The sequence below is a fragment of the Schistocerca cancellata genome, chromosome 9, assembly GCF_023864275.1.
Source record: "Schistocerca cancellata isolate TAMUIC-IGC-003103 chromosome 9, iqSchCanc2.1, whole genome shotgun sequence".
In the NCBI taxonomy this organism is placed as follows: domain Eukaryota; kingdom Metazoa; phylum Arthropoda; class Insecta; order Orthoptera; family Acrididae; genus Schistocerca; species Schistocerca cancellata.
The window spans coordinates 356,127,367-356,199,455 of record NC_064634.1 but is presented as its reverse complement, the minus strand read 5'-3'; the positions used below and the strand labels follow the sequence as shown (position 1 = coordinate 356,199,455).

Genomic DNA, 72,089 nt, shown 5'->3' with positions numbered 1-72,089 from the left:
TTTGATTATAACATGGAATTATAATTTAAATTTGTTATTTGTTGTGTCTTGTACATACAGGCATCACTTGATGATCCTACCCAAACTGTGGTAATGCATAGGAGTGAACCCAGCCGTTTGCAATCGCTGGCCCTTCAACTTGCTGATAAAGTCAGCAACTTTATCGACTCTAACGAAAGGATATTGGAACTTAAGCAAGGTCAGTCTTACATGTTTTTGCTTTGTGTGTATTATGTACAGTTGCTTGATGCAACAAGTATTATTGAAAATTTATGAAGGTTGGAATGTATGGGTGTCTGCAGTCTGTCTATACGTTTGTCTGTTACCAAGAGTATTGGAGAGCCTTTTATTATGTGGCCATGGTGTGCGAAACATACATAAAAATTTAAGACTTCCAGAATTCTTGTTGAGTGCATATAACTTTGTGTATTAGTAAAATCTAATCCATCAGTGTAAATTACAAATAAAGTCTGTTTGTTGTGGATACAGTGGAAGGTCTGGAGGATAAGGTTGCAATGTCAGTGTTGATTATCCAACAGGGTTGCAATTCTTCGAGAAAACCTGTAATTACATTTTACCTAGAAAAATCAGGGAAATCTGTGGGAATTCTTTTTCTAACTCTGCACTGAAATTTAATTTTAATTGAGTTCTATAAATCACTAATTTTAGTATACTTAATATATCAAAGGGCGTTAATTATATGAACATTATACTATATAAATTATTGATGTTTAAAAACTGCAGTTACACTACTGCTTATGAGAAGTGCATCTCAGATGAGAGGAAGCGAAAGTTTTTATTGTGGTATCTGCTCCCCCTGAACCCACTCGCTGTTAATTTATCAGGAGCTTCTTGTGACACAGTCTTCCTCCCCATACCTGGAATTCTTCCTCCCCCTCTTCCAAGTTTAAGTAGTGCCCCTGGCCAGGTTTGCTATTGTGTCCATTATTCTTTGCCTAAATTGAAGCCTTACATTACCATACAAACACAACATGTTCTCCTGTTGATGAAGCGTATACGACTGGGCTTGGCTTAGCTGCCTTTGCAACATTACAGATGCGTATGATGTAACGTTGGTTCTATGTGGGATAGTGTCCACCACAATACTCGCATAAAGTAATTGTGGGCCCAAAACTGTCCTGGTTAAGCCACAGATTAGGGTTTTCTTCCTGTACAACTTTGCCACTTGTTACTTCTTTGAGTGTGTGCTTTTTGACAGATGAGTCTCATCTTTTGTCATAGTTCTTAACAGATTGTTATTTTCACTATTTTCAGATATTCTACAGTCATTCTGGTTACTGTATGAACAGTTATCAAAATCATTTTTGATGGAAACTGTTTCCATATACAGCACACACACTTCTTTCACAAGTTCTTAATATTGATGGCAATTCTTTCACAATAACAGATTTGAACTCCAAAACAATGTTTTGTACTTGTCCAACATTTTTCAGCATTTTATCTGTTTGCGATCTGCAGGGCCATTAATATTGCAGTGACTATCTGTAAACTGTAGCATAAGCTCAGTAAACTCATTTGTCGAATGACTGTGCTATCTCTTGAAACATTTTTTCATCCTCTAATGAGTCTCAATATCAATACATGGCTTTTGAAAATGTCAAGTTCAGAGGGCATTTGACATAGTTCTGTGTAAACATTGAGCACAGGTACAGTTTGCATTAAATTTGAATATGTACAGAACGTATAGGATAAATAATGATAATAAGTATTGATGACGTGATTATAATATTGAATATGAAAGAAGTTTTGATTCACAAAATTTGTAGAGTTACTGTGTAACAGCTGGACTATTTTACAGAGTTTGTCTTCATTTCTGCATTACAGGTAATTTTTACAATCGAGGAGGTAACCAAGGTGGCTTCAGAGACAGGCAGAATTTTGGTCGCCAAGGTCAAGACTGGGGCAGACAACGACGGGAACGTGGAGATAATCGAGCATACTAATTTGCAGTTTCATGTGTGTGTGCATGTGACACTGGTTATACATATTATATAGCAGATCCTTGTTTTATAGTATTCACCGTGGTTGTCAGAATTGTGAGAGTGATTTGTAATGTGTGAGTTGAATAAAATTAAATAATTGAATGTGCTCAAGATCTAAATTCACTTACTGTCAACCTTAATGGTTCATAGCTGTATCAGTGGTTGTCTGTTGCAAGCACATCATATGCAAAACTTCCTGTGGCAGTGTGCAAGGTATAACAACAGGCAGCATGGAGGGGTTGCATGCTGAGTGTGAAAGATACAGTCTGTAAGTAATGAAGGGTTCACTGTGGCACTCCTTAATTACTACAGATTTATAGTGTTCAATTGTAGGAATTATGGGTAAGTAATACATTGATCCCAATTGTGGTGTCACCGCCAGACACCACACTTGCTAGGTGGTAGCTTAAATCGGCCGCGGTCCATTAGTACGTGTCGGACCCGCGTGTCGCCACTGTCAGTACTAGCAGACCTAGCGCCACCACATGGCAGGTCTAGAAAGACGGACTAGCACTCGCCCCAGTTGTACGGACGACATTGCTAGCGACTAGACGTACGAAGCCTTCCTCTCATTTGCCGAGAGACAGTTAGAATAGCCTTCAGCTAAGTCCATAGCTACGACCTAGCAAGGCGCAGTTAACCATATCTGGAGAGAGTCTTACTTGTATTCATCATAGAGATGTACCACACAAGAGAATAAAGTTAAGTATACGAGAAGATCCGTTCTTTTCTTATTAGCATTCATTAAGTATCCTGTTCCAGAACTCACGCCAGCCGGCGTGTGTGTACGCGTGCCTATCGGTAACCTCACCCTGTGTCTAGACTGTCTTGTATAGACACAACACCAATGACTTAAAGCTGTAGTAGGGATCAGCGAAAGTGGCGACAGTGAGGGGTAGGTCAGTTCTCCCAGCACTTATCTCTCTTTGTTTCAAATTGCCAGTAAGAAGCTTTTAGTTTGATCCAGGACTAAGTGCACACTGTTGCCCCAGTTTCATTTCTACAGCAGGTGCTGTCCAGCTAGTTTTGTAAGAAAGAAGTACCAAACGATCACATACCATGAACAGATTTTATGTAGCAGCACTGGGCTTCATTCTGCTGCTGCTGCTGTTGCCAAGGCTTAACAATTTTGTTGCTATCCAATGTTTTCTTGTGTGTTAGCTATATAGAAGTGTTGTAGGTTTGCAAAAAGATAAGTTATTCTTTTTTGTGAGTTAAAGGTGTGTTTTCCAAGGTGCAGCTGTTGTTTCCGACTGCCGCTGGGCCTGATGGCCTTTTGTTACTCAGGAATACAGCAATGTAACTGACAGTCAACCAAAGCTGCCACTGTTTCCCAAGGAGCAGTCCCAGCAACAGCACAGTGGGCAGTTAACAACAGAATGGACACAAACATGACCAAATTGTGTCTTTGAACTACTTACATATTTTACTGCAAGAACAAGAGTGACAGTAATGTTATTGGGGCTCTTATAAAGGAGGAGGAGGTAGAGGAAGAAAAAGAAGATTAATAATGTACCTGTGCCACATAGTGTTGAATATTGTTACAACATTTTGATTAGGGGGCACCATGCACTTTTCGAGTAATGTCAGTCACTGTGTACATGTTTGACAATGTACCGAAAGTAATACACAGAAAAAATATGTACAACAAGTTCAAGAAACCCATCAGTGCAGCTGAGAAATTCATAGTGGTGATAATTTTCTTCTCAATTCTACAAATTTTTGAGTAAAATTATCTAAAATAATTTTTTTCTTTATCCCAGGTCTAATAGTGTAACAACCTGTAATGTTTTTACACAATATGAAACATTAAGTAATTCCTCATTTGTTATTAAGAGCTGATGTTTATAGGTGGTAATTGAACACCTTCCTGTTATGTGCTGTCGTATTTTTCCTTTAAGATGAAGGTAGAAAAACTTTCGGAAGATAGAGTTGTTGACACAATTTGTTTAGGTAATAAATTTGGCATAATACTGAATCACTGTGAGAAAAGTCATTATTTATTTCCTACCATGGTTTACAGCGAGAGAGAGAGAGAGAGAGAGAGAGAGAGAGAGAGAGAGAGAGAGAATTTAATATAAACAGTGTTCATTAAAATACCTGGCTGCTTAAAAAAAAAAACACGTAAAAAGTTGTAAAAAATTAAACAACTCTTCAGTTTGATATTCATTAAAATACCTGGCTGCTTAAAAAAAAACACGTAAAAAGTTGTAAAAAATTAAACAACTCTTCAGTTTGATATTAAAAGGAAACACCCCATGCTCTTGAGATCACCAGTCTCAAATAATATCAGTCTGTTCTGACGTCCTTTTAAAATTCTCAGGGTCGAGTTGTAAACACATAACTATGTTCCATATGCTTCAAACCAACTAAAATTGTGGAGTATGATGTTGTCATTGTGATAACCATGTCCAGTAGGAATAAATTTACGTCATCTTCCTTCGCAGTTCCCTCTAGGTATTTTACTTTGAATTCTGCAGTTGCTTTCAGTTTCAGTCTCTCTCTCTCTCTCTCTCTCTCTCTCTCTCTCTCTCTCTTCCCTCCTGGACAGAAGTTGTATGTTCATCTGAAAAATATCTTGCTCTTCCAGATTAAGTGATATGGATTCAACTTTTTATTACCTCTGGAATTAATCACAGCATTTGAAACAATACTGCCAGTCTTTCCTTCCAAGTCAGGAAGTCAAGTACTGGAAATAGATCTGCAACAAAATATTCCTTGTAGTTCATTAACTGTATCAGTAATAGGCCAGATTTATTTTTTTCCCAAAGCCAGAGAAGTGAAAACAATTGGCAGATGAAATTAGTATGCTTAAAATCTTAAAATGCACGTACTGACTTTCTTGTTGAACTGTATCCAGGCAAACTAAGTGATCATACAGAATCCATTCTGTCTCTTTGCTGAGATATTTTAGTAATTTCCAAGCTTTCTCTTTCTTCTGTTTATACATACGAGTCCCTAATGCTTCTTCAGTTTCTTCATATGCTCTTGAAAATTTCACTCATTAAAAATAAAAGCATGTTAGCTTAAACTATATTTTTTCCTGTTCTTGACAACAGCAGGAACTTAACCACCTCTAGTATTTTCCTTCTGAATCCCTATGGGATACGTCAGTAGAATTGCACAAACAGTACCACCTGCATTTCTTTATGCACTTTGTCCTTTATTTATCTCTTCCTTCAACAGACAAACTGTAGGGACAAACTAAGTAATTTTTTACCAAATAGCAGTTATCCAACTGCGAGGGTGGTGGAACAAAATGTCCTTGTACATATGATGCTTTTAATTAGAGAGACACCGAGTTTGAGAGAGAAGCTCACAGGGTATTACTTCCTTTGAGTGCCTTATTACAGTCTTCCTTGTCTAGACACCTGTCGCAGCACTGCTAACTGGTGCAATGGAGTGGTCACACCTGCCCCAGCCACACGTTGCAGCCCAAACTCAGACTGCACAGGTGCGACTTGGCAGCCCCTGTTGGCCAGGGTGTCCTGTCACAGCCACACACCACTATTGGGCCTTGGACAATGCACCTTAAGATCACTGAGCCAACTGAAGGGAGTCTTATATAAAACAAATTTCTTTGTGATCTTCAGGATAATGCCAGAAAAGATGAAATCTTATGGTCACTGCAGACTGCAGTAGCAAAGGTGTATGGTGTTTCACTATGGACCATACAGAGAATGTTTCCAGAAGCACTGGGAATGGAAACCTGTGACCAAGAAATAGGTTTTAGTTTCTGGGGAAAGATGGTGTAAGAACAACTGTTACTGATTTGGACAATTCCCAGAAAGTTGCTAGTTGCATTCTATTGGAATTGTATGACTGTATTTAGTATCTCATAAGGCAAAAGGTGGCAGATGTTTCACAAGAAGGTTGCTTCCACAGGTGGTTGTCTTTCAAGAGGAAGACTTATAAACTTTTTGGGATTCAGGTGTGCAAAATACAGTGAAGGAGGATACATTCTGATCGAGAGATCCAGTGCTATGGCAATTTTACTGAGAAAAATTCACATCATCAGTAAAGAAAATCACCACCACCACCACATTTATCATCTTAGTTAGACTTGCCAATCAGAATTTTGACAGGAACCTCATATGGCAATATTCGAAGGGCAATGCCAATTTGAAAGTGCTGGGTGGTAAAGGAAACAGATTTGTATGCCATGCCGGATCATCTGAATATGGCTTTATCAAAAGTGTAAAGCTCAAGATATTTACATCCTCTAAATCCAGTAATTATAATGAAAACATGAACAGTTATTTATTTAAACAATGATTTTTAGATTTAATACTTGTTTTAGAGGGGGTTTGTACCCCATTACATGGTTCACGTCCTGATGGTTTGTAGATCATTATTATTCATGAATACACGTATCAACATACTAGTTACTTTTGTTTTATAACAGATAACATTATACAGGAGGTGATCAGAAACAGGTTACAAAGCCTTCAGTGAAACCTGTAAATTTTATTTGTTACAGTAAACTGACCGTACATATATTAGGTTATTTTTTGACGTTGTCTCCATATAGGTTTAGGCACTTGTTGCTTCATGAAATGAAATGAGTTTGAATATACCCTCCTGATAAAAATCCTGTCCTTGCGTGTTCAGCCACATTGTCACAAAGTGTTTCTTCTTCATCTGAAGTGAATCGTCAGCTTCCTAGGTGCTCCATCAAGTGACAAAAAAGGTAAAAGTCACATGGAGGGGAGCTGGGTTGTAGGGAGTGTGTTCGATGAAGTCCCAGTGAAACTGCTTCAATAGTTTAGTGGTCTTATTGGTTTTATGAGGTCACATGTTGTCGTGAAGGAAGATGAGGCCATCAGTGAGAAGTCCTGGCTGTTTCCTCCTGACTGCATCGTGCAGTCGTTCCAAGATCTTCCGGTAGCAGTCACTGATCACTGCCTTCTCTCTTTCCAAAAACTCCACGAGTATGACACCCACAATACCCCATATTGTTTTGGCCATAACCTTCTTGCCAGATGGTATCACCTTAAACTTCCTTTGTCTTTGGGTAGGAGGGGTGTTTCCACCTCATTAATGACTGTTCACTGGTGAGGGAGTAATGGTGGTACCGTGTTTTGTCCCATGTGACAATTTGGTGTAGAAGACTGTTCCCTTCTGTGGAGAACCATAGCAAAATTTCAGACTTGCTCCCAGGCACTACTACTTGCATTGGTTGGTCAGATTTCATGGAACCCATTGGGAACACACTTTCTGGTACTACAGAATATCATGAGAAATGTGACAAATGCTTTGAACGACATTCCCAATTCTACCATCATATGCTGTAATGTGCTCCTCCTGTTGTCCTGAATGAGCTCCTCCACGTGAGCTGTGTTCAGATATATTGGAGGTGTGATGTGATGGCCACTGTGATCCTCATCAGTGATGTTTTCTCTATCTGCTGCAAACTTTCAACACCATTCTGCAACATATTGATGTGAAATTACAGTCCCTTTGTAAACCTCTGGCAGTTGCCTATGTGTTTCAGCTGTGGTTGCATGTTTCACCCACCGAAATTGAATAACTGAGTAGATTTCTTCACAAGACCAGTTTCCAAACGAGTCACCATTAGTTTCTATCTACAACTAACTGGCTGAAACTCTGCTGTTTCCAGCTGCATGTATCAGAATTACTGCATTCTACTAATTTCTCTATAACAGATGAAACTCCAGGAATATCAGCCATGTAACCTTAGTTTCTGATAAACCCTCATAAATTGCATATTATTTAGCTCAGTTTTCCCGAGTTAATTTTCCTTTTGGTAAGATTGCTTAGCATATTGTGCACAGGGATGCATAACTTGAACAGACCTATGTTTCAGTACTTGCATTCACAACAGTGTCACTTGGGCAAAATGCTTGACATGTCCAAGTAGGACCTGCCCTCTGAGGGTTCCGTATAAACTTAATTACTTATATAGATAATAATGTAATTTCCTGTGGCTTAATGGCATGGTGCAAGTCTTCCTATTGGACACCACTTTGGTGGCTTGCGTGTACATAACCTACCCCAGTAATTCAACCAAGAGAAGGGAACCTACAGTTTTTTTTTATTTATTTTTTATTTTATTTTTTTTTCTGACAACTCCCCACATCATTGGAAGGTGAAGGAGACGTTAAAATGGAAACTGAAAAATCTGTGGCCTTACTGAGATTCGATCCCACGACCTCTCAGTTTATAGGTACTCACTTTACCGCTAGACAATGGGAGCTGACATGTATTTTGATAGCACTTATTAAAATATATAATTTATATGACCATATGTTTTGATTGCATTGGCTTAGAAGCTTAAATTATATACATCGTCAAGGGACCGTAGAACTCGGTGTTTGACAAATTTCAACACGAGTCCTCTACCCAATCCTGAAAAACAGAGTTTACAAGGATTATCATCATTATCAACTGGATACCAACAGCAAGAAATGTCAATTCTAAAAGACTGGGATATGTATTAGTCAGTTTGTCAAACATTAAATAAGTTCTGGAGATGAATATAAGACCAAGATGGACAGAGGAAAGGGAAAGGAGAAGTAATCAGTAGAAAAATGTAAAGAATAAGAAGCTGCAAAAATAACTGGTAAGAGGAGAAAGCAAAGTAGCTAGAAAATAATCCCGCCACCCAAAGAAAAGAAAAAAAAAAGTTGAAACATTCAAGCTTAAACAGCATATGTGATGCATAAAGTAACAGGAAATGAATGAAGTGATACAGTTGTTAAGACTTTGGGCTAACATTGGGGGGGGGGGGGGGGGGGGGGGGATCTGGGATTCAGATTTAATTTTCCATGGTTCCCATAAATGAGTTAAGGCAAATGCTGGTACAGTTGCCTTGACAAAGACTTGGCTGATTCCATTCTCCAATCCAAGCTTGGGCACCAAAAGATACTAAAAGATAATTTCTTCAGTTAATCTGGCACACAAATGGGAAAGGTTGGAAGAATTTGATATGTTTAAGGATTAGTAGGGTATTTACTGGGCCTTGCTTAGGTGAAGATGCACAATGAGGTGGTCAATTTTCCTCTTGCCCTCTAATTATTTCTCACTCTGTGTGGACCCCATTGCTTCTAATACTTTCCTTTCCTTTGTTGTATTATGAATATTTGGTAGCACAAACCAACATTTTCCATACTCATGTATATGTAGATTTCTATCTGGAGACATACCATAGTATGAAAAGTGTATATGTCTACTAGCTTTACAAATGATGATAAGACTGAAAAAATGCATGACAGGATGAAAGGAATTATTCGTTAACACTGCATTGAGAGAGGCAAAAATTTAATTGTGATGAGTAACTGAAATTCAGTAGTGGGAAACGGAAAAATAGAGTAGGTAAACTGGGGGAAGTGTAGTTGTAGAATGGAAGAGAGAATGGAAAGTCTCAGATATATTATATAATGGCAAGACAGAGAGGTAGAAACCAGATTTTAAACTGCAAAATATTTCGAGGAGCAGATGTGGATTCTGGCTATAAAACAGAATGGAACAAATCGTATGGCCAAACTTTCAGGAAATACTCATCATATGGAGAGGAAGAAAATATGTTCTATGGACATAGGTCTGGAAATGCTTCATTTCCATGTTAGGGTTCAGTTTCTGCAACTCAACATGCTAATAATGGGAAACAAATAGGAAAAGAATGTATCAGTACAGTATGAAACACTTTCGTAACTGAAATGTTCAAAATGTCCTCCATTGGCAAGGATACACACATCTAACTGCTGTTGCAAATCCATAATGCAGTGATGTACCGCTAGGGAATTGCTTAATGTTTCACAGCCTTCCACAATATGGGCATGAAGACTCCACATGTATCAAGTAGTGGGGTTCTGTGCATGAGAGCTTTCAAGTGCCCCCCACAGAGGAAAGTCTAGAGTATTTAGGTTGAGAGAGTGTGCGGCCCAATGAACTAGTCCACTTCCATCTGTCAAGCTATCTGTTATCTAGAAGCCTGTGAACATTAACACTGGTATGAGGAGCAATTCCATCGTGCATGAAGCACGTTTTGTCACACTTTTAAAGGCACATTTTCTAGCAGAACAGATTAAGTGTTCTCTAAGAAAGCATGCAAAGTTTCTCCACTGAGCAAGTGTGGAAGAACATGGGGTCCTAACGAGGAGTCACCAACAATTCTGACCCAAATGTTGTCAGAAAATCTTGTGAAACGAAGCCTCATCTATGTACAGCACATTTGCACTAAAGTGACAGTTGACACATTGTTGAATGGACCATTTGCAGAAGTGTACACTTGCAGGAAAATCAGCTGTAGATAGTGCCTGTATTCACTGTACATCATATGGATACAGCAAATTCTCATGAAGTACTCTTCAGACAGTAACGTGGACAACATTACTTGTAGTGGATACTTGTCTTATGCTGACAGTAAGATTATCGTCAACCGTATGAAAATGATCTCCTCCAGTTGAGATGTCTTCATCCTTCTAGGCCTCTCCCACAATCACAAGCAGTAGGCCTAAATGTCTCATTCACCCTAAGATGATCAGTTGCCCCAAACATCGCCTTCTCAAGGCACTGTCGTGTTGGAAATCTTTCGCAATACAAATGCTGTGTGCTACAACCATTATTATCTGCTAATCTATACAGCAAATAGGCATCTGCCAACTCTGCATTTGAATACACTTCCATTGCACTGTACCAGAAAGCAAACCTGTGACGAACATTAAACAGTTAGTGCTAAGTGCTTGCACAGTCCATGGTAAACACTTAAACAGCTAACGCTACATGCTTGGTACAGCAATGAGGTTAGTTGCAATTGCATGTCAACACAACCAATGAAGTCTGTCACATGTCAACATTACCTCCATTTCATAGGAACACCAAACACTTGTGGTGAAAATAAGAATTACAACTCATTGTACAGTCTAACCAAATATAACCAAGGGGTATTTTGAACATTTCATATAATAAATCATTTATATAATGCAGGCATGTTCTGTTTCTGTGTGTGTTTGTCATGATTAATGGGCTCTAATGAGGAAATAAAACGTTTTCAGACCCATGCCCATGCAAAACATTTTATTTTTCAGTGCATGAGGAATATTTCCTGAAAGCTTGATCATATATTTTGCAATGACCTGTATATAGGTTATGAAATGATGACTAAAGTTGAATAAATTGCAAAAAGTAGGAATTTAAAGCAATGATATCTAGATAAGTTGAAACAACCAGATATTGTCGAGTGTGTCACAGAGGGAATCAGGCAAAAACTAACTGAAACTGAGAAAAGAAAATTACTGAAGAGGTAGGGTAGCTTTGAGGAAAGAAATAGGGAAGGCAGCACAGGAAATACCTGGCAAAATGACAAGACACAGCATAAATTTTTGTATGACATGCTGCAGCAAATGAAACAGGCTAAATGGAATATGGATACCTAAAAATTAAACATGACAGGAAGTGCTAGTGATCAAGTATAGATAGCTACAGGAGAAATGGATGGCTGCATGCCTATTGGTAGAGTCCTCTGGTAGGAAAATTCACGAGATAAGGGAAGTAGCTGTATGAATGTCAAGAGCTGAAATTGCAAATCACTACTAAGCTGAGAAAAGGGTTATATAAAGGTAATTAACTTGAAGATTATATTATGGAAAGAGAAGAACTGGACGAAGATGGGTTGAATGATCACTTAGAGGAGAGGACATTCCTTCAGAATGATTCACCTAAGTTCTTGGCAGAACCAAAATGGAAGAAAAAGATAAGTTCCACCTGGAGTACAAGGTATATGACAGAAGTGAAATACATGAAGAATAAGTGCAAACTAGAGGAGGCAGGTGCTGATCACACAACTTAATTGTTGTTGAAGAGAAGCAAACTCACAATAGCTGTATTTGTAGATTTGAGAAAAGTTTTTGATAACCTTGAATAGAGTACACTCTTTGGAATTCTGAAGTTATCATGGTAAAATACTGGAAGTGAAACACTACTTCAATTTGTATGGAAACCAGAGTGCAGTTATAAGTACCTGACAAAATGAAAGGTAGGGAATAACACAGAAGAGAATGAGACAGGGTTGCAGCCCATCCCCCATGTTATTCAGACTGTACATTGAGCAAGCAATAAAGGAAACCAAGGAGAAATTTAGAAAGGGAATTAAAGGCCAGTGAAAAGGCATAATTCTGGCAGGCACAGCAAAGGACTTTCTGGAAGATCAGTTCAGTAGAATGCACAGGCTTTGGAAAAGAGGTCATGAGATGAACAGCAACAAAAGTAGAACAGGAGTAATGAAATGCAGTGAAGATAAGTCATGTGATGTTGATGGTAAAATGAAGAGGGTATGAAATGTGTTGGTTGACAGCTATAAAGAAAAACCATCTGGAAAAAGAAAAGTATGTTAATACTGAATATAAATTTAAATATGCAATCTTCTATGGATGTGGAATGTAATAAAAAAAACTGTACAGATGAGAAGAGAATAGCTTTTGAAGTACAGTGCTACAGAAAATTGTGAAAGATTATGTGGATACGCCGAGTTACTAAAGAGGCACTGAATCAAGCTGGGGAGATATAATCTTAATGACACGTGATGTCACTGGGTACACAGAACAATCACCTTCTGTTTGGCATAGTTGATATTTAGGGCCTCAGGGGGTTAGATTTGTGATGTGTCAGTGATGGTAGGTGTGGTATTAGCCATGTTCCAGTGATGTTATCTTTCAACTAGATAACACAAGACCACATGTTGCCCATGCCATAACCTACCTCGATACTGTGTTGCTTTGGCTAGGATATTTTCCAAATATCTTGTCCATGGAAAATATCTTGCCATTGGTTGCCGAGAGACTGGTATCCCACCACTCCTCAGCCATTAAGATTGATGAACTCAAGTGTAGTGCCAAAGCAGCATGGAATGATGTGTGTATATGTCATCTACATTCAGTATGACTGGTTTACCAGCTGGTTTAGAGTCACTGGTGCTACCAGGGGTGGTAGCTCTGTGTTCTAAATTGCACATTCTGTGTAAGGACAAATTTTATCACCCATCCTTCTTACCATACTGTGGCCAGCAGTATAATTAAGATGAGTGGCCCTTGAAAATGCATTTGTAGAGGTTGTGGGTAGGCAAAGGGCATGGTTGACATTTTTCAAAATTTTTGCGATAAAGGGAGTAATGGTTGATGTTTTGTCGAGGTCAGAGGAAGGAATGGAGCAGAAAATGAACTTCTGTCCCAGCTGAGCAGGATACCATTTGCAAGATTATCAGAATTTTCCATTTCCCATTCGAGACATGCTGTCCATATGTGCAAGACCATGTGGTGCCCACAGGTGCAAAACCTACAAGGAAGGGGAACTGGACATGGAGTAGGGTGGATAGAATGGACTCCTTTAAGTAATCTGTAAATGATTTGATGTAGGAGAGGGTGTACCCACAATGGTTGTATGGTTTTGTTTGCAGATCTAACCTTCAAAGTAGAATTAACTGGAGGTCAGAATGTGGTAAATTTGGTGTGAGGCACATGTTGGGAAAGGCACTGTTCAATGGGAGCAAGAACATGGCCATGGGAAATTTTAGTCTCCTGCGACAGAGCACCCACAGTGACAAGCAAGGAACGTGACAATAATAGGATAGCAACTGTCGATAGTCAATGGGAGGAGATGTTAGTCAACTAAGGTAGAGAATCATTCTATGGGTGGGTGGGTGGAGGGAGCATTATAACCAACCACAATGTCATAAGGAGAACAGGATAGTTTGGTTTGTGGTGTAAATGTTAAATATATGGTGGAGGAGAAGGGGGGATTGGTGGGGCGGGGGGAGGGGGGGTGGTGAGCAGAGACTAGTGTATGAAAAGTTATAGGTTAGACTGTCAGGCAAGATGAGGATGTAAATAAATGCATTAATCTCAAAATAATTTTTTCTGGAAATTCAGATTAATGGCAAACTGTTACACGTCTGACGCGAGAACATGGATGGTAGGTATGAATGAGGAAAGGTATATTCAAATTGCATCTTTCACAATCAAATGGAGTGCCCAGTTTTCAAAACTGTTTAGTGCACAATTCTTTCGCTACCCCAGCAGGGTATGTTTAAAATCCTTACATTTCACTGGCAGAACTGTGCAGAAACTTTGTGCAACAGAACAAGCTATAACATCTTGTCATAGTTTATATCTCCATGACTTTCTGGCTAGCAAAGACTTCTGGGACATGACTAGGTGGTCTAATGACAGATGAAGGTGTTATTCATGGAGATCTGATAACATTCACTACTCTCCAAATTACATTGTTGTCACATCACAAAGTGGATGGATAAACTGGGAGTTTTGGGGTTGGATGAGTACAGCTCAAGTGGGGGATTTAGTTGAAGTTCATCCACGATGTACTCACAAGAGTACACTCATATTTTAGAAGAATGTGTACTGCCACCAGTCAGTGCCTTTATCCACCATAAGAGATGCCTATCATCCACTTATGTACATAACAGCAGTGTACACACATTGAAAACACCATAAAGAATCTGAATTGGAATTGCCTAGTCTCTACAATAGAATCCACTCAAACATGCTTGGGCATTGATTTTGCAAGATCAGGAGATATACTCAAGAGATTCTTTGGAATCACATATTGCCCAACAAAAATAGTGAAGCACCCAGAGGACACAGTTGGATGTCAATGTAACTTCATACATGTACACACTGATGGCGGGTATGTAAATGATTAGATCTGCAATTTTTGTGACAGGTAGAATGGCCACAAGAGTGTGTTAGTGTTGTTATCAGGCCTGGTAGGGTGTAAGGGATGTGAACAGTATCAGATGTTCAGTGATTGCTACAAAGAACACAGAGGTGCGTACTCATGAGAGAGAGAGTTACCAGCATCAGACAAGAGTTTGAAAGGGACCTCATGGTGGATCTCCATTTGGCCTGCTGGTTGAATTGTGCAATATCCAGACTTGTGGGGAATTCATGTGACAGTAACCTGATGCTGGACTGCATTGGAGCAGGCATACTCATCTACATTCCAGTCAACAACGTCTTACCATTACAAAAGAGGATCACTGTGTTCTGCACCAAACACATAATTAAATCTGTGCCTGCCATTTGAGAACAAGTAATAGACCCCTTGCAACATTTCTTCTCATCCCACACCATTGGTCAGAGACTAGCAGCAACCAGACTAGGGGAATTCCCATCCCATGCATAGGGTGCTGTTCACAACCCAACACAAATGGTGACATTTGAAGTGGTGTTGGGACCCAACAACAGAGATACTGATGAACAGCACTGCATTGTGTTCAGCAATGAACCAGGTTCTTTATTAACCCGGATGACCACAGTTGGCGAGTATAGCGGCAACCTGGGGAGAGGTACCGTTCTTAAAATGTTCTGGAGGGGCGCATTGGTGTTACTCCTGACGTAATGATGTGGAGATCCATCAGGCGTGACTTCACACTAGGCTCGTAGTGACTTGGGAGAACTGTCATAGCACAGCAGTACACCATGGACATCCTGCATCCTCATGTGTTACCTCTCATGTGACATTTTTAAGAGGATAATGTCCATCTGCACATGGCACATGTCTCTATGAACTGTCTGCAAGGTATTGAGGAACTCCCACAGCCAAGAAGATCCCAACAGAATGTGTGTGACCAGCTTGGACATCAACTGCGTACCAGTGCCAATACCAGGAACACCAATGATGAGATACAAGTTACAATGCAGCTTACCTCAGGAGGGAATGCAATCATCATCATCATCACCATTTAAGACTGATTATGCCTTTCAGCGTTCAGTCTGGAGCATAGCCCCCCTTATACAGTTCCTCCATGATCCCCTATTCAGTGCTAACATTGGTGCCTCTTCTGATGTTAAACCTATTACTTCAAAATCATTCTTAACCAAATCCAGGTACCTTCTCCTCGGTCTGCCCCGACTCCTCCTACCCTCTACTGCTGAATCCATGAGTCTCTTGGGTAACCTTGCTTCTCCCATGTGTGTAACATGACCCCACCATCTAAGCCTGTTCGCCCTGACTGCTACATCTATAGAGTTCATTCCTCCTGCCATTGTTCCCATCTACTAGTACCTGCAATCATCCTAGCTACTTTCATATCCGTAACCTCAACCTTGTTGATAAGGTAACCTGAATCCACCCAGCTTTCGCTCCCATACATCAAAGTTGGTCGAAAGATTGAACGGTGCACAGATAACTTAGTCTTGGTACTGACTTCCTTCTTGCAGAAGAGAGTAGATCGTAGCTGAGCGCTCACTGCATTAGCTTTGCTACACCTTGCTTCCAGTTCTTTCACTATGTTGCCATCCTGTGAGAATATGCATCCTAAGTACTAGAAACCGTCCACCTGTTCTAACTTTGTTCCTCCTATTTGGCACTCAATCCGTTTATATTTCTTTCCCACTGACATTACTTTCGTTTTGGAGATGCTAATCTTCGTACCATAGTCCTTACATTTCTGATCTAGCTCTGAAATATTACTTTGCAAACTTTCAATTGAATCTGCCATCACAACTAAGTCATCCGCATATGCAAGACTGCTTATTTTGTGTTCACATATCTTAATCTCACCCAGCCAGTCTATTGTTTTCAACATATGATCCATAAATAATATGAACAACAGTGGGGACAGGTTGCAGCCTTGTCTTACCCCTGAAACTACCCTGAACCATGAACTCAATTTACCGTCAACTCTAACTGCTGCCTGACTATCCATGTAAAGACCTTTAATTGCTTGCAAAAGTTTGCCTCCTATTCCATAATCTTGTAGAACAGACAGTAACTTCCTCCTAGGAACCCGGTCATATGCATTTTCTAGATCTATAAAGCATAGATACAATTCCCTGTTCCACTCATAACACTTCTCCATTATTTGCCGTAAGCTAAAGATCTGGTCCTGACAACCTCTAAGGGGCCTAAACCCACACCGATTTTCATCCAATTGGTCCTCAACTAATACTCGCACTTTCCTTTCAACAATACCTGAGAAGATCTTACCCACAACACTGATTAAAGAGATACCTCTGTAGTTGTTACAATCTTTTCTGTTTCCATGTTTAAAGATTGGTGTGATTACTGCTTTTGTCTAGTCTGATGGAACCTGTCCCGACTCCCAGGCCATTTCAATTATCCTGTGTAGCCATTTAAGACCTGACATTCCACTGTATTTGATGAGTTCCGACTTAATTTCATCCTCCCCAGCCGCTTTATTGCACTGCAATCTATTGACCATTTTTTCCACTTCCTCAAATGTGATCCTATTTCCATCATCATTCCTATCCCATTCTACCTCGAAATCTGAAACATTACTGATCGCATTTTCACCTACATTGAGCAACTCTTCAAAATATTCCCTCCATCTGCCCAAGGCATCCACAGGATTCACCAGCAGTTTTCCTGAGCTGTCCAAAATACTTGTCATTTCCTTCTTACCTCCCTTTCAAAGACTGCTAATTACACTCCAGAATGGTTTTCCAGCAGCTTGACCCAAAGTCTCCGACCTGTTTCCAAAGTCTTCCCATGATTTCTTCTTGGATGCTGCAATTATCTGTTTGGCTGCAATGGCTTTATGAAAACCTTCCCAACTAAACAGTGCATACATCAAGGCCAGTGGGGGATGCTACATCATACTGCCAAGAGGAATCATACTGCTATGTTCATTGCAAATGTGATTCAATTTTTTAATCACATATCCTCTCAATTCGTGAAGTTTCATTTCATTTCCTAATACTCTTCTGGGTACTGCACTTTTTTTATCAGGCAGTGTATTTTTGCTATGTGGGAGAGCATTAGGTAAGACCAGCATATTTGTAGCTCCTTTATCTTCTCCACCCAGTGAAGACTCGGTGAACTTTTGGCAGGGAGAATACACGATTAAATTTGTAGGTACACAGGGTGTAGAATGTAGTGCACAGAGCTGCCATGTCTGGCAGGGTTCCGACCTAACTGGGCATGCCGTCAAATAGAGTTTAGGTGAGAGATGCACGTATGTCATTCTGTGCTGCTTCAGCTTTGTGTCAGAGTTCATCAATCTTTGTGACTGGCAAGTGGTGGCATGCAAGTCTCTCAGCAACCAATGACCATTTTTTTCGACGGGCAAGATACGTGGAAATTATGCTGGCCACACGAATAGTCACACACTCTCTGCATCAAAGCAGGTCAGGACAGCACAGGCAACATGTGGTCTTGTGCCGTCTTGTTGAAAGATAATGTCACTGGAACCTTAAAGATACGGCACAGCCACCAGCATTAGCACATCAGAAGTCTAACCCCTGCTGTCTGAATTACTGGCCATGCAAACCAGAGGTGACTGTGTTGTGTACCAAACGGCACCCCACGCACTGAAAGGATGTTTTCCATCCAATTTTATTCAGTACCTCTTTAGTAGTTGCAGTATTTGCTGGTGTATAAGACACACTTTTTTCCCTTCAAAAATAGGGCCAATTAATTGGATATGTCTTATATGACAGTAGCCAGTTACGGTAGGTAACTATAAGCCCCATTTCTTCAAAATTTCTGTGTTTCAGCTTGAAGCAATTTATTGTTAGCTTTCTTGTGAATTTTGAGCATTCCAGTTGTTTACGAGTTCAATGGATGCACATTTGCTGCTGTTAAAAGTTTTTACATTCCACATTCAAGCTTCAATTATTCACTTGTGTTATACTTATAATGTGGTTTTACTTGCAAACTATAGCTGAATAATTGCATTGCAATACTTTTGCATTTAGGCTGCAAGGGATTGCATATGCTAGGTAGCATGAAAACAGGGCTGTAGAAAGGCATTTTGGGCAACCTTCAACTGAAAAAAATGATAAGAACTTGATGGAATCAGGATGTTTTAAGGAAATCACCTTGCAGTACAGATAACCTGAGAAGTGGGCTTGTTAAACAGCCAGAACTTGAAGCAGAACTCAATCCTTGGATTTTGGAGACCAGACAAGTGGGAACTTCAGTTTCCATGGAAATAATCATTCATAAAGCGAAAGCAATATCCACTAACAAATAGATCACTGACTTTACTGGATCAGTATCATAGTTTCCAAGATTTATGAAGAAGTACTGGCTTTTTATGCATTTCACAGAAGATGCCAGCCAAGTACAAAGAACAAACGTTTTAATTTCATTGATTTGCCATTAAAGTAAGGAAAAGAGTAAAATTAGAACTTTTGCCAATTGTAAACATGGAAGAGATTGCACTAACCTTTGATGTGCCTTCCAACAGAACTTTGGATCCCAAGGGCACAAAAATCATTATTGTTAAAACTTCAGGCCAGGAAAAAAAGAAAGACTCATTACACGATCATTTTATCTGGCTGTGCTGATGAGACAAAATTGCTGCCACTGTTGACTTTTAAAGGAAAGATTCTTCCTAAGGAACAATTGCCGAAAGGAGTATTTGTCCATGTACACAACAGAGGCTGAGTGGATGGGGACCTACTGAAGAAGGCTGCCCGGTTAGTATGGGATCAGTTTCGTTCTCAAAGAACAGATGGATGAAATCTACAGATTCTGAAACTACACCATCAGGAAGGAGGAAGAGACCTAGCATTTCTCCGAGAGAGAGAGAGAGAGAGAGAGAGAGAGAGTGAGAGTGAGTGTCAATGCTTCATGGGACTCTATCAAAACTGAGACAGTGATTAAATTGTTTAAGAAATTTGGATTCAGTAATACGCTGGATGCTACAGAGGATAATGTATTGCGTGAGGATTCAGATTCTGACATGGTGGCTTCAGGGGTTTCTTATTTCAGCTGTAAGGATGAATGTTGTGAATTTGAAGATGAAAATTACAAGTTGAGCACTTTTTCCTACTTATACTGCCTAGATATTTGATGTGCGTACATGTGTGATATAATTATTTTGCAGTAGGTGCATTAAGTGAGACATTTTCACCCTAAAAAAAGTCTTAAAAATGGGGTGCATCTTTTACATCTGTCTCTCTTAAAGGTCAGTAAATACAGTACTTGCTCTACCCTTATAATTTCTGGCAATTTTATGAGGCAGCATATTTCGAAAGCTTCTATTCATCTCTTATCTGAACTGTTTTCTGTGCATATTTCACTTCCATTAAGGTTACACCCAAACCACTATTGTAAGAAAAGCTTCCCAAAACTTAAATTTATATTCAGTATTAACACACTTGCATTTCTCAAGAAGAATTTTCCTTACCACTGCCTGTTATCATATCCTCTTCACTTCTTCCATTAGCAACACATTATTTAAATTCACTACATTTCATTACTCTTGTTCACTTTTGTAGATGTCTGCCAGAATTAGTTGATCTTCAGATGTTTTTATTTCTTCTCCCTGGCCTTTAATTCCCTTTATAAATTTGTCCTTGGTTCCTTTATTGCTTGTTTGATGCACAGATGTAATTTACGTTCAGTTTATCATTTTTTTAAAATTTGTTTTATTTTAATGTTTTACATTGGAAGGGCATTCAATCCCATAAAAATACTACCTTTTCTGATTGTTTTACAATTGTATCTTGGTTCTTTCGGCTAGAGAGAAAAAAGTTGTTACTGGATGTCTGTTTTTGTTATGTAATAATACATTTCATTTCTTTATACGCAAGCCATTAGTTAGTAAGTTTCTGGAACCAACCAGCATGGCGCAAGCTTATCAGACATTAAAAGAAGGTATATGGGGAAAAATACAGTAACCAGTCACATTAAGAATTTTTTATTGCAGAAATATTAGCAGTTATGAAGGCTTGTGGGTATAATCACTGCCTGGCACCAAAAATTAAAAAAAAAAATGTCTATATTTTACAAATAAATGTCCTCAGCTAATAAAAACATTGCTGTGTACACATTTCAATCTTCAAATATCATTTTCATATCAAACAGAGGAATGTAAAAGAATGGTTTGCCAAACTTGACAAGTTTCCTACATACTATACGAATGGACACACTGATAAACAAGAAATTCTAATTGTTATAATTGCTTTGTTTCTCCCCTGCAAAAGCTGTGTTTTGGCTATAAACAGTACTTAAGTTCGGACTCATTATTACTGAACTGCCTTTGTGAAAGTTCTGGATTTATAAGAATGTGGCTCATGACCTTGTTCCATATATGCACGGTTTGGAATGAAAATAAATATATTAAACTACTAAGCTAATAAAATGAGCATCATATATATATGAAGAAATCGCTTGTCGCAATGCAGGAAGTTCAGTTGCTTGCAGCTCATGATGCTGACTGCATCATCCATGTCTAAGGGCTGCACACTGCCACTTTTCATGCCAAGCATGTACTTCTGAACATGAGTGTACTAGTTAGAGTTAGCCCAAAATAATTCAGCCAGTACCACCACAGAGAACACATCAGAAGAAGGGACAACAGTAATAGTAGAGGTTCCACTGCAAGTAGCCACTACAAGGCAGAGAAGTTTTAGTTCAATAGCTGAAGTATTCCTACAAGCTTATATCTTGCAGAATTTATAAGCTAAAGCAAGCAAGTATGCAAATGATCACATTAACATGTTATGTCAGCATACCAATAATTCAACAAATGCAGGCAGAACAGCTCATTTGCAGGTAGGCGTAGCTAGTATAAGCTAGCCATCAGGTAGCCCTATTGCACGTGTTCAGCACATGTATCCATGGATGAGAGGCCAGAGTAGTATGGAACATACACTACAACTCTGCTGGCTGACTGCCTGTTGCACTGCCTGCAGGTGAGCACTCGAGTTGGAGCAGCCTAAACCAGAATATCGGAGGAAAAAATACTGACTTACCTGAAGCCTAATGTACTTAGTAAGAGTCACAATGATGAAATATCTCCTCTAAGTGATAGATTTTCTCTGTTTAAGGGAACTAAATATTTGAAGTAACATATTTAATATTATATATTTATATTATGTTTAATATTAATATATAATATTTGGGCACTTCTTATGTGTCATGTGGTAATTAAGTATCAGCCTCTTGGTAATCTATGGATGATCAAAATATAAAATATTCTTTTCCTCCTGTATCATTCCTGGGTAGAAAAACTTCAGAAGCTACATTTACCCATTCTTATCCTTCACTTTCTTTGTTGTGTGATTATTAATGGCACAACATGCAATGTCATTTGCCTGACTATGATGAACTGCATCTATAATGTGTGGAGATGTTATGTCATGTCAAAAGAGCAATCAGAATGCTCAAAGCAGGTAGACTGCCTGATGACTGGCATCTGAGGCAGCTGCCCCTTGGAACAAAGTGTGGGTCCCTATTCCTCTAACTTCTCAATTATCTATGACAACTCATCACTTATGTTTCCACTTTCCATTATCTGGCAGAGGACAAACTCCTGTTAGAAATAACTGCTCAGGTTTCAACTTACTGTTGGAATACTTTAACACACTACCATGTATTGCTAATATTCGGAAATAGGACATCACTGGACAGTAATGGAAGGCTTAATAAATAAATAAATATATCCTACAGTCAAGTCAGAAATAATTTTGCAACCTCTGGCAAAAGATCTTTACTTCCTTTTCCTAGATGTACACACTTTACCTTTGCGTGTCCTAAATTATAAATATTTACTAGTCTCTAAAATAAACCTGTCACAACATGGAACTAGGCCCAGTCTCTTCAGTGGCATATGTTTAAAAGTCAAGTCTCCAATCACATAGTGTTTATCAAAAGAAAACTTTATCTATACTGAACTGAAATATTGAAAATGTTTTTCACTTGGAAAGCAATGATCTTTAATGCCATATTTTAGCAAGTGGTACCTTTGATTGGTTACTTCTTAATTTGGCATAGGGATAAGATGTTGAGGTGGAATACAAGAAAAAAATATGGTGTAACTGAAAACTATAGTTTGTTACTATAATATATGACAATATTATGGAGTACTGTCATTATTCTATCCTAGATATTCCATTACTGTAATATATATTGGCTATGAACTATAAATGAAAGTATATTAATTTCAAATAAAACAACAGAATAAAAAAATATGCTATATTTTCAAAAGGGTGTGAAATAACTGTAAAAGTGTCTTTCTTTTACAAAAACATTTATCAGAGTAATTTTATGCACTGGTTTAGCTGGAGCAGCTGACTTTAATGTAGTATGACGAAGGAGGTGGGGGATCAGCATAATTCCTTATTTCTGCTGCTTCCTGAGTGGTGAAAGGCATTTTCAGTATTTCATGCAATACCCTCACTTCACTGTAATCATCTTGCTCTGCCTTCTCAATAGCAGCTTGAGCCATCCAGTTTCGCAGTACATATCGAGGGTTTGTGCGCATAATTGTATCTCTCCTCATATCTTCTGTCAGTCCTGTGAAAATAATTTGGAGATCTTTAATAACTCAACAATAACAGTTGAGAATGTTTAAATGAGTATGAACAAGATCTTTGTGCATAAGAGCAATATGAAACTTATAAACTACATTATAGATTGACAACAGAGTTTGAAACAACACAATTTCTAGATCTACATACATACTCTGCAAGCAACTGTAAAGCACATCAGAGATGAACAGGTTTTTACCTGATCCAGTCAAATTTTTTTTCTGAACTCCAATTTAGTCATTTAATTTCCCCTAGATTCTCTTTATTAGCCATCTGTTTTTGGTCACTCAAGCATTAGTAGAATGAGATTTTGTACTTGACTTCCTTTGTGGATTAACTATATTTCCTGAGGATTCTTCCAATGAATCTGGGTCTGGCACCTGCCTTTCTGATGGTTAGTTTTATGTGGTTTTTGTACCTCAAATTACCCCATATGCCTATACAGATAATCTTTTGCGTCATCATCATCATCATCATCATCATCATCATCATCATCTTTAAACTGTACAGGTGGGAACTGTTGTGCCAACACATATTCTGCCTCAAAATCCACTAGATCCTACCCTACACCTACCTCTGTACCTGTTTTAATCACTTTTCTTTCCTTCCTTCCTTCCTCTCCCAAAAAACTAATGTTCTTCTCACTACTTCAGTCTGTCAATTCACTTGAATTCAGTGAGTATATGAGTCTATGAAACATCAACCACATTGTTCTCCCAGAGATATTCTCCTCTAACTCCATTTAATCTGTCCTCTCCCTCCTAAGCCCTTTTCCTTCAAGCCTTGCCCATGCGTTACAGCATGGAATAATCTACTACTGCTCACTGCACCAAGGAGAGCTATCTCTGGCAACCCATGCCTCTCTCTTCCTTTTGTAGCTTTCTTCCCTCCTTTTCCTTGTACATCTCACCCATTCCACCCACCATAACACCTCAACTCAACTGGGGTGCTGTAGCAGTTTGTCAAGGTACCTATCTACTATGCAACACTTCCACTATACATTGAATGTTTACATTTCCAAGCAGAATTTTTGTAGCATAGGATACATAACTTTATTTTTTACAAATTGTCAACATAATTTATTTTGCAATTCCATCCAATTGTGAACTAAACAAAGCTTATTAAAGAAAGAAACAGGAGATTCAAGTCATTTTCATACACTGGTGATGATAGGCCCAAAATGTAAAAGTTCAAATGTATGAATATGATGGTAGCATTGATGCAACAAATAGTTCAAAAAAGGTTTGGAACAAGCTAATAGATCATAAAACAAATAAGCCTAGTTTTATAATGTTCTTAGTGAAAAACAATTTTATTCAGTAACCTGACACTGGAAATTCAATCATCGGGTTAGCATTTCTTAGATCATTTGGAACTGAAAGTTTCTATAATCTCCAAAACATTCATTAGAATCACTTTCTAGATATCCTGCAAGCATCTCTCTTTCCCCTTTTGTCACACCACATTGGATTTCCTTTTTACGTGGTTATTTAATAACTGTTCAATGGATGGTCTTTTGAATTTCATTTTAATCTCAGAAAAGTTACTGATTTTGTTTCAGCAACTGCTGCTCAAATGTTTATTGTTATGTTTGCTGATTGAGACTGACAATGTGGCATATTGTGAATATGATCAGTGATGCAGTACAGGCTACCCAAAAGCTTTTGAGCTAGTTGTAAAAGGCAGATTCTGTTCCAAATTTCTTCTAAATACAGTTGGACTAACATCATATGCATCTGCACTGCAATGTTTCACTTTTATTTTTAAGATTTGTGTTTCTTCATTGTACTATAACTTGTTTTCCCATGCAGCTCACTTAATGTGTGTGTTGCAGTGTGGTAGTTCTTGTCTTATGGTGTGCATGCAGTCTCAAACACACACTGCCAATCACACTGCTCCATTCGCTAAGATTTTTAGACACTCCTTGTCTTTAAGAGCTGCTATACAACTATTCTGTCATGTCATTAGTTTGAGTTGTTCACTCAAAAGGACTAATTTTGAATCACATTGTTATATTCTTTTAAAATACATACACATACATACATCTCCACATATGAAATATTCCTTTGGTACTGGTTACTGCTTGTTACATTAGACGATCATTATCACACTTACTCTTGCACTGTTAAAGACACAAAATAAGTACATATGGTAAAAGGTGCAACATAATATGGAGGGGGCAATAATTTGGATAAATAATGGCTAATACATACTCATCAACAACTGACAGAGATAAGTGCTGCAATGGAGTACAAACATTCCTACCACCACAGTGAATAGACAGTTTGGTGGGTCACTTGAGTGGAACATTACCTGATTTTGCACCGGTAGTACTGAAAGTAGAGACTCTAGTAGTAGAGCACACGATGGGCAAGGTGGAAAATATAATCACATTTCATAATGGCCAGATTCTAGGTGCCCAGTGTATGTGACAATCTATCTTCAAGGTGATGCAGGAACTGGGCTTTTCACATGCTACTATGAATGTGCTTGCTGTGAGTACTTTGATGAGGGAAAACTGCAACCACCAGAGTCAACTGCCATGGACCACAAGACATTGATGACAGCAGTTGCAGCTGTCTGTTGTAGATCATAACAGGGAACAGGCTAGCCACTGCAAATCACTTGGCAATTCAATGCTTGACAACAATACTCCACAAGCAACCATACCACCATGAAGCAGAAAATAGCAACCACCCAACATAAGTACCTCTGCTCACAGCACGTCAGAGAAGAAAGCAATTATCTTGGTTGTATGAATACCACTACTGAATGCCTGAAGCATTCAAGGTTGTCACCTGGATTGCTTAATCACAGAACATGTTTGTTGACATTTGCCACCCATGAATTTCTTTAGATGTGGAAACATATGTAAATTCAAGCATGCCAAATCCATTGAATGAATTTTATGTTCCAACAATTCATACTTAAAATCTTTCAGTATCCCATTACCAAAACGTCTTTGCTGGCAGATGGATTGTCTTGACGGAACAAGATTTGTTTCCTTCTTTCCCTTGGAATCCCACTCTACACTCAAGTATTTTATCATCTACTTTCTCTGGAAAATTTGTGTAGTGTTTGCTAGTTATTATTTTATCCTTTGCAAAGCAGTCAATAAGAGCAATCCTTTCAGCATACCACAAAATACTGGCCATAACATTGCTATCAAATGAAATATGACCTCACCTGTTTTAGTTGAGATCCACTGGCATCCAATCCACTGCCTTGAATACTGTTTCATTTCTAGGTTGAAATGGTCAACCAACGTCTCCTCCACAGTAATGTATAAGTGCATAATATAAGTTTTATTCTTTTTAAAAATGTTTAAACACAAGTGAGATGTCTGAGTTTGCATTTGGTTTTGGTCACTATTCAACAAATGTGGCACATTTCTTGCAGAAAGTTGCATCACAATTATTTCCTCATGTTGAAAATGTATACTATTTATTACAGCATACACACTGCATCAGGGACTACACATCTTTAAATCCTAATTTACCTCTGCCATGTAGCACCCTCTGTGAATGTTCTTATCTGTGGCTGCTAATTTGGGAATTTCTTTCAGTAGAACCCCTTATAGCAAAATATGGCAATGTTTGAATTCAGACACAGACGAAGGGAGTAGACTCATTATACATCTTCATCAACCTTGGATAAATTTCTGTTTGCAATAAACTGTCCAAAACTGAATTTTATGATGGCACTCTATTCCAGTTTATGCTTTTGAGTGGAGCACATAGAATACAACTCAGTTCAAAGAGCTGCATTACCATCATCATTATGAAAAGTTTACAGGCACTGGGCAGGTCTGTTTTTGAACATAAACTTCTCCACTTTCCTCTATCCTCCTGATAAAACTCTTACCATTACCTTCTTCCAGTTCCACCTACATATTTCCCTAAATACTCTTCTCCACTCCTTTCAAGCAGCTATCTCTTTCTTTCTTCCTCTTAGTCTTTTGTCTTGTTTCAATTCAAATTTTGCTTGGTATTCTGTTGCAGGTCATTCTCTTTACATGTCCATGCCACTTAAGTGATGCTCATTCTGTATACATCTGAAAGGGCACCTCTTTTACCATTGACCTGAACTCATTATTTCTTTCTCTTCTCATCCTTGTTATTATCACTCCATTTCTGTGTAATTTCATTTTACATATTGTACCTTGCTGAAATCTATTTCTTCATTTCCAGCTTTCAGAAGCATATGTCAGAATAGACACAGAATAAGATGGATATATTATTCCCTTGGTCTCCTGTGGCACATCTTTGTCTCACACCATGCTTTTAATGCTCCTCAGAAATGCTACTGCTTACCTCCATCTCCCAATGACTCACTTCATTTCTTCCCATTTGTTTTCATTATGGTTCTCAGAATGCTCGGATTTCTGTTGAAACAAATGATAATGCACCTGTTCACAATTCATTTCTCATTTGTGAATTTTTGATGAAAAAGAACACTGTTTTGGTTCTCCAGCCTCCATATTCATCAGATATTCAGCTTCCAAAAATAAAGAGTGTTTTATAAAGCTTTCATTTTACAATCTTAAATGAGATTAAAAGCACATCACTGAAAGAGCTTAGTGCTATCTCAAACCTCTAGTTCCGGGGATTGGATGAAGCTGTGGCATAATTGTATAGCACCTAATGGTTATTCCTTGAAGGAGATAATGTTAACACAGACAAATAAATATAATTATTTCCAAAAACTGAAAATTAACGATACTTTCAGAACACAGCTTGTATGATTGCAGAAATCTGCCTCCATTGCTGTGATCATTAACACATGATTCTTTCATAGCCAGTATGTGGTGAACAATGGGAGAAGAAGCAGTGGCCTACATCTCTTGATCACCAGACATTGCACCATTGTCCTTGCTTAACTTTCAAACCTCTCCACAGTGTCTCAAGAAGTAAGGGTGCTTAACACTGTCAATGGTGATCTGTCCATCAGGGGCTCAGCAATCCTCTTGGTACTATTTGGGAGAAGTTAACTATGTACTCTGCATTGGGTTTCCCTTCTCACATTTATCGACAATAATATAAACATGAAAGTACACTATAAAAGCAGCAATCACAGTCACCCATACATACGCACCTGACACTTCATAAGTTTGGAGAATGGCAACAGCAAGCCATCACCACTAGGACCTTGCCCAGGATGGTGATATGGGACCTCTCATCAGCAACCAATGCTTATTTCCTGAGTATGGGACTCACTCTGACTATGGTTCTAGGAGAAATCCTGTATTATCAATGAGTTGTCTGGGTACTTTTGTATGGCTGCTTCTTCAACAGCACAATTTTTATTGAACACCAAATATGATAAATATATCGTAGAAAATAATGTATCCTCACTTTTCTTAAACCAAACGGAAATAGTCTTCTAGAGGTGGATACCTCTTGGCAATTAAAGTACTATAGACATTATTGAATAACTCAAATGTTAGACTTGGAAAATACTGTAATTATGTCAGACAGGGAAGCAGTATAATAAGAACCACTGTCTTGGTGCATGCTCATGTTGTCAGTGCACTCACAGCAGGCACAACATGTGCTCAAACAGAGAATGGACACTACACAACATTTGCAAAGAGATGTGTACATGACAACCAAATGCCAACGGCCAGGAATAACAAGTTACAAAATAGCCAAATATGGAAAAGTTGTCGTAATTAAGTTTACCAGAGTGCATGTGGTACAAATCAGTGAGCTGAGACAAGTGAGGCCAAGACAGTCTGCAGCAGTCCTTAAATCTGCTGCTGTTGTTTACCCATGTGACTTGGTGCTGGTGCATGTGTCATTCTGTGTTGGAACTAGCAACCTCGCCAGACATACATGCAGGCATATCAACTGACTTATCAATAAATCCATTTGGATTACAAGAGGTATAAATACTGAGTCTACTGTGGGCATGTTTGTATATTTGAAACATAATTCTTCTGTACTGCTACTTCATTTAAATAACAAACATAATGAAATATCTTCTCTGTTCTCTCCCCGCTCTCCTGTTGTTGTTGTGGTCTTCAGTCCTGAGACTGGTTTGATGCAGCTCTCCATGCTACTCTATCCTGTGCAAGCTTCTTCATCTCCCTGTACTTGCTGCAACCTACGTCCTTCTGAATTTGCTTAGTGTATTCATCTCTTGGTCGCCCTCTATGATTTTTACCCTCCACACTGCCCTCCAATGCTAAATTTGTGATCCCTTGATGCCTCAGAACATGTCCTACCAACCGGTCCCTTCTTCTTGTCAAGTTGTGCCACAAACTCCTCTTCTCCCCAATTCTATTCAATACCTCCTCATTAGTTATGTGCTCTACCCATCTAATCTTCAGCATTCTTCTGTAGCACCACATTTCGAAAGCTTCTATTCTCTTCTTGTCTAAACTATTTATCGTCCATGTTTCACTTCCATACATGGCTACACTCCATACAAATACTTTCAGAAACGACTTCCTGACACTTAAATCTATACTCGATGTTAACAAATTTCTCTTCTTCAGAAACGCTTTTCTTGCCATTGCCAGTCTACCTTTTATATCCTCTCTACTTTGACCATCATCAGTTATTTTGCTCCCCAAATAGCGAAACTCCTTTACTACTTTAAGAGTCTCATTTCCTAATCTAATTCCCTCAGCATCACCCGACTTAATTCGACTACATTCCATTATCCTCGTTTTGCTTTTGTTGATGTTCATCTTATATCCTCCTTTCAAGACACTGTCCATTCCGTTCAACTGCTCTTCCAAGTCCTTTGCTGTCTCTGACAGAATTACAATGTCATCGGCGAACCTCAAAGTTTTTATTTCTTCTCCATGGATTTTAATACCTACACCGAATTTTTCTTTTGTTTCCTTCACTGCTTGGTCAATATACAGATTGAATAACATCGGGGAGAGGCTACAACCCTGTCTCACTCCCTTCCCAACCGCTGCTTCCCTTTCATGTCCCTCGACTCTTATAACTGCCATCTGCTTTCTGTACAAATTGTAAATAGCCTTTCGCTCCCTGTATTTTACCCCTTCCACCTTTAGAATTTGAAAGAGAGTATTCCAGTCAACATTGTCAAAAGCTTTCTCTAAGTCTACAAAAGCTAGAAACGTAGGTTTGCCTTTCCTTATTCTTTCTTCTAAGATAAGTCTTAAGGTCAGTATTGCCTCACGTGTTCCAATATTTCTACGGAATCCCAACTGATCTTCCCCAAGGTTGGCTTCTACTAGTTTTTCCATTCGTCTGTAAAGAATTCGCGTTAGTATTTTGCAGCTGTGGCTTATTAAACTGATTGTTCGGTAATTTTCACATCTGTCAACACCTGCTTTCTTTGGGATTGGAATTATTATATTCTTCTTGAAGTCTGAGGGTATTTCGCCTGTCTCATACATCTTGCTTACCAGATGGTAGAGTTTTGTCAGGACTGGCTCTCCCAAGGCCGTCAGCAGTTCTAATGGAATGTTGTCTACTCCCGGGGCCTTGTTTCGACTCAGGTCTTTCAGTGCTCTGTCAAACTCTTCACGCAGTATTGTATCTCCCATTTCGTCTTCATCTACATTCTCCTCCATTTCCAGAATATTGTCCTCAAGTACGTCGCCCTTGTATAGACCCTCTATGTACTACTTCCACCTTTCTGCTTTCCCTTCTTTGCTTAGAACTGGGTTTCCATCTGAGCTCTTGATATTCATACAAGTGGTTCTCTTTTCTCCAAAGGTTTCTTTACTTTTCCTGTAGGCAGTATCTGTCTTACCCCTAGTGAGATAAGCCTCTACATCCTTACATTTGTCCTCTAGCCATCCCTGCTTAGCCATTTTGCATTTCCTGTCGATCTCATTTTTGAGACGTTTGTATTCCTTTCTGCCTGCTTCATTTACTGCATTTTTATATTCTCTCCTTTCATCAATTAAATTCAATATTTCTTCTGTTAACCACTCAACTGAGGCATAAAATACTACATAAACTCTAACCAGGAACGCTCTTTATGACTTCTCTCTCATACCTTCTTCCCCATGAAACTGTCAGAGTTGTGATCAATATTTCAATTAAACTCAGTAGGATGGGCACATGTAAACAATCGCCCTTAAGGACACCATTACATCTATGAAAAATAGTGATATTGAACAAAACTTACTGAATTTTGGATATGTACAGATAACTGTCAACTTTCCTTGCATTCTGACACTGCTGTTCCTTCTTAATTTGCATTAATGCATCCTAGTTTGGTAGCAGTTGGCATGGATGTGGAAATTTTAAGTTTACTAAAAACTATATACATTTGAAGGTATACTGACAATGAAATCTTCTGGTGTATTTGTGTGACTAGAAATAGAACAGAAATGTCTGCTCTCTTGGTACGCCACAATTACATTGGTAGAATAAGCTGGAGAAGAACCTCACTCAGACTATAAGAAAAGGAAGGAAATTGGTCAGTTTTCATGGCCTGTGTTTGGTAAATGATTAAGATGAGGATGTGGAAAGTGAACAATCTACTTTTCTGCCGTCACACAATGTTTCATTTCTTACCATAATCGAGGCTTACTCTTCTTTTGTAAAGTTCCACAAAGCGTTCATATGCATTATGACTAGATAATCTCTGTAAGGACCACAAGTTTGCAAGCTTGGCGGGATCTGTCATGTCTGCTAACTCGATCTCACCAAACTGCCTAAATGTCATTGTAAAATCTGCTCCAGTCTCTTCCATCATTTGCAAGAGCAGCATCAGTAAGTCATTGTCAGAATCATCATATCTTCTTAACCCCAACTTTTTTGCAAACACACATCTGCAATAATTTAAGTTCACAGAATTACACTTCCAATAGCGAGTTGAAAATCATGGTTCAAATCAAATTTCAAAACTTCTTACCCGACTCTGTGGTTTGCATATGCAGACAGTTGATTCAGAAGATCCAGAATTTGCCTCCTTTCATATTCAGTAACTATAGCAAAAAGAGCATATGCAAGTTTTTCCAGATTCCATGCAACAATCTGTGTAGGAAGAAACAAAACTTATTCTCTTTAGTAATTTCTACATCCATTTTTATATTACAAAATTCATGCAATGTATATTTCTATCGATTCTAATTTATTCTGCTAGTTATAGATTGTTTCATTCTTAGTTATTAATTCCACTTATATTTTGTATTCCATGGTAATAGACCACTAGTAGTTCCCTACATACTGTATTTTTTATGAATTGTCTACCGAACTTTTGTTAGGTAGTTTGCTGTGCCAACAAAACTGTATGTATGTTTTCTTTATTAATTAGCTCTGAAGAATTGTCTGAAAGCTTGACAAATTTTCAGTCTTGTTTATATGCCTGTCGGCCACTCAATGCCTAAATTATAAGGTGGTTGTTACTTTTACTCATTCCATTAACTGTAAACTTTAATCAGCAGTTGCTATTAGATGTTCCAAATATGAGAGATTTATGATGAAATCCTAAGTAAAAACAACACAGAAAAGATAGTTTGCTACTCAACACAAGTGAGTCGTAGACTGGCATAATGAAACAGAATGCTTTCTTTTTCAATGTACCAGTCTGCAATTTAATGCCTCCACTAAATGGTGAGTAGCAGTCTATCCTTTCCATACTGTTGTTATTCAAGACTGGGCTTTCCGCTGTTTGAAACCATACGTAATTAATGTAGTACTACAGCTGGCTGGTAGTGGGATAGTTGTTTTCTGACTATGTATTTACACCGTGCAACAATAACTGTGGCTAATGAATATTTAATTATGTACCTTGGAAAAAGACAAATCTGACACGCAGCAGTGAAGTAACCATTACATTACATTACATTAGTGAAGTTTCTTGGTTAAAAGGGTTCGTGGAACGTGGAAACCAGTCAAAGATGTACATTTTATTTAAGTGCAATACAATGAAATTACTAAATATTACTGTATTTCAGTGCCAATATTACAAAATAATTCAAACAAACATTTTAACAAAGAGATAGAGGGGCTGGCCAGAACTTAGCTCAGTACAGCCGATAGATACACATGAAACAGAACCGAAAATTTACGTTCCTAGCTTTCGGAACAAATGTTCCTTCATCGGGGAGGAGAGAGGGGAAAGAAAGGGAAGAAGGGAAAGGAGATTCAGTTACTCACAACCCAGGTTATGAAGCAACAGGGAAAGGAAAATAGGGAGGGTAGCAAGGATGGAGGCATGGTTGTCAGAGGGAAGCCAAAGATATTCTACTGTAAGTACTGTGCCAGCTTCAAACCAAAGAGGATGCATACAGAAGTAAAGAGGTATATAGTATAAACACAACTATGTAGGATGAAAAGATGCGTGAATGGCTAAAGAGGAAAGGGAAAGAGGAGAAGACTGAAGAGTGAATGGGAGTGAGGTTGTTTAACGTAGGTTCAGTCCAGGGGGATGGCGGGATGAAAGGATGTGTTGGAGTGCAAGTTCCCATCTTCGCAGTTCAGAGGAACAGGTGTTGGATGGGAGAAGCCAAATGGCACATACGGTGTAGCAGGTTCCTAGGTCCCTAGAATTATGCTGGAGGACATGCTCTGCTACTGGGTATTGGGCATCTCCAATTTTCAGTTCTGTTTTATTTTTATGTGTATCTATCGGCTGTATTGAGCTAAGTAATGGCCAGCCCCTCTATCTCTTTGTTAGTATTTGTTTTACATCTTTATATGAGATTTTCCATTAATCATTCAAACAACAATTTTTAATAGTTTCTGCGTACCTTCAACGAAGTTCATGAAACAAAGATGTGTTGTCCTATGACTATGTGGGGCTACCCAAAAACAACCGGAATTATTTTTTAAAAGCTACATATTTTCAAACTGTTTACAAAAAAGCCTTATCCACTTCAAAAGATTCTCCATTACAAAAACACATTTGTCCCACCAGTGCTTCCACTGTTCAAAACATTCTTTTAGTCATATTTAGGAAGGGCTGACAGCTCCTCCCTCATTTTTTCCTTGACTTCTTCAATGTTGTCAAATCTCTGTTCTTTCAGCCCCTTTTTTTGCGAGGAAATAAGAAAAATTCTCATGGAGCCAGGTCAGGCAAGTAAGGTGCATGGGGTACAGGAACCACGCCACAGGAACCATGCCATTTTAGCGACAGACACACAAACGAACACAAATATACACACAAAATTCAAGCTTTCGCAACAAACTGTTGCCTCATCAGGAAAGAGGGAAGGAGAGGGAAAGACGAAAGGATGTGGGTTTTAAGGGAGAGGGTAAGGAGTCATTCCAGTCCCGGGAGCGGAAAGACTTACCTTAGGGGGAAAAAGGGACGGGTATACACTCGCACACACACATATATCCATCCACACATATACAGACACAAGCAGACATATTTAAAGACAAAGAGGTCTTCAAATATGTCTGCTTGTGTCTGTATATGTGTGGATGGATATGTGCGAGTGTATACCCATCCCTTTTTCCCCCTAAGGTAAGTCTTTCCGCTCCCGGGACTGGAATGACTCCTTACCCTCTCCCTTAAAACCCACATCCTTTCGTCTTTCCATCTCCTTCCCTCTTTCGTGATGAGGCAACAGTTTGTTGCGAAAGCTTGAATTTTGTGTGTATGTTTGTGTTCGTTTGTGTGTCTGTCGACCTGCCAGCACTTTCATTTGGTAAGTCACATCATCTTTGTTTTTAGGTATATTTTTCCTACGTGGAATGTTTATATATATATATATATATATATATATATATATATATATATATATATATATATATATGTGTGTGTGTGTGTGTGTGTGTGTGTGTGTGAGAGAGAGAGAGAGAGAGAGAGAGAGAGAGAGAGAGAGAGAGAGAGCAGGTGTGTCGTCGTGGTGGAAGAACCAGTCTACTGTCTGCCACAAATTGGGTAGTTTTCGATGAACACTGTTGTGCAATCTCTGACAGTTGATCAGTTGTTTGTCAACAGTCTGTGAGCAGAAGCTCTCAAACTTTTGATTGTTTTCGTTCATTTGGGTAGTTGGTGGATGTCCAGATTGATTTGCCATTTTTAAATCAAGCAAACCACTTGTACACTTGAGCTTTTCCTGTAGCACCATCTTGGTAAGCTGTTTTCAACATTAAAAACAGTTTCAGCAGCATTTTTACAGAGTAGAAAACAAAATTGCACAGATGCATGTTGTTCACTTAAACAAAAATGAAACAAGAACAAAGCAGCACTAGCAAAAACAATCCCTGCAGATAAATAGAACGAGCCAGGTTAACAACACGGATGGCACTGAACTGGCAATGAACTGTTCTATATACACCTAGCAGCAGAAATGCGTACTACACAATCTCTGCCCACGGCAATGTTTTTTTTGTTCTCTCCCCCCCTCCTCCCCCCCCCCCCCCCCCCCTTGTCAATATCAGTGAGTCAACTGCAATCCGACAACTAATGCAAACACCTTGGCATAAAAATTTGTGAGGATATAAAATTGAGTGTTCACATAGGCTCAACATAAATAACACAGGTGACTTATTTCAGTTCACAGGTAAAAGACTGTGATAATGCAAACAGTTAACACAGGATACTATTTACAAAACACTTCTGCAATCCATCCTAGAATATTGCTCAAGTACATGGGACCCATACAACATAGAACTAACACAAGACTTCAAATGCACACAAAAAAAGAACAGCATGAATGGTAAAAGGTTTGTTTGACTTGTAGGGGAGTGCCATCCAAATGAAAAACCTGAACTAGCATACACTTGAAAATAGATGTGAACTATTGCATGAAAGCCTACTCACTAAGCTCCAAGAACCAGTATTATGAGAGGAATGTAAGGACATACCAATGTATTTCTCCAATAGTGGTCACAAAGCAATATACACTATTATACGAATGTGTGGTGTCTGTTCTTTTGGACATGTCTGAAAGAACAGACATCACACAGAATCTACAGCTGAGATACATATATGTAAATTGAAGTTGGAGAGAGGGAGAAAGGAAAATGTCCCAATGCAGCTGACAGCAGTGATCCCCTTTCTTTCCTTTCTCCCCCTTCAATTTACACGTAATATCAGACTAATTATAATGCGCACAGAACCATTTAAGCAGTTCTTTTCAAACTACACTCTGAATGAATGGGAAGAAATGTGATACAATGACAAATACCCTCTGCCACACATTTCACAGAGGGGTTTGTAGAATATGTGTGTAGATAACATAGAAAGAGTTGTCTTAAAGAAAGTTCTTTGCTTTAAGTTCCACCACATTTTCAACTAAAAACTTAATATGCTCTGGCAGGCTGTAGAGCATGTGTGTATCCATCGATCTGATCCTTTCTGTACTAATGTTAAACCTCTGAAATTTTTGTAAAAAATGTTTTCAGTCCTAATGTTATATTCACATTCTTGCTATTTTTTGAGAAATGGGAAATATGTTTAGTGACAAATATTGTACCAAGAGCAGTGTGGAAAGGGGAAGATGGGCGCGAGTAGGAGACTGGGTTGAAGTAGGTTGGCTGACTACCTGGAGGGAGAGGCAGTAAGTGTCCATTGATGGTAGTGGAACTTCACCTCCTGAAGCTTAATACTGGCTAGCTATCTGTCACTTTGTAATTTTGCCATTTCCTCAAGAAAATAATTTTGAAATCAAAGATATGTAATTTTAAAAAAGTGCCAAAACCCAAGAGCAATTCTTTAGCTTCAAAACAGTTCATAGGGTATCTTATTTGTGAGCTGCCCCACATTTGCAGCGATGTAGTTTGCTCACTGTGAGATATTTCGAGATCTCAATTGGCAGTCAATCCCTTATCTGAGAAAAAGCTGTATGGAGGCCTACGAAGAGTCATCGCAGGCAGTTTATGGGCTGCAGTTTGTCTTCCCAATGCATTCTAAGTATGCTCTATAGAATTAAGATCTGAAGAGCTTCATGACTGGCAATGCAGCTTGATGACTGAGATTATTGCATTTTGAGACGTCTTGACCAACTGCACTACTGCCGTGTGTGTGTGTGTGTAAGAAGATGGCTGCGTTCTGCATAAACAGAGACCAAGAATACTTTATGGCGTCACCAGTGTGCTCTTTGTGTCTGTTCCACACCACATGCTCCAGCCATTGCTAACACTGGTAACTGCCAACACTGGGCCATTCTGCTTCTCACCCTGGAAAATTTTAAACAGCCATAAAACCACTGCTGCTACTTCTTAATATAATACTTAATGTGTATGCTTCATACCATCATAACAAACACTACAGTTGCTAAGTATCTTCACCTAAACTAACATTTGTGGGCAGGGCATATACAGCTTAGTGTAGGCCAACTGACTTCTTGGGAAACTGCTACTTGTAGGTAACTGAAAGGTGCACAGACAACTGTTTTGCAGATGTGATTGAAATTCATTACACATTAAGGTCAGATAATGGTCATGCTCAGGAATTATTATATTTTAACACACTAACTTTGTTACATTCAAAACATAATATTTTGAATTAAGCAACTTTATTAAACTGTTCAGTTATATAAACTAGTCTATACGATGATGACATAAGTAAAGAGACAATGTCACAAAGTTTTTATTTTGAAGCGGAATATTTTCGTATTAACTTTATATACTTTTAGAACATATTTCCTCTCAACGAAAATTCTCTGAGAAGTGAGTCATTGTCCCTTGACTTTTTTCTTTGGTGGAAATATGAGTAGCACCATGTTTTAAAGTTACTTACTCTAAGGTGTGTGTAGAGCTATTGAATTTATACTGCCCACTGGAACATAATCTCTTTGAGGTGATCTCTCTCTTTCTTTTTCTTTTTCTTTTAGTTACATATCTTGGCTGGCATTATTTTGAATGCAAACTCTCTCTCTCTCTCTCTCTCTCTCTCCTCACACACATATGTGATCACTCTGTACATGTGTTTGAGTTGTGCATATATGAATTTGTATGCAAAATCAAACAGTGGAAATTGCAGGATGGAATAATGACAATATAAATGATAGACTGGTATTCACCATAAGAGGAGACAATGAATCACAGACAGGCACAACAAAAAGACTGCTATACATTAAGCGTTTGGCCAAAAGGCCTTCTGAAATAGAAAAAAAACACACTCATTCACACAAGCGCAACTCACACTAGCTACATCAGCCACAGACTGGTCGCGCATGTGCGCGCGCGCGAGTGTGTGTGTGTGTGTGTGTGTGTGTGTGTGTGTGTGTGTTCTACTTCAAAAGTTTGCCTCTGGGCTGAAAGCTTTATGTATACCAGACTTTTCATCGTGCGTGCCTGTGACTCAATGTCTCCTCTATATAGTGAGTAGCAATCTATCATTTTATAATAACGAATGTGTGTGTACATTTTCACATCTGAAGTAGTCTTCTTTAGCTGTGTCTGTCCACTGCTCAATGCCTTCTCTATGTATTGAGTAGAAGCCTGTCCTAGTTATATTGTTGAGTAACAAAATGATTTTTCTTCCTTATAACTGCGGAAAGCATATGTTTTGAAAATGAACTTTGAGGAAGAGTATTTTTTGTATCTTACCATATTTAAAAGCATCCTGCAATATTGAAGTCTGATGGGTACAAGGTAATTCATGCCTAACTTTTCCCAGTACATCTGGTGGGAACTGTACTACAAGTTTTAACTGTCTTCAGCACATTTGAAAAGAGGAGGAAGGGGGAGTTGTACCTATTGCAAGGTAACAGGACATTTATCATCACATTATATAGTTCCTCCGCCCAACAGAAGAGGACTTTCAAGACAGAAGTAGCCTAATATTTTGACTGGTCCATGGCGGTCTTGGATCTAGCTTGAGGAAGAAAGTCCAGCTCTTAAATGTAGACATGGAAGTTCTATAAATCATTATTGACAAAAATATTGTTTTTTTCCCGATTCACTTTATTTTTCCTGTCTGGAACATTGAACTTCAGTTGGGAGCTCTCATGATTCCTGTAAGTTTTCTGGCAGGGACACCATTCCTAAATACTTCAGTTAGTGCAAATATTACTTAAAAGTCTCATTAGCAGCTGAACACTTGTGCTCCTAAGTTCTGACATGAGTCCAATTTTTTCCACCTTCAAACAATGGAAAATCCAGAATGGAATATTATGAAAAGAATAGTTGCTACTCACAATATTCTCTCCTAAAGCACTACTTGCTTTCTCTGATGACGCAACTGGAGTTACTTCTCAAAATGTAAAATGCGCTTATCTTATGTACTGACAGAGTGCACTTAAAAATCTTACAAGGGAACCTCCCCATCGCACCCCCCTCAGATTTAGTTATAAGTTGCACAGTGGATAGGCCTTGAAAAACTGAACACAGATCAATCAAGAAAACAGGAAGAAGTTGTGTGGAACTATGAAAAAATAAGCAAAATATACAGACTGAGTAGTCCATGCACAAGATAGGCAACATCAAGTAATGTGTGAGCGCAGTAGAGCCATGGCCCCGTGGTTAGTGTGAGCACCTGAGGAACCAGAGGTCCTTGTTTCAAGTCTGCGCTCTAGTGAAAAATTTTAATTTTTTATTTTCAGACAATTATTATCTGTCCATCCATTATGTTTTCATCACTTTTTAGGGAGTGATTATCACATCCACAAGAAATCCTAAATCGGGCAAGGTAGAAGAATCTTTCTACCCATTCGACAACATATTCCTGTCATGTGACGCACATGCCGTAACCAGTGTTGTATAGAATATATCAGACGTGTTTTCCTGTGGAGGAATCGGTTGACCTATGACCTTGCGATCAAATGTCTTCGGTTCCCATTGGAGAGGCACGTCCGTTCGTCTACTGATCGCACGGTTTTGCAGTGTGGTCGCAAAACACAGACACTAAACTTATTACAGTGAACAGAGACGCCAATGAACGAACGGACAGATCATAACTTTGCCAAAATAAAGAATGTAAAATTTTCATTCCAGGGAAGACTTGAACCAAGGACCTCTTTTACCGCAGCTGCTCACGCTAACCACGGTACCATGCCATTTCTGCGCTGAGACTACCTTTAATGTTGCCTATCTTGCACATGGACTACTCAGTTTGTATATTTTGCTTATTTTTTTCATAGTTCCACACAACTTCTTCCTGTTTTCTCGATTGATCTGTGTTCAATTTTTCAAGGCCTATCCACTGTGCCAACTTATAACTAAATCTGAGGGGCTGCGATGGGGAGGTTCCCTTGTTAGTAACTCCTGAAGTGGCACCACTGTGATAAAAGACGGAAAAGACTTTCAACTTCAAGTCCCAATAGTCTCACAGGTAATATTAGTTTTTTTCACAGTTGTCATCACCTCCATGTTAAAACCCAATCACAGTGTCCAGTTTGCCTTGCTGAGCATACATTTTTGCAGCTTCCTTCTGGTCAGTTCTCTTACCCTAGGATGACTCCATAACAGAGAATGATCACACACACGGATACCTGTGGTCCCTTGACACTGAGTGATATATGGAAGAGCACAGAAATAGTAAAAGAGATTGATGGCGCAATGAACTTGCTGTTTTCCAAAAATGTAGAAGAGGAGCTTTAAAAAAACACCTGGCATGTTACCCCTTTTATTTCTTCTCAGCATCCAAACAAAGGTGTCATATAGCTCCTCCTCTTTCCAGCAACTTAACCTCTAAGAGGAACCTAGCAGAGTGATGCTGAAGGGCAATAAAGGTAATGCAAATGAACTGTTACCTCTTAGTCTGTATATGGACAAGTTGCATAGTGTGTTAAGTGACTCCACCTATAGGAAAACTAATTATGACCCTAGAGGGCATGTGCAACAGAAAACTTCTGCACTCAGGCATGTGCAACAGAAAACTTCTGCACTCACGGATTCTTCCTTGTTACCTCAACAGACCATCAAGAGGCACACGTGGTTGCCAACCAGACTAAACAATATTTCAAAAATTCATAAAACAGGTTTATCTTTATGGCCAATAGAAAGCAATATTGGTGTTCCTGCATATTATGATCTCGCCAAACATACTGCTTCCTTATTAAGGTCACTGGTGTGCAGATGTTCATGTCAAACATGTAACTCCATCAACTTTATTAATAGGTTGGGGGCTATGCTTCTAGGCAGTTCAGACCATTTAGGAAGCTTTGATGTAGCATCACTTCCAACAAAGGTCCTTACCACAGAGTACTTGACAGTAATTGGTAATACAAACATCAAAAAAAGTTTTGCATCTCCTCGATTCTGAGAGTTCCAGAACCTGTACATAAAACTGGAAGAGAGATCAACATAAATATCATTTCTGCCCTTTTTATTGCTCACAAAAACCACACATCGCATGTTGTAAAACCATACAGTGAGACTTTCAGAGGTGGTGATCCAGATTGCTGTACGGGCCGGTACCTCCAATACCCAGTAGCATGTCCTCTCGCATTGATGCATGCGCATATTCGTCACTGCACACTATCCAAAAGTTCATCGAGGCACTGTCGGTCCAAATTGTCGCACTCCTCAATGGCGATTTGGCGTAGATCCGTCAAAGTGGTTGATGGGTCATAAGATGTGCATGATGGGGGTCCAAATTGTTGTCCATGAAGACGAATGCCTCACCAATACGGTTGCACTATCGGTCAGAGGATGGCATTCGTGTATCGTACAGCCGTTATGGTGCCTTCCATGACCACCAGTGGCATACGTTGGCCTCACATAACGCCACCCCGAAACAGCAGGGAACCTCCACCACATGCTGCATACACTTGACCTCCAAACACGTCTCCGACGACTGTCTGGTTGAAGGCATATGCGACACTCATCGCTGAAGAGAACGTGATGTCAATCCTGAGTGGTACATTCAGCAGCATGTTGTCGGGCCCATCTGTATCACAATGCATGGTGTCACGGTTGTAAAGGTGGACCTCGCCATGGACATCGGGAGTGAAGTTGCGCATCATGCAGCCTATTGAGCAAAGTTAGAGCCGTAACACGATGTCCTGTGACTGCATGAAAAGCATCATTCAACAAGGTGGTGTTGCTGTCAGGTTTCCTCTGAGCCATAATCCGTAGGTAGTGGTAATCCACTGCAGTAGTAGCCCTTGGGCAGCCTGAGTGAGGCATGTCATCAACAGCTCCTGCCTCTCTGTATCTCATCCATGTCCAAACGTCACTTTGGTTCACTCCGAGATGCCTGGACACTTTTCTTGTTGAGAGCCCTTCCTGGCACAAAGTAAGAATGCAGATGGGATTGAACCACAGCATTGATCATTTAGACATGGTTGACCAACAGACAACATGAGCCGTGTACCTCCTTCCTGGTGGAATGACTGGAACTGATCAGACCTCCTCCGTCTAATAGGCGCTGCTCATGCATGGTTGTTTACATCTTTGGGTGGGTTTAGTGACATCTCTAAACAGTAAAAGGAACTGTGTCTCTATTACAATATCCACAGTCAATGTCTATCAACCGGGGTGATGCAAAACATTTTTTGATGTGTGTAAATTTCAGATGGACATCAATTTTTGAACAATTTATGATGGTGTCAACTATACTTCCACAGTGTGCCTCATGGAGAAAATTTATGGTTTTTATGTAACCTCAGCTCCATTCATATTAATGCTCAGTCCACAATGGATGTTTTGGTTAGATGAAAAAATGACGGCTGTCTGGAGCACTCAGTTTATCATAAGCCAACATATACCGAATTGTGTTTACCATTTTCCAGTTGACATCACCCATTGCAGACCACTAGTGTGCTTAAAACATTTGCACAAGGGACTCATTCAGTCTGGGATCTAGACAGCTTGGCAAAGTGCTGAGACAAAATGAACAGGCTACTCAATTGATAAACCAGACATGATCAATGAAAGCAAAAACTTAGGAACTGGACAGAGAAGAGAGAGACGTCACAAAATCCCTAGTATTTCTATCCTTTGTTGCCAAATTTTATAGAAAATGGCCAGAATCCTGTGGAAATTTCAGGTTAAAATGGTTTTCTGCCCAATATCTTACATTGCAGTCCTTTTGGGGTAGGTTAAGGACAATTTGTTATTGTGGCGGGCTGTAATTTGTTGGATACCTTGCCAATGTGATACGGCAAACAATTGGAGAAACAGCGCTCTCTACTAAGAGCAATGAGAAAAAGGTTTCCCACCAGAAATACAATTTATGCAAGCCATGACAGTGGTAAATTTTTTTGAGCAGTTTAGTATAAGTGGGAAAAAGAGAACAGTTGAGGATTCAGTGTATATATGTGGGGAGAATGTAATAGCAATGATACGGAGGACCTATAAAAATATTTGATCATTTATCTAATGATCTGCAGGATCTAAAAGAAAACAAAACCACTTTTAAAGGGGATTTCAAATAATACCTGCTTCAATTTTACTTCAAAGAATTTTTTTGCTATGAATGTATGAATAAATTTGTAATTGTCCTTACTGAATAGTCTACTTTCTAGTGTGCCCATTCACTGACCAAGACCTCATCAATGTGGTGAATAGCAACATATCATATCATCTTTTATATTGGGTGGTTATAATTAAACTTTCTCTATTTAACGCATTATAACACGGAAACTAATTACCATATGAGGATCAAACTTGGTAGCATTAACGTCAAGGACATGGGGAAGAGAAATAATGTAGAATCAATTAATTGAAACACTTTTAATGTGCTGATATGGCACATCATACCATCACATACCGGTAACATTACTGCTACCAAAGGGGCTCAATATGGCACTCATCAGTGTCCAGAAGAGTCTGAAAGTGCAGGATTGTATTCTGCACTGCAGAACGAAGCATGTCTGTAGGTATGCTGGCTATCTCTTGATATGCTGTGTTTCAAATCAGCACGTGTGAATGTTCCCTGGTAAACCCTGTCTTTCAGGTAGCCCCACAACCAGAAATCACAGGGAGTGAAATCAGGTGATTGTGCCAGCCAAGCACTTGGAAATGATTGGCTGATAATTTGATCATTTCCATATGTGTTTTAGAGAAGCAGGTGAACTTCACAAGCGATTTGCGCAGGAATCCCATCTTGCATGAAAACTGTTGAGTTCAATGAATCTTTCATCTGTACGGCTGATATGACATCATGGCGAAGCATATCACAGTAACACTGGCCAGTCACACTGCACGTCTTTGGTCCTTGACCACCAACCTGTGCAAAACAGAATGGACCAATGATGAACGTAGTCATGAAGCCACACCATACAGTGACACTTTCACCATACAGAAGATTTTCATCACAGTGACTGGCTGTGAATATCCTATCATTTGGCAATTCTGTCTGTTCACCTCATCCGTCAGAGAAAAATGAGCTTCGTCTGTCCATAGGATGCTCCAGGGCCAGCCCTCATCAACTTCAATCCTTGCAAGAAAGTGGAGAGCAAAGTCAACATGTCCTTGTGCGTCCTGTGGTGCAAGCCGCTGTATGATATGGATCTTGTATGCATACCATTTGACAGTGGTTCATAGCACCTTCCGTACAGTGGACCACGGGATGTTCAACAGTCATGACACAGCATGCACACTTCCTGACAATTGGGAATTGCGCACAGCATTTTCTGGCATAGCAACAGCAATTTCGTTGCCCATCTGTGGTGCAACCAGTTGTCAGCCTCTTCCAGGAGCGACGCCCAGTTCTCCAGTTGATTCGAACCACATCATGCAGTGCACAGCCGATGGAGAAAGATGACCCTTCCATAATTCTTTCAACCAGCGATATTCACAAAGTTTACTGTTGTCTTGATGATAGAGTTTCACCAATAATACCCTGCTCCTTTTGTCCAAGCTCATGTTGACAAGTCGACAAGCGCACTGCGAATGGTCAGGTGTGGGAGACTATGAATCATGATAACTGATAAATGTAAATCGTGCACCCCATACTCTGAACATTAATGCTACCAGGTTTGAAACTCATACAGTAATTACACACACACACACACACACACACACACACACACACACACACACACACACAAAAAGTGGCTGTTGCTGCATTACTCTGACAAACCACTGACCTGATGGGTGAAGTTGCGTAGAAAAATCTCAAAATAATGTTACATCCACACTTTTGTTTCTGTTATCTCACTCAAACTTGTATGAACATACATCTTACTTTTTTACTATTAATTGTAGCAAATACATGCTAAGCCAAAAATATAAAGCATTTGTGGCTATGTACCTACTTACTTCAAGCTGCTTATCAAATGCGTATCTTTTGTTTTTGTCTGATGTATTTGGTACAAATTGTGAGTCATAAGCCTCTACAAACCCAAATGGGCCGTAGTCAACAGTGATGCTGAGGAGACTCATGTTATCAGTATTCAGTACTCCATGTGCAAATCCAACTGCATGCCACTGTACTACAAGATCTACAGTTTTGTGCATGATTTCACTGAACAATAGCACATATTTATTCTTTGCATCCTTCAGTCTTGTGAAATGTTCCTGGAGTTGGAAAAATATTATTTCATCAGATATTTCTTTTCATGCCAGGAAGGATACACTATTTATTTTTGCAGAAATAATTGTAAATACAAAGATGAATATTTCACCTGAACAATGTACTCTAGAAGTATTCGAAGGGTGGTTAGTTCACCATTCTTTGCTAGAAGCTCCAATGAGCCAAATCGGAACCAAGATGGGGCTACCCTCAGCACAACTGCTGCCCTTTCTGCTTTAGGTGTGCCTTTGTAAAATTCGTCTCTCATCACAAGATCTTGGCTGGCAACTATTGCAGCTGTTCTGCATGTTGGAATACCTGAAAGTTTCACAAGTTTCAGGCTGTTACTTTTTGTTTGCTACAGTAACATCTGTGTATCAAGTGATTTTCTACACAGCCTGAACATAAATGTTGCAAACCTCTAGGCACTATAATGGATAAATAATTGCATTTGTCTTTGTTAATACTTATAATAATAATAATAATAAAAACAAAATATAACGACCTAAATAGAACATTGCTTCTGAGCAGAGGAATTCTCTGATAGAAGAACGTAGCACCGCTCGTCCATCGTCGTCCCGTGAATATGGTGTTTTTCCTGCACCTTTCAGCTGCAGTTCCCAACGCTGACCTAGACTGAAAATCGTAACTTGATTAACATTAAATACGCCACTAACTTAATTCAACCAACCGAACAAGCATTTCACCTGTTAATATATTCTCCCAATAAAATTACTCTCCCATCTCCCAGCTGTCCGTTCCAGACGCCAAACTGATGGCCACCGTACCTATGGGCAAGAGTCACTGAACTATCAAGAATCTTATTGCCAGCCACGAAATCGACGAAATCTTGAGTCTCTGTTATTTCCGGATCCATGTCAAGAATTTGAGTCAGCACATCTCTCGAATATGCCACTAACTTCACCTCTGTTTCCAATGGCGTTGGTAACACTTGTGAAAACAGCGCACCTCGTATATTCCGGCGGATATAGTTTTCTCTCGTTTCATCGAGAGGAAGTTGGCTTAATGTGCTGGGAGAGAACGACCATTCGCTTAAGCTCCTTTTGAGGGTAGACCGAACCGTCTCCCTGAACACATTCATGGTAGTGTACGTAAAGTGCTACAAAATTCAAATTTTAAAAATGAGGGTTTGACAGTCACAAGTTCGTAGCATAACTGATGCAGTGGTCACAGTACTATGAACTGAAAGGGCGGCTCTGACCCGCGCTTAAAAATTACAATCAATTTAGTCTATCACAGCCATATGACAGCACAAACAATTCCATGTTAGTTGTTACAGCAGCACCAAAGATGTTGGAGGAGCAGAGATAATAAAACCGTAAACAAGACAACTGAAGTCGATCACGCCTGTTAGAACAAACCTGGGGGAATTGTGAAATGATTTACGACGATACTCTACAAAATTTAAAATATCTTCAGGGTAAAGGATCAGGCGACACCTTCGACCATAAATATACCTATGGTCGAAGGGCGACAGGGAACTAGCGTACAACGTTTGGAGTGGAGCAATGAGGAGGTCTGTGATACATGTTGTCGACAGCGTCTCCAGCATTAATAAGTCCGTTCTGACGCGAACGTGGATCATCACATTACTGCTAAACAGCGTATTGGATTGCTGAACCTCTTTATTGCATCTATGGTTGTCAACTGGGCGGGTCATTTTTGAGGCTTAACAAAATCTACGAAAAGTTAATGTGATTGCTGAGTGATAGAAGACAGTTCCTCTTTGCTTTTTCTAAATTAGTTCCGCACTAGTTAATCATTTTATAGAATTATTTACTGAATAAATGCTCAGTTGCAAAGGTTTCCAGTAGGCGACCTTCGAAGTACATATGGCGTTAAGAAAATATGAGCCTTTATTGGGAACGTGTATCACACATTTGCAAAGAACTAAAATTTTTCAGAAAGGTACAAAATATTTATCAGGCAACAACAAAATATAAAAAAATCAACGACCTATATAAACAACATGGTATAACTTTGCGCTACGACCAAGGAGTTTAAAATACCTCCTTGGTTAAGCTACTGAAGCAGACAAAATATATCACAGACATACATTACTAGACTGCCCAAGACGTAGCTTTTACTGAAGCCTGACGTTTGGTCAGGTATGGTTGCGACGTCAAGCAGTTTGTATATGGTACTAACACAATTTTCTAAAATGTAATGGCGTTGTAAGCTTTACGAGGTGGTTTAAAGAATTTCTGCAGTTGAACAAATATTTGCCATTTTAAGTAGCCCAGAACATTAGCGGACTGCTGTTTACTTGTGCTTCTTACTGATTATTTCTGCCGAGCGCACAACAACTGTTTTGAAATACTAAAAATTGCAGAGCTTACATGAATAACATAGTGTCAGGAAGGCAATTTCGAACGTTTTTCTATCCTTGAAACCGTATTTCAAGATAGCAAATGGGAAGTTGCGGTGCAGAAAATGGTCAAGAGATCACCAGTGTGTGTGTGTGTGTGTGTGTGTGTGTGTGTGTGTGGTGACTGGTAGTGAGATATGTGTGAACAGTGTGGCATTACATTATGTAACAAGTTATCTGTAAAAAAAAGTATTGTATACCAGAAGTAAATCGAATGATTGTCTCTAACTAGAAGTCTGTAAGTGTATGTGTATAAGAATTAGCTTGTTTTAAATTCGTCTAAACTTGTAAATACTTTGACATGTCCTATATCCTTGTAAAAAGAGATCTATGGGTGAATAAAGCTACTACTACTACTACTACTAACATGACACTCTCAGACTGACGTCATGGGAAGTGTCACTGCAGTGAACTTTGGGGGTAAAATATAAATGTCATGTGACTAGGGCCTCTTGTCAGGTAGACCGTTCGACGGCTGCAAGTCTTTCTATTTAATGCCACTTCGGCGACTTGCGCGACGATGGGGATGAAATGATGATGATTAGGACAACACCACACCCAGTCTCCCTGGGAGGAGAAAATCTCCCACCCAGCTGGGAATCGAACCTTGGCCGTTAGGATTGACATTCTGTCTTGCTGACCACTTTTTTTTTTTTCTCGTTGTGTTTGGTCGTTGCGGACGTCACATGACATCCGTTAAAGTTCGTTTGTTGGTGCTTCCACTCACTCAGCTACCGGGGGTCGACAACTTTGGGGGTATGAATGCAGTGAACCTACTGTTTTGGTCTAGTTTATGATGTAATGCCACCTCCCTTCTTTTTTTACCTCCATCATATTGCCAGTCTAGTAATGTGTGTCTAAGGTCACCATAAATCTTCGAAACAGAGAACGACAGCAGTGCTCTTAGTGACATGGTACTGAACTTTGAAAATTCCGTAGTCTAGCATTTCGATATGCGAGTATTTCAGGAAAATATTTCTCGTTTATACTTTATGGATGGGTATAGTCGCCAACTGGTAATGTCCGTGACTGTAAACATTCTTGTGATCTTGCAAAGGTCAAATCTCAATCAAAGACTAAGATTAACTTTTCTTAGTTGGGGTTCACCATCATAGAATTTTAACTAGCATGTGGCCACTTCTAAATTCTAAAAATATTTATTTCATTATTGCAATTTCGAACATGTGTCTATTATCAGGGCGAAATAATTGCGCTTTAGCACACACTAGAACTTAAAAGATCGTCTGACACAACATGACTTCAGAAAGAAGCTGGTTTCATTGTATTGTGGTCCACATTACCACTTCTTGTGCGTATTGCACTCTTTGAATTGCATTGTAACTATGTTCCTCACATCCTGCTTTACTTTTGCTCACATCCATAGTATTAGGTTGAATAAATGCTTCCATATTTGTTTTTGTTTCATGTGTTGTTTTGTCACAGGATGTTCTGTGTACTCACAAATATTTAACGAATCCGTGTATGAACTGTTCATTTTAATTTGCATTGTAAGTACAGGGTGATTATAATTAAACTTCCTAAACGCTGTAGAAATAAAACCATTAGTCATAATGACGCCAAATTGCAATGGAATATTATCGGAGAAAGGGGAAAACGTATGGCAGAAGAAAAGAAGTAGTGTGAAAATTGATCAGTAGATGGCGCAGTATGTGTCAGAGTACATAAATGAAAACACCTGTCATGTGCACGACCCATCGAAGTTACTGTAAACACTCTGGGCACACGGCTTTTCCTCCTTTCACGCCTGCGACGTTCGCGGTGACTGTCTCAATGCAGGATCGCCCTCTGCTTGTAAAGCTGTATTACAAGAATGATGACTTTGCAAACGTCACTCTGCAGAAATTCCAGACACTGAAGGGTTTGAAAAAGGAGTTAAATCCGATGACTGCCGTGGGTCTGGAGAAAATGATTCGGAAATTCGAAAAGAACTGTTCTTTTTGTGTGCAACCTGCTAGAGGGAGGAAACGAATTGATTCGACGTCTGTGGAAGCAGTGACGGAATATGCAGGAGGACACAAGTGGTCGTGTGCAAACATGAAGTGCACGGAGAATTGCCCAAACATTGGACATACCCATGTGCACGGTGTGTAAAATACTACGGAACATCCTTCTTTGCTATCTATTCAAAATTGTCCATGTGCACGAGTTGCTTCCTGTTGACCAGCCAGCAAGAGAGACCTTTGCTTTAGTGTTTCTTGCTTGAATGGAAGTGGACAATGATTGGCTGTGGAAGATTTTGTGGACAGACGAAGCCCACTTCCATCTGACAGGATATGTCACTACACAGAACTGTCGAATATGGGCAACAGAAAATCCGCATGCAGATCAACAGTGCCATTTCATCCTGAAAAGGTCACTGTGAGATGCGGCTTTGTGTAATCATTTATCATAGGGACATATTTTTTCGAAGAGAAGGGTGCTTCCAGTCCTGTAACCTGTACTGTGACTGGTAAGTGCTATGAGTGTCCTTTGCGCAACCACGTCATTCCAGCTCTCCAACAGCATGGAAGTGTGAATGGGATAATTTTTATGCAAGATGTTGCACCTCTGCACGTTGAAAATCTAGTTAAGCAGCTACTGAAGCGCCATTTCGGAAATTCTAGAATTATCAGCCACCATTTCCCAACAGCCTGGCCGTCCCCATCGCCTGAGCTTAATCTGTGTGAGTTTCGGCTGTGGAGCTATCTGAAAGTTCTTGTGTTCAGTGTTCCGATTGCAAACGTAGCTGCATTGAAGGCACACATTGTGCAACACATTTTGAACATGACCTTGGAAACAGTTCGATTAGTTGTGGAACATGCTGTTTCTTGGTTTCAACTTATTGTAGAGAATGGTGGACAGCATATTGAACGTTTTTTGCGCCAGTCACACGGAAATTAATAATCCGATTTTGTTATGTCGGAGACAAGGTAGCCCCTGAGGGCCTTCAACCCATATTACACCTCAGAGGACGGGGTTGTCTATGTCCAAGGTGTACCAAAATCACCGTGGTAAACACTGGCTATTTATATGCAAGATAATGGAAACATACATTCTGAACACTACTTCCTGCAGGGGGAGCTCGAGCTATGGCCTGCAGGAAGTATCACCATGCCAAAACCTGACTGGCTGGAGACAGCTATTTAGGGGCTAGAACCAGCCCCAAAGTTCAGTTCACTATGGATGCCGACCTCATGTACTTCAACCCCACTTGTGTTGTGACTGACAACTCGTAATTTTTCACAAACACAACTTTTATTGATGTGAGTTCACAAGGTTGATGACGGGAAGTAGTGCTCAGAATGTCTATTTCCATTATCTTGTATGTAAATATCCGGTGTTTACCACGGTGGTTTTGGTATGCCTTGGACACAGACAACCTCGTTCTCTGTGGTGTAATATGGGTTGCCAGTCCTCAGGGGCTACCTTGGCTTCAGTATAACAGATCTGATTTTGGTTGACGCTTTTTATGCGGTTTTTGGCCTCAGGACAATTAAAAACCGATGCGACCGAAGCTTTTTATTGCGGTTTTTGGTCTCAGGACAATTAAAAACCGATGTGACTGAAGCTTTTTATGTGGTATCTTGCCTCGTGATATTTAAAAAGCGATTTTTCTCATCCAACGCGATATGACCTTGTTTTGGTGGTTGGGCTTACATAACTAAGAGAATCACATCTGTACACCAATGCACACTGAGTAGTTCAGTTTGTTTAATGTCAAATGTACACCTAAGGGATTGTTGTATGATTAATTTGTCATTTGTAGTCGACCACTATTGAATTATGATGCCTACAGCGCCATCTATTGCTATATTTTGTAACTATTTATTTTTCCTGTGCCATACGTTTTCCGCCTTCTCCGATAATATTCCGTTGTAATTTGACGTCATTCTGACCAATGGTGTTATTTCTACAGCTATTTGAAAGGTTAACTTTAATTATAATCTCCCTGTATATTGCTCATATTCAACCCTGACAAAAAAAATCGCAACTCCAAAAATAATTAATGTAGAGTAACGAAATTTCGCGAATACATTTGTCAAGGTAAGTGAGTAACATTGTAAGATCACTTGTTAATATATGAGCGAAATGTGAAATGCTGGTGCATTAATAACTGGTGTAACCGCCAGAATGTTGAATGCAAGCATGAAAATGTGCATGCATTGTGTTGTACAGGTGCCGGATGTCAGTTTGTGGGATGGAGTTCTATGCCTGGAGTACTTGGTCGGTTAGTACAGGAACGGTTAATGCTGTTTGTGGATGATGCTAGAGTTGTCATTCGATGATGTGCTATACGTGCTCGATTGGAGACAGATCTTGTGATCAAGCAGATCAAGGCATTATGTCCATACTCTGTACAGCATGTTGGATTGCAACTGAGGTATGTTGGCGAGCGTTATCCTGTTGGAAAACACCCTATGGAATGCCTTTTATGAATGGCAGTACAACAGGTCGCATCATCAGGCTGATGTTCAAATTTGCAGCCAGGGTGTAGGCCCTCAACTGACCTCCTTCTAACCAACACACAGCCATCAGTGGCACCAAGGCAGGAGCAGCTTTCATCAGAAAACGCAACAGACCTCCACACTGCCCTGAAATGAACTCTCGCTTGACACCACTGAAGTCGTAAATTTCGTTGGTTTGGGTTCAGCGGAATGCACGCTACAGTGCGTCTAGCTCGGAACTGTCCTCGAAGTAACCGATTTGTAGGAGTTTGTTGTATCACTGTGGTGCTAACTGCTGCTGAAACTGCTGATGGAGATGTGGTATAGTGCCCCAGAGCCATTCCCCGAACATGATGGTCTTCCCTCTCGGTAGTGGCATACGGCTGTCCAGAGACTGGGCTGGCAAACTAAGTGAGGTGTTGGTAACGTCGTCTTCGTCGCCTTAGAGGCATTCTAGACTTAATATCAACCCACCATGTTCAATATCAACGATAACTTACGCTCGCGACTGATACGTGTATTTAAAGCAAACCTGATTGGCATCCTCACAGTGAATGCAGTAGCGCCACCCTTATGCGAATGGCGCGAAATCTGAATAGACATCATATATCAGATGTACAAACGTGCCTACCAACTTTCCTTTATGTCGCACAACTCCTTCTTGGTCTTGCAACTTTTTCCGCTAGTGTAATTTATTTTTGTTCACTTCCGTTTTTTCTACTTTCTCGCACTTAATTAATAACTCCATTTTAGAAGCATACTCAGTGACAAGAAGCAAAGCCATTCAAAGCAGAATTACGTACTCTTTGCTTTTCAAGATATAATAAAATTCCGTCAACTAACATGGAGTTCTTCATTAAATGCAAGGCAATCTGAAAAATGTATGCAAACAATAATAAAGTAAAATACAGACAATGTGTTTACAATGTAATTAAATAGAACAGTTCACACATAAATTCGTAAAATCTACATGAATGCACAGAACACCACGTGACGAAACCAGCTTCTGATTTATATGGAACAGAAATAAACACAGAATCATTTACTTCAGCTAATATAATGGATGTGAACAAAAATGAAGCATAATTGAGCAACATATTTCCACTGCAATTCAAGGAGTGCAATACACACGAGAAATCATAATTGTGCACACAATGTGATGAAATCAGCTTCTGTTTACCAGGAAGGGAAAAAAATATGGAAGGCTTTAAATCATACAATAAGAAAATGTGGTGATAAGAAATGACAAACTTGCAGTGCTCCAAGTGGCCTGGCAATGAACCAAGGTCGTGTTAATGGAAATCCCTATATGAGTTTCACTCACCTGGTATTTGCAAACATTACATAAACTGTATGCTGGTGATCTCTATACTGGTTCGATGTAGGACTCTGGTATCTTATAATCGAACTCAAGAGAGGATGCAGAGTCCTATCATTCACATTTTACGCCATATTATAGATAGCCAAGTAGTTTTGATTGCTCTCTACATGATTAAGAATTACTTATTTATTTATAGTAAGTGCTATGAGGTGAGCACGTGATTGCAGTACTACATTAGAACATACCCTCATAACAATAATAATTCCTGCCTTAACACAAACTATGAATTTTCTTCGTGACAATGGTAACACAAAACATAGAGCTCCATAATCATTTCTCATGCCTCGTATTTTTACTGACTGTATTCTGCTGGAAACACACAATCATTTGGAACAACAGTTCAGAAATACATTATCTACTGTCTTGTAAGCATACCTCAGTTGTCAAGATAGATCACTTTTAGTATCAAAAAGGGGAGATTATCTTCCTGCTGACTCAGTATTTAATATCCTGTTGATAGAAATACAATGTCACATTTTCAGTACTTGTCTCTGTGACAGTGATTGTTAATAAATGTTGCTTGGCTTGGCATCACTTCAGACAGGAAGTATGTAAAGATGTATATCTCTTTAGACTTATAAATAGCTATCCTTGCACGTCTCAGTTTAAATTTATACTAAATGATTGCTTGCTTCACTCATTCATAATTCTTATCATAAATGCTGAAACCTCTGAGCAAATTACCTCAACTTTTTGACCAGATATTTGCGTTGTTTATGATACCTGATTGTACAAATTATGCACACTTAAAGGTGTATCTAATACAGTACCTAATTTATAGACTAATGCTATATCTTATGGCACTCCAGTAATGGACCATATGAGCAAGGCATAAGTGAAATAAAGCAGAATTAATTTTGTGACCAGCTCGTCAATGCCCAGTAAACAACAGAACTGCCACCATTTCTCACACTAGTTTTGAAACAGTTCATATTGTTCTTCTCCAGAAATCTTGAGCAACCAATGGAATAGCCACTTGGGGGCATAGCAGAGTTACAGTATAGAGGGATCCATCTGGTAATTTTGAATTGCTTATGAAGCTACTTGGCTTGTTGTAAAACATCTTAACTTCTAAGCAGAATGCGGCAATATTAAGTAGAGATTAAAAAAAAAACGTTTTTTAGAACACATTTATTTCAGAGCTTTATTTGAACTATAAAAGTTACAAAAACATTTATGGGAAACAACAACACTGCCATCGACAAAGGTTTTATAAATGCATAGAGATTGCTAAATCACAATGTAAATCCCATAGATAACAGTATCTCAGAACTTGCTGGTAAACTGCTGATGTTTAATATCAGGTGCATGACATAAATAAAAAGAAGTGGAGTACTACAAGGTTTAGTCAACGAAAATAGAACTGAGAAATTCAAGAATATTTCGCGAAATGCAGAGTGGAAAGATGTACACAATACTCATAACGTTCATGAAAAATATAGTGTACTCTGTACCATAGTAATTGGCTACTTTGAAAACTGTTTCCCTAAGAAATTAATTGGCAGAAGCAGGTTTAATGATTCTAAACCCTAGGTTACAAATGAAATCAAAATGTAATTCAAAAACTAAGAGATAACTCTCACTAGTACCAGTCAATCGATCTTTAATCGCTATTGGCCATATATACAACAGAACAGTCGTCATCTCTTATGCACAATTACAGACATACATAGTTGAATATAGTTTATTACAAAAAAACACAATTACAGACATTTAGTCATGCACTATGAATTCTAACATATCATGAAATTTGCGACATTATTGCATACTGTTTCACTGCATCACGGTGCATCCGTTTCAAACCAGTGTTACTACTTCTTAAGCAATTTTACATGATGTTTCCCAGCCGCTGCACCACATTTTAATGTGGTTGATCTTCTCTCAGTTGTTTTATGAATATGGTTTTTGGTCTGAGATAAATAAAGATAATTACATCAGCTTACACTGAGAAGAAGAACTAGCCCAATACTCATTTCTCCAACATAATATCAAACAACTTGCATGTGACAGTAAGCAGTTATCTAACAGGAGTGCAGGACTTGATGTTGACACAGACTTTCCTTCAGAGACTGCGCCCTGGACGTCCAGCCACACAGTCTGTTAAACCTACCTGTCCTTATGCTGTGGTTATGCAGTGCCGTTTATGTATCCCAATGGTACTTGCATGAGTGTGGTAAAACTTGGAAAGGGGTTGGTACACCATCACAGAAAGAATAAACTAATATGGTAAAGTCAACTATGGTGATGAAGTCCTTTGTCTTCCAGTTGATTTGGTGTAGAGAATTTAAAACATTAATTCAAAATTGACAACAGAATTAAATAAAACACAGGAGGATTGCGAGAGGGAAACTAATTCCAAATGACAAAACAATTCTGCCCTACAGAATTTAGTTACTCAGACACATCACTGTCATCAGTTTGTTGCTCTGCCATGGAAGCCTTAGACACAAATTGGCAAGATTGTTTTAGAATCTGCCAGCAATAAAGTATGATTTCTACATGAACCAAATTATGCTAACGACCCTAATATCGACCATACAGCCTTCATCGACATAATGTAGGAGTGCTCAGCAAGTATGCAACTGACTAATTAGCATGATCCCAATTACCACTGGTGACACAGATCTGTATGGCAATAACTATAGACTGAATTAATATCACACACTACAAATATCAGGGAACTCCTTATTAGAAATGACACTGTTTAATGCTTTGTAAACTCAAAGATTTCCCAGTCACCTATTAACTGTCGTTTTCTTGGTGAATGGTTTTGTTCGAACTTGTTAATGAAGTAACCAGACAGAAAAACCGCGATTAACAGTGTCAAGCGCTCCATGGAAACAATACATCACTAGTATTAACACTGTGTTCATCATGTCACGTAGATCTATGGGCAGTTCCATTGTCACGTATCACTCTTGTTATCTAACACAAAGTGTTATTAAAAACGTAAGTTATTCATGAGCAGCTAGTTGTGCATGTGTTTGAACGTTAAATGAATGACGAACTGTTTTGTTTTGGATATCAAATCAACCCACCACTTATAGGCAATGTAAGTTAAGAAAAACTTTCGTGCTTGAGCAAACCTCGAACACAGCACTGATAGCGATTGGTGACTAGGCATAAAGACACATGTCATCCCTAATTTTTTATCTAGTATCAGCTAGCAAATCAGAACTTGAAATACACTCTAAGACAAAAAGAGCGACGTACCACGAAGAAATTATCTGAGTGGGATAGTAATCGATAGATGTGATGTACCAATAATTACAATTTCAGAAAAATTGGATGATTTATTCAAGCAATTGAGCTAGTCATTAACAGATTAGTCCACCTCTGGCCCTTATGCAAACAATTATTCTGCTTGCCAGTTGATAGTTGGTGAATGTCCTCCTGAGGGATATCTTGCCAAATTCTGTCCAACTGGTGCGCTAATTTGTCAAAATCCCGAAATCGTCGGAGAGCCCTGCCCATAATTCTGCAAACATTCTCGATTTGGGAGAGATCCGCCGACGTTGCATGCAAAGGTATGGTTTGGCAAGCACGAAGACAAGCAATAGAAACTCCAGCCATGTGCAGGTGTCCATTTTCTTGCTGAAATGTAAGCCCAGGATGGCTTGCCTTGAAGAGCAACAAAATAAGGCGTAGAATAGAGCAGATGTACTGCTGTGCTCTAAGTGTGCCACGGATGGCAACCAAAAGGGCCCTGCTATGAATGGAAACTGATACGCCCTGCTAGATCTGCAGGACAGGACAGGTAGTTTAAATTGTGGAAAGGGGCCAAAATAAGGGGCTGTCAGTTACAATCGAACCTACAACTTTATTATTTGATCAAACATTACAAGAGCCCAAACATTTTTTTTAAACACACAGCTTTAATCCTTGGGAATTAATTACCAGCTGAAAGCCACTTTGATTAGGAAACGGCTGAAGGCGAATAACTTAAAACGCAAGCATAATCAGAAATTTAAAAGCCAAGCCTTATCTTACAACAGTTCTTTATTTAGGCTGAAAGCCCAAAGTATCTGAGATTTTCAGAGCAAACAATTTGGATTAAAAATCGGCTGAAAGCCCAACACTTAAGGCTAAACAACATTATTGTTTTAAGAAAAACAAAGGCCTTACGTAAAACAATTCTTAATTAGGCAAAACTCAACGAAAACAGAAATTTTAAAGGCAAAGCCTTATCTTAAAACAGTTCTTTAGTTAGGCTGATGGCCCAAAGAATCAGACACTTCAAGAGCAAAGAAGTTAAATTCAAATCGGCTGAAGGCCTAATACTTAAAACTCCATAACATAATTTTTTTTTAAATACTGAAGGCCTTACGTGAAACAGTTCTTTGAACTAGGCTGAAGGCCTTAAGAGAAAAACAACTCTAATTTTAAAAAAATCGGCTGGAAGCCATACAAGTACAAACAACAAGAACAAATAAAAAGAAAGGCAGTACACCTAAGGACGCTCAGATGTTCGAGGGTCGGCCTGGAATTCAAACATTAATGCTCGCTTAGGTGAGACCGGCAGTCGTGCCAGCGATTCACGATCTGACGACAACCCAACCGGTCGACAGTCAACGGAGCCACCGACAAGATAACTTCCACTTCACGAGATCAGGGCACAACAGGGAGTTCAACGGAACAACGTAGAAGATATTGGCGCCCACAACCAATCATACATGGAGCTGTCAAACTGCACATCGTGCTGGATAGTAACAACACGATGAGGAAACTACACTGCCTGAAATTTACGTCAACGGCCAGGGCAGGCAACGGAACGTTAACGGCCACAGGGCAGAAGATTCCGCTGGTGCACTTCAATTAAAATAACCAAATACAGTGAAACTCCACCGGAGGGTGGCTAGAATTTTCTAACTTGAAAGCCACTTTGTTGCTCACGGGAATATCCCAACAACCGACACGAACTCCAAACGACACAATGTGAACAGTCTTTATTTGCTGGTATATTAAATCAAAATTCAACTTTCGTGTCCAGGGTCGGTGAATCTCGGACCTTGCAGCAATGGATACAGCACCACACACTCCGACACCACACAGAGGTTAGCGGGCCTTGCCAAACTCCACGCCGCGAATATTTCCTCGCTGCTCCACGACAACTGACCAACTGCCCAGGCCCGGAAACGGTGGAAGGACCAAATATACGTCGGCCAATGAGACGACCAACAGAACAACTGTCGACCCGCTCCAACCTCCGTCTGTCGGACAGTTCATGTGTGTCGCCAGCGGTCGGCGAGCACTGGCTGTCGGCGCCTCACCAGCTCTCGGTCCCTGACTTCACTGCTGCTGCGTCCCGACTGCACTGCTGGTCCGTCCTGAACTTACTCCAGACACACGACGACCCAGAAATACTATCGGTCGCTCCAAGAATGGTACGACAGTGCACTTATCGATAAACGCTACTGCTGCTGCTCACGGGCAAGTAAGGCAGGAAGTTAGTGAGGCCAGTAAATGGAATAAGAAACCGAGGCGGCAGTACCGTAATAGAAGATGACAAACAATAAATGGTATAAACGGGAACGTGCACGGCTCAGAAGCGGCACTCAAGACCACCACTCCTGGCTGTCAGAAAGTGTGGCTAACGACAGTCAGGTTGGTATCCTACTTCCGTCTGTGCCATCTCCAGATACATCTTCGGCATGGAATCTCATTGACTGGAGTAGAATTGGTTAAAATTCTTCTGGGTATTATGCCATGTCATTGCTAAAAACTAACTACATAATAAACTATTTATTATTGTCGTTAGTTTTTAGCAATGACGGGGCATAATACCCAGAAGATTTTTAATCACTATGACACCGCCCACGGAAGCCTATGTTGTTATATCGAGTAAAATTGTCTTCAGTGATGAGTCCCGCTTCGAACTGAACCCCGATGACCTGCGAACACACACACACACACACACACACACACACACACACGAACTTAGGTTGCCAACATGCGCATAAACTAAGCAAATAGGGAACAAAGAGTAATTTTCGGTAAAATATCTACAGCTAGCGACAGAAGAGTACTAATACTCCACATCAATGAACATGAAAATTATGAAGAAAAAGTTGGTAACATGAGGATGTGTTTACGTTTCGTAAATGAAGTTTAGTACGGCCTCCACCATATGACTAGATGAGGCGAAACGCAAATGTCAGCCACAAACTTGACTGACTAAGTAATCACTTATTTAGGTAAAAGATAAGACTAAACTGTTTTATAATCTGCAAATATCGCATCTCAAAACAAAACTGCATCAGTCTAGATTTCACTGAAGATGCATTAAAACAAAAGACGAAGAGCGTCGGCAAGAAATAAGATACATTGGAACAAGGAAAAGTCGTTTGTCATTTACAAAATGACTTTTGCGTTTGCTGCGGATGATGGCAACTCAAACAAGTTTATTAATTATTTTCGCTTTGTCTTAACACATTTTGTGTATTTACGACGTTTAGAATACATTATAACTACATGTAATAGCAGTAGCTTGCCAATTGTTTTTCTACCATCGGCGACAGTCTCTATACAGGTGGGATATATAGCCTCTGATAAGCTAGTTTCTTCTGTCGAAAGATTGTACATCCCTGATCGCATCTTTGTGCCAAAGACCTAGGCATAAAGTACCAAATATAATATTCTGTGCATCGTCTTCAGTATCCCTAAGTTGTGGAGGATAATGTGTTATACTGGAGGATCATTCTCACTCAGCCCAGTGTTGCAATTAATTATGAAGGACAATTCATTATAAATAGCTTCACACTTACCACTTTAGCTCTTACGATACAATGGTCGATTCAATATTTGTTTGCGAAATGCCATATTTATTTTTTTCATCAACCAGTTTCTTTGACACAAAGAGGAAATAAAAATTGTTTCGTTCGACGTTATGTGCTCAATAATGTTCATGTCTGCGGACTTGCCCAAGTCCGTCGGAATGCACAATGTGCATGAATGGATGCAGGTGATCAGACAGGATGCACACGCCCCACGCCATTACAGTGCTTCCACCAGCCTGAACAGTCCCCAGCTGATATGCAGGGTCCATGGATTCATGAGGTCGTCTCCATACCCATACACGTCTATCCCATCTATACTATTTGAAACGAGACTCGCCCGCTCAGTCAATATGTTACCAGTCATCAACAGTCCAACGTCGGTGTCGACGGGCCCAGGCAAGGCGTAAAGCTTTGTGTCGTGCAGTCACCAAGGGTACACGAGTTGGCCTTCGGCTCCGAGAGGACATATCGATGATGTTTCGTTGAATGGTTCGCACGTTGACACTGGTTGATGGCCCAGCGTTGAAATCTGCAGCATTTTTACGAAAGGGTTGCACTACTGTCACGTTGAACAATTCTCTTCAGTCCTCGATGGTCCGGTCTTGCAGGATCTTTTTCCGGCCGATGTCAGAGATTTGATGTCCTAGCGGATTCATGATTTTCACGGTACACTCGTGAGATGGTCGTACCGGAAAATCCCTACATCATCGCTATCTCAGAGATTCTGTGTCCCATCGCTGGTGCGCCGAGTATAACACCACATTCAAACTCACTTAAATATTGATAACCTGCCTTTGTAGCAGCAGTAACCGATCTAACAGCTGTGCCAGGCACTTGTTGTCTTATGTAGGCGTTGCCAACCGCAGCGCCGTATTCTGGTTCAAATGGCTCTGAGCACTATGGGTCTTAACTGCTGAGGTCATCAGTCCCCTAGAACTTAGAATTACTTAAACCTAACTAACCTAAGCACATCATATACATCCATGTCCGAGGCAGGATTCGAACCTGCGACCGTACCGGTCGCGCGATTCCACACTGAAACCGTATTCTGCCTGTTTACATATCTCACCCATGCCTATACCAGTTTCTTTGGCTCTTCAGTGTACATCTATGAAATTTAACTGAATTCTTTGATGTAAGTAATGTTAACATGACACTGAAATTCAAATTGTGCCTCTATGTATGTGGAACTAAATAAATATACATGACGAGGCCTATGTCAGTGTAAATAATCAGTGGTGAATAAAGGTTCTTGAACGTCTGAACGTTTTTAGGTGGAGAAGCTGTTGAGAAATGCGCGAACAACTTTTTCGAATGATGTACTAGGCTAGAAGGCTCTCGTCTTTTTATCTTTTTACAGTTGCTTCTATCAGAGTAAACAAACAAAAATAATCACACGTATCTTGCAGCAGTTCCCTCATTACACCTATGATATTTTTGTTACTTACATATATCAAGTGCCTCAGTTGAGGCCGACAAATTCACGATTATGTGTGAAATTTGCGTTTTTAAAAATTCGTCGTGCATGACTTGTGCGATACTTTCTTTCCGCTTAAAACACAGTTTGCAAACTTCTTATCTAAAATAGTGAAGTACTTCCGCATTTTTAAAAATTCGTCGTGCATGACTTGTGCGATACTTTCTTTCCGCTTAAAACACACTTCGCGAACTTCTTATCTAAAATAGTGAAGTACTTCCGCATTTAGCTGGTTCTGGATTTGTTCATCTCGGTACACTGTCGACAGCGAAGGCGGACTGAAGATGTCCTTGTAGCGTCTTCGACAAACGGAACAGGAATGGACTGCAGATATATTTAAATGTGCGTACAACATATTTGCCCGGGGTCACCCTTCTGGGAAGTTAGGTCTTCTGGGGCAAGTCTTTTTATTTGACGTCGCTCAGTCCAGCTATCCAGTATTATGAGCACCAGTAACCTGTGATCTTTGGAAATCACCAGTTATTCCATCAGTTATTTCCATGGTAGTGTGAATAACGTAAGGTCATTGCTATTTATCAACGGGCAGATTGAGCGAGAGCTAATTACAAGTGTATTCATCGGTATACAGATGGTGCGCAGTATTAACAGTTACTCGCTAGTTTTTTCCGTGGTAGTACGAACATCACACGGTTTACGTATTCATTAAAAGAAGATAGCATTCTCCACCTTTGCTGTTATAATGTCACTTTCTTTTAATAAATTCATTGCTGGGGAAGAGTGCTGTGAGGGAAATGTATTCACTATTCGTGATGCGACAGAGCAAGACAGGAATAGAAGTGGTAAGTGCAACTTACGCACGTTGGCTAACAGATGGCGTGCAGTACACTGATAACCAGTTATTTGGCTAACTGTGAATACTCAGTAACCAGTTATTTCTTCCAGTTAAGTTATCGTTTACAACCTTTAATGACAATAGATTTGACAGCAAATTTAAATGTTCTGTATGTATGTACACTGATGAGAACAACTTTCTGACCACTGCCCATAGCGAAGCTGAATGTCTCCTGGTGGGGGCTGCGGGCACGTGACGCAGTAAGGAAAGAATGTAAGCGGAAGAGAGACGAATGGGCAGTCATTATAGCGAAGATGCATGATGCTAGCAGCAAAATGTGGAAATCCACTGATATAAGCGGGTTTGACAAAGGCACATTGTTGTGATTCTGCGGCTGAAAACGAGAATTTCTGAAACGGTGAAGCTGGTTGCCTGTTGGCGTAATACTGTTGTGAGCACCTATAGAAAGTTGTTGAAGAATGGTGAAAGAACGAGTAGGCCGTATGGTATTGGACGACCTCGTCTCATCATAAAAGGCAGAGGTCGTAGGGTCTCCCACTGTGTAATCCTGGACAGGCAGCGATCTGTGGTAGTTCTGTGTTGGCGCAGGCACGAGTGTTTTGGTGCACACCGTTCAAAGGCCATTGTTGAACACGGAGCTCCACATCACACGATCCTACGTGTTCCTGTGTTGACCCAACAACATCGTCGTTCGGTGGCTTGCGGAGTATAAATGTAGACTGTAGTGGCCAAGCATCACTGAGCTTTCACCGTAGAAATGTGTCAGCTGTAGAATGAATCACATTTCTTGTTACATCAGGTCGATGGTTGGGTCCTAACACAACGTCATCCAGGCGAATGGCTGCACAAAACATGCACCGTGCAGTAGAGGCAGGCCGGTGAGAGCTGAATAATGCTATGGGGTGCACTGAGTTGGGCTTCCCTGGGATCTGTGGTGGTAATCGAAGGCATCATGGCGATAGCAAACTGCGCGAACATTATTGGGTTCTAACTGCATCGCTTCGTGCTTGAAGTATCCCCTTACGGCGATGACATCTTCCAACAGGATAAATGTCCATGTTTCAAGGTCAGAATCGTGCCTCAGTTGTTCGAGGACCATTATCGTGAACTCACATTGATGTCTTGACCAGCAAATGTGCCTGATCTGTGCCCACTGAAATACATATCGGACGCCAGCTGCGTGCCTGTAAACCACCATCCCGTAATTTGAGTGAACTGCTTGACCTGTGCTTAGACATCTGGTGCCATATACCTCTGTAATCATGTCAAGGACTAGTAGAATCCGTGCTAAGCAGAATCTCTGTTGTACTGTGTTTGAAAAGTGGAACAACTCTCTGTTAAACAGGTGGTCATATTATTTTGACTCATTGGTGTAGCTGATCGCTGGATGAATTCGCCGGCAGTATCTTTTTTATGTATCAGGTCACATGTCCTAGACACATAGCAGAATCTAAATCAGTACTGGCGAACAGTGGGAAAATTAAAACAAAAAAGAAATACATACACTACTGGGAACTAAAATTGCTACACCACGAAGATGACGTGCTACAGACGCGAAATTTGATCGACAGGAAGAAGATGCTGTGATATGCAAATGATTAGCTTTTCAGAGCATTCATACAAGGTTGGCGCCAGTGGGGACACCTACAACGTGCTGATATGAGGAAAGTTTCCAATCAATTTCTCATACACAAACAGCAGTTGACCGGCGTCGCCTGGTCAAACGTTGTTGTGATGCCTCGTGTAAGGAGGGGAAATGCGAACCATCACGTTTCCGATTTTGATAAAGGTCGGATTGTAGCCTATCGCGATTGCGGTATATCGAATCGCGACATTGTTGCTCGCATTGGTCGAGATCCAATGACTGTTAGCAGGATATGGAATCGGTGGGTTCAGGAGGGTAATACGAAACGCCGTGCAAGATCCCAACGGCCTCGTATCACTGGCAGTCGAGATGACAGGCATCTTATCCACATGGCTGTAACGGATCGGGCAGTCACGCCTCGATCCCTGAGTCAACAGATGGGGACGTTTGCAAGACAACAGCCATCTGCACGAACAGTTAGACAACGTTTGCAGCAGCATGGACTGTCAGCTCGGAGCCCATGGCTGGGTTACCCTTGACGCTGCATCACAGACAGGAGCGCCTGCGATGGTGTACACAACGACGAACCCGGGTGCACGAATGGCAAAACGTCATATTTTCGGATGAATCCAGGTTCTGTTTACAGCTTCGTGATGGTCGCATCCGTGTTTGGCGACATCGCTGTGCACGCACATTGGAAGCGTGTATTCTTCATCGCCATACTGGCGTATCACCTGGCGTGATGGTATGGGGTGCCATTGGTTACACGTCTCGGTCACCTCTTGTTCGCATTGACGGCATTTTGAACAATGGACGTTACATTTCAGATGTGTTACAATCCGTGGCTCTACCCTTCATTCGATCCCTGCGAAACCCTACATTTCAGCAGGATAATGCACGAACGCATGTTGCAGGTTCTGTACGGGCCTTTCTGGATACAGAAAATGTTCGACTGCTGCCCTGGCCAGCACACTCTCCAGATCTCTCACCAATTGAAAACATCTGGTGAATGGTGGCCGAGCAACTGGCTTGTCACAATACGCCAGTCACTACTCTTGATGAGCTGTGGTATGTTGAAGATGCATGGGCAGCTGTACCTGTACACGCCATCCAAGCTCTGTTTGACTCAATGACCAGGCGTATCAAGGCCGTTATTACGGCCAGAGGTGGTTGTTTTGGATACTGATTTCTCAGTATCTATGCACCCAAACTGCGTGAAAATGTAATCAGATGTCAGTTCTAATATAATATATTTGTCCAATGAATTCCTGTTTTATCATGCGCATTTCTTCTTTGTGTAGCAATTTTAATGGCCAGTAGTGTATAAGTTGGGCATCAGGGTAAATCACATCTTCCCTTATCTTATTCGAATTTATCTGTTTATTGAATAAGTTTTAATTCTATTTGAGTACCATAGTGTCTAGTTACATATACAAAGTTATAAGTACTTTGTACATCAGAATAATAAATGTAGTATTACCATAACACTCTTCAGAAACGGTAAAAAAATGGTAAATACGGATTATCGTTGTGATTGTGGTAGCCATTCTTGCACACGAATTAGAACAGCAAGTCATTTCTTCATGTTATTGGTACATTCATTGAATTTTTGAAAATACTGTTGCCCATTATTTCTTTGACAGTGAGAACCTTCCAACTTCATAATTATGTTGTTGTTGTTGTTGTTGTTGTGGTCTTCAGTCCTGAGACTGGTTTGATGCAGCTCAACATGCTACTGTATCCTGTGCAAGCTGCTTCATCTCCCAGAACCTACTGTAACCTACATCCTTCTGAATCTGCTTGGTGTATTCATCTCTTGGTCTCGCTCTACGATTTTTATCCTCCACGCTGCCCTCCAATACTAAATTGGTGATCCCTAGATGCCTCAGAACATGTCCTACCAACCGATCCCTTCTTCTGGTCAAGTTGTGCCACAAACGTCTCGTCTCCCCAATCCTATTGAACACCTCCTCATTAGTTATGTGATCTACCCATCTAATCTTCAGCATTCTTCTGTAGCACCACATTTCGAAAGCTTCTATTCCCTTCTTGTCTAAACTATTTATCGTCCATGTTTCACTTCCATACATGGCTACACTCCATACAAATACTTTCAGAAACGACCTCCTGACATTTAAATCAATACTCGATGTTAACAAATTTCTCTTCTTCAGAAACGCTTTCCTTCCCATTGCCAGTCCACATTTTATATCCTCTCTACTTCGACCATCATCAGTTATTTTGCTCCCCAAATAGCAAAACTCCTTTACTACTTTAAGTGTCTCATTTCTCTCAACATCAAGCGACTTAATTCGACTACATTCCATTATGCTCGTTTTGCTTTTGTTGATGTTCATCTTATATCCTCCTTTCAAGACAATGTCCATTCCGTTCAACTGCTCTTCCAAGTCCTTTGCTGTCTCTGACAGAATTACAATGTCATCGGCTTACCTCAAAGTTTTTGTTTCTTCTCCATGGATTTGAATACCTACTCAGAACTTTTCTTTTGTTTCCTTCACTGCCTGCTCAATATACAGATTGAATAACATCGTGGAGAGTCTACAACCCTGTCTCACTCCCTTCCGAACCACTGCTTCCCTCTCATGCCCCTAAACTCTTATAACTGCCATTTGGTTTCTATACAAATTGTAAATAACCTTTAGCTCACTGTATTTTACCCCTGCCACCTTCAGAATTTGAAAGAGAGTATTCCAGCCAACATTGTCAAAAGCTTTCTCTAAGTCTACAAATGCTAGAATTGTAGGTTTGCCATTCCTTAACCTAGCTTCTAAGATAAGCCGTAAGGTCAGTATTGCCTCACGTGTTCCAATATTTCTGCGGAATCCAAACTGATCTTCCCCAGGTCGGCTTCTACTAGTTTTTCCATTCGTCTGTAAAGAATTCGCGTTAGTATTTTGCAGCCGTGACTTATTAAACTGATAGTTCGGTAATTTTCACATCTGTCAACACCTGCTTTCTTTGGGATTGGAATTATTATATTCTTCTTGAAGTCTGATGGTATTTTGCCTGTTTCATACATCTTGCTCACCAGATGGTAGAGTTTTGTCAGGACTGGCTCTCCCAAGGCCATCAGTAGTTCCAATGGAATGTTGTCTACTCCGGGGGCCTTGTTTCGGCTCATGTCTTTCAGTGCTCTGTCAAACTCTTCACGCAGTATCGTATCTCCCATTTCATCTTCATCTACATCCTCTTCCATTTCCATAATATTGTCCTCAAGTACATCGCCCTTGTATAGACCCTCTATATACTCCTTCCACCTTTCTGCTTTCCCTTCTTTGCTTAGAACTGGATTCCCATCTGAGCTTTTGATATTCATACAAGTGGTTCTCTTTTCTCCAAAGGTCTCTTTAATTTTCTTGTAGGCAGTATCTATCTTACCGCTAGTGAGATAAGCCTCTACATTCTTACATTTATCCTCTATCCATCCCTGCTCAGCCATATTGCACTTCCTGTCGATCTCATTTTTGAGACGTTTGTATTCCTTTTTGCCTGCTTCATTTACTGCATTTTTGTATTTTCTCCTTTCATCAATTAAATTCAATATTTCTTCTGTTACCCAAGGATTTCTACTAGCCCTCGTCTTTTTACCTACTTGATCCTCTGTTGCCTTCACTACTTTATTCCTCAAAGCTACCCATTCTTCTTCTACTGTATTTCTTTCCCCCATTCCTGCCATTTGTTCCCTTACGCTCTCCCTGAAACTCTGTACAACCCCTGGTTTAGTCAATTTATCCAGGTCCCGCCTCCTTAAATTCCCACCTTTTTGCAGTTTCTTCAGTTTTAGTCTACAGTTCATAACCAATAAGTTGTGGTCAGAGTCCACATCTGCCCCTGGAAATGTCTTACAATTTAAAACGTGGTTCCTAAATCTCTGTCTTACCATTATATAATCTATCTGATACCTTCTAGTATCTCCAGGATTCTTCCATGTATACAACCTTCTTTTATGATTCTTGAACCAAGTGTTAGCTATGATTAAGTTGTGCTCTGTGCAAAATTCTACCAGGCGGCTTCCTCTTTCATTTCTTAGCCCCAATCCATATTCACCTACTACGTTTCCTTCTCTCCCTTTTCCTACTACCGAATTCCAGTCACCCATGACTATTAAATTTTTGTCTCCCTTCACTATCTGAATAATTTCTTTTATTTCATCATACATTTCTTCAATTTCTTCGTCATCTGCAGAGCTAGTTGGCATATAAACTTGTACTACTGAAGTATGCGTGGGCTTCGTGTCTATCTTGGCCACAATAATGCGTTCACTACGCTGTTTGTAGTAGCTTACCCGCATTCCTATTTTTTTATTCATAATTAAACCTACTCCAGCATTACCCCTATTTGACTTTGTATTTATAAACCTGTATTCGCCTGACCAAAAGTCTTGTTCCTCCTGCCACCGAACTTCACTAATTCCCACTATATCCAACTTTAACCTATCCATTTCCCTTTTTAAATTTTGTAACCTACCTGCCCGATTAAGGGATCTGACATTGCACGTTCCGATCCGTAGAACGCCAGTACTATGAAAAATATTTAAGAGTAAGGTGCCCCAATAGTAAAAGTGTGCTGGTGTCGTAAGTATGTTCTAGTTTGTGCGAAAAATTACAATTCGCTGCGAGAAAAACAAACTTCTTCGTTTGCACTGAAACGGCAGCAGGTACATTCCTGTATCAGTGCCAGAATAAATTTCGTCTGCACATGTATAAAATGTTCTAGGTCGGAAAAGAAAACTCCTAAAATAACTAGTTTGTTAATTTTCTTTTACACTGTATAGGCGGCTGAGACAAAGTTACTTTTTAATTCTTTTCAAATGTGTCAATCTGCTCTGTGCTTTTAATTACCAGTGCCACTTATTTTGTGTTAGCAGACGATCAACATATTTCAGACATTTACTGGCATTTGCATATTTTATGCTTAATTTGTAAATTGTTGACAATAACAACTCAACCCTTGGTGAGAGGGCTCTTATATGTACATAACATCAAATATTACAGATGTAAGGTGTCAGGCAAATCCAACACCTTCCATGAAAACACTGACATGATAAGCAAATCCAGTAGTATGTCACATAGCTCCGAATAAATCGTGACATTAAATTAACCAAAGTAATACGAGTAACGAGTGAGCAAATGGAATACCACAGACTAACACAAGAATGCCTAAATGCATGTCATACCTTCCCACCGTGAGACAGCGCAGTTCCGAGGGGAGAAACGAGAACAGAAGCCGAGAGCAGAACCGTGTTAAGCTAGAAGGCCCTACGATAAGGGACGGACACCAACGGCGCCATCTAACCACCAGGACCACCCCCCAGCCCATGTTAAAAGCTAGAGCCCTCCAGAAGAACAGTATAGATCTTACGATAACACTAAAAGGGCCACACCAGCCGCAAGTTTTAGCGTGAGACTTTTTGCGTCTCTGTTACGTTGCAAACGTGAAAACATTGCCCCACCGCGAAAAGTAACCGCCAGGACCAACTCCCAGCCCATGTTAAAAGATAGAGCCCTCCAGAAGAACAGTATAGATCTTACAATAACACTAAAAGGGCCACACCAGCTGCAAGTTTCAGCGTGAGGCTTTTTCGCATCTCTGTTACGTTGCAATCTTTAAAAACATTGCCCCACCACGAAAAGTATAACGTTTCTCATTGGATAGACAGAATTTTTGTAGGCGGAGCTTAAGGCTAACATTGAGACCCTGTGTGGTCAGATGAAAACCGGCCACCACCCCCTGACAAACACCGACAAGGTAATGAACGCACGCAATGCCGCATTTTTGAACGCATAGGGCTTCACTCAGAACTGCAGATGTCTCATCTGTTACATCCCCTTTTTACGTAATACTAATGTCGATCGTCAATTGAAGCTCATGGTATTCACATTTGCTACGTAAGTTAAAATCTGAAACGTGATGATTTTTCTGTTGTATAATTATTGAGAAGCCACATCAGCCACTGTAATTTACGACAAGTTAGATAAGTAATTAAAGATAATTGAGGGTCACTGTAGACCATTTTGATAGTTTTCTCTTTTGTGAAACTTAATTTAAACCTAGATTATAGATGTGATATGGCATAGGTCATCCTTCGATCAATTGTAGAACTTGGAAACCCACTCAGGGAATATTCGTTCACATTTTTGTTGAACACAGTTGGTTTTTATCATCCTGTATTAAAATATTTCCTTTTATCAATAGTGCAATTTATAAACAATGTTTTGTGAGTAGAATAAAATTTCCAATGGTAAACGTAACTGCTTTTACGACGTTATTTTACCAGCTAACTAAAAATAGGAAAGCCTTGAACCCCTTCCACTAAATTTAGTTAGTATTAAGATTCTTTTACAGGGAGTGCAGTGGAGCTGACGCTGAAATCATTAAGTATTTGGTTATATCATCGCTAGTCTCACTGAACTCTTCTGAACTCTACATGTCATGTGTGGTCTGGCGTCCCCTTACCAGCAACAGGTCCCAGGTTCAAACTAGTCAATTCCCTAAAAAACACACACAGAGCGTCGTTGCGTGAGAGTGGTAGGGAGACATGACATAGAACAACAGACACCACGCAGAATGTTAGAGAATGGCGACCCTGCCAGGATGGTAAAATACCATGATTGAAGGTCGACCACATGCCTAACTAGGTCAGAAAAACATCCTGTTGAAAAATTTTCGTAAAAAAAAATAATTTTTTTTCGTAAAGTTATACATAGTCGAAAACAGTAGCTGCAGCGATAGATAGTAAGAAAGTATTCAATAGAACGTGAGACATTCTAGGTGAGACAATAGCATAATTAAGTTATGAATTTTAATATTGTTAGAACTAAGTTTTCTCTCCAATGCAGGCGCACAGGTGGCGGATACATCGTTGACATGTTGGTTCTGACCCAACAAGTAAGTGAATGGATTGTCAAGTCGTGTGTGCAGAAAGTTTATGAAACACATGAGATTGTATGAGCGCATGTTGACGCGAAGTAGGGCGCGTAAATTGCTTTTAAAACAGAAAATAAGGGATTCGGAAAGATTAGCAATGGCAGATCGAGACCTTGACCGAATTGAGGTAGAGACACATCATGAAGATGGACAGAGAATAGAGGACAGTACAACAGACGATGCAGTATCGCGAGAAATAGGACAGATAACGCACCATAACGAGGATAATGTACGCCAAGGCACAGAAAACCTAGGTCAGCATACTACAGAGGAACAGGAAAGTAGAGAGACAGCCAATGAGGATTCTAACTTGCGTCTTGAATACGTAGAACCCATAGTACAAGTAATCAGAGCTCCCTCACCACAGAGTACAAGGAATTCGAGCAGAAACGTGTCACCGCACAGTTCAATGCAATTGATTGCAAACCAACACTTGGGCGAAAACACAGAGCGTAGGACGTCGGAAGAAAACGCAGTAGGACCCACCAATCTGGCAGAATGATTACAATTAATGACGGAAACCATGACAAGAGAAAATAAAGAAATTGCGAACCAAATTAAAATTCAGAATGCAGAAACGACGAAACAAATTGCAGAAACCACGAGACAAATGCGTGAGATTAAAGAAAAAAACAAAAAAATTCAGTTACACCTAAGTCATATTGAAGACGAGGCAAAAGAATCTCGAGAAGTGATAGGAAACTTAGTAACA

General features: G+C 39.8%; 2 protein-coding genes across 2 annotated transcripts in view; one reads left to right on the top strand and one right to left on the bottom strand.

Annotated features, from left to right (window-relative positions):
- The window catches only part of LOC126100180 (eukaryotic translation initiation factor 3 subunit C), a 66,485-nt gene extending 64,376 nt beyond the window's left edge, over positions 1-2,109 (top strand). The window contains exons 17-18 of the mRNA XM_049910740.1: positions 61-199; positions 1,846-2,109. Coding sequence (XP_049766697.1) covers positions 61-199; positions 1,846-1,964 — 258 coding nt within the window. The 3' untranslated portion in view covers positions 1,965-2,109. The remainder of the gene's footprint in view (positions 1-60; positions 200-1,845) is intronic.
- A 20,805-nt stretch (positions 2,110-22,914) lies between these two features.
- Positions 22,915-46,890, bottom strand: LOC126100181 (protein adenylyltransferase SelO-like). The gene is made up of 7 exons (XM_049910741.1): positions 46,270-46,890; positions 46,068-46,198; positions 45,675-45,880; positions 45,310-45,567; positions 32,114-32,235; positions 31,774-32,030; positions 22,915-23,249 (listed from the first exon to the last, which is right to left on the bottom strand). The coding sequence occupies exons 1-7, from the start codon at positions 46,662-46,664 to the stop codon at positions 23,011-23,013; spliced, it is 1,608 nt and encodes a 535-aa protein (XP_049766698.1). The 5' UTR covers positions 46,665-46,890; the 3' UTR covers positions 22,915-23,010.
- Positions 46,891-72,089: the final 25,199 nt, after the last annotated feature.

Bases quoted from the DNA above. Each gene is read 5' to 3' on its own strand.
- LOC126100181 (XM_049910741.1), bottom strand. From the start codon at position 46,664: ATGAATGTGTTCAGGGAGACGGTTCGGTCTACCCTCAAAAGGAGCTTA. The intron at 45,568-45,674 runs GTGAAATATTCA...TTCCAACTCCAG, and splicing joins TTCTAGAGTACATTGTTCAG to GAACATTTCACAAGACTGAA. The intron at 32,236-45,309 runs GTAAGTAGGTAC...CTTCCTACACAG, and splicing joins CATTTGATAAGCAGCTTGAA to ATTGTTGCATGGAATCTGGA.